This window comes from Prunus avium, chromosome 8, assembly GCF_965620075.1.
Source record: "Prunus avium chromosome 8, drPruAviu1.hap1.1, whole genome shotgun sequence".
Taxonomy (NCBI): domain Eukaryota; kingdom Viridiplantae; phylum Streptophyta; class Magnoliopsida; order Rosales; family Rosaceae; genus Prunus; species Prunus avium.
In genome coordinates, this window is record NC_142291.1 from 7,304,051 (window position 1) to 7,374,046 (window position 69,996).

The 69,996-nt window shown below is 37.0% G+C and overlaps 6 protein-coding genes, 2 long non-coding RNA genes and 1 pseudogene across 15 annotated transcripts in view; 7 read left to right on the forward strand and 2 right to left on the reverse strand.

The window, feature by feature from the left end:
- Window positions 1-1,038: 1,038 nt before the first annotated feature.
- Window positions 1,039-3,629, forward strand: LOC110774102 (uncharacterized; annotated as a pseudogene).
- An 8,574-nt stretch (window positions 3,630-12,203) lies between these two features.
- On the forward strand, window positions 12,204-16,841 carry LOC110746094 (transducin family protein / WD-40 repeat family protein). 2 transcript variants are annotated; one of them, XM_021946308.2, is made up of 12 exons: window positions 12,204-12,433; window positions 12,547-12,706; window positions 12,825-12,854; window positions 12,984-13,025; window positions 13,732-13,851; window positions 14,034-14,179; window positions 14,260-14,407; window positions 14,578-14,661; window positions 15,379-15,494; window positions 15,622-15,680; window positions 16,219-16,309; window positions 16,473-16,841. In XM_021946308.2, exons 2-12 carry the CDS (start codon window positions 12,601-12,603, stop codon window positions 16,698-16,700), a joined length of 1,170 nt encoding a protein of 389 aa, XP_021802000.2. In that variant the 5' UTR covers window positions 12,204-12,433; window positions 12,547-12,600; the 3' UTR covers window positions 16,701-16,841. The 2 variants fall into 2 exon arrangements, with proteins under 2 accessions (XP_021802000.2, XP_021801999.2); XM_021946307.2 differs by having other exon boundaries at window positions 12,205-12,433; window positions 12,582-12,706.
- A 1,306-nt stretch (window positions 16,842-18,147) lies between these two features.
- LOC148291254 (uncharacterized) lies at window positions 18,148-19,049 on the forward strand. The gene is made up of 2 exons (XR_015826166.1): window positions 18,148-18,553; window positions 18,646-19,049. It is a non-coding gene; the product is annotated as an uncharacterized LOC148291254 (long non-coding RNA).
- On the reverse strand, window positions 18,424-19,157 carry LOC110746091 (uncharacterized). Its single transcript, XR_015826167.1, has 2 exons — window positions 18,914-19,157; window positions 18,424-18,825 (listed from the first exon to the last, which is right to left on the reverse strand). It is a non-coding gene; the product is annotated as an uncharacterized LOC110746091 (long non-coding RNA).
- A 2,848-nt stretch (window positions 19,158-22,005) lies between these two features.
- LOC110746090 (Mitochondrial transcription termination factor family protein) lies at window positions 22,006-23,931 on the reverse strand. Its single transcript, XM_021946302.2, has one exon. It carries the CDS (start codon window positions 23,741-23,743, stop codon window positions 22,199-22,201), a length of 1,545 nt encoding a protein of 514 aa, XP_021801994.1. The 5' UTR covers window positions 23,744-23,931; the 3' UTR covers window positions 22,006-22,198.
- Window positions 23,932-24,083: 152 nt separating this feature from the next.
- On the forward strand, window positions 24,084-33,950 carry HIRA (histone chaperone HIRA-like protein). 2 transcript variants are annotated; one of them, XM_021946300.2, is made up of 11 exons: window positions 24,084-24,222; window positions 25,463-25,592; window positions 26,415-26,690; window positions 27,049-27,300; window positions 27,373-27,773; window positions 27,911-28,883; window positions 29,613-29,823; window positions 29,974-30,214; window positions 30,324-30,446; window positions 32,637-32,754; window positions 33,204-33,950. In XM_021946300.2, exons 2-11 carry the CDS (start codon window positions 25,485-25,487, stop codon window positions 33,594-33,596), a joined length of 3,096 nt encoding a protein of 1,031 aa, XP_021801992.1. In that variant the 5' UTR covers window positions 24,084-24,222; window positions 25,463-25,484; the 3' UTR covers window positions 33,597-33,950. The 2 variants fall into 2 exon arrangements, with proteins under 2 accessions (XP_021801992.1, XP_021801993.1); XM_021946301.2 differs by lacking the exons at window positions 24,084-24,222; window positions 25,463-25,592 and having other exon boundaries at window positions 26,549-26,690; window positions 27,046-27,300.
- An 819-nt stretch (window positions 33,951-34,769) lies between these two features.
- Window positions 34,770-42,874, forward strand: LOC110746088 (uncharacterized). 5 transcript variants are annotated; one of them, XR_015826400.1, is made up of 4 exons: window positions 34,770-36,442; window positions 37,026-37,245; window positions 37,350-37,430; window positions 39,025-42,874. XR_015826400.1 is itself a non-coding variant. In XM_021946297.2 (2 exons), the coding sequence occupies exon 1, from the start codon at window positions 35,008-35,010 to the stop codon at window positions 36,433-36,435; it is 1,428 nt and encodes a 475-aa protein (XP_021801989.2). In that variant the 5' UTR covers window positions 34,770-35,007; the 3' UTR covers window positions 36,436-36,442; window positions 37,026-38,648. The 5 variants fall into 5 exon arrangements, 3 of the variants coding, with proteins under 3 accessions (XP_021801989.2, XP_088102109.1, XP_021801991.2); XR_015826399.1 differs by having other exon boundaries at window positions 37,026-37,430; XM_021946297.2 differs by lacking the exon at window positions 39,025-42,874 and having other exon boundaries at window positions 37,026-38,648.
- A 3,047-nt stretch (window positions 42,875-45,921) lies between these two features.
- Window positions 45,922-50,042, forward strand: LOC110746092 (cyclic nucleotide-gated ion channel 1-like). Of its 2 annotated transcripts, none has more exons than XM_021946305.2 (8): window positions 45,922-46,139; window positions 46,270-46,428; window positions 46,657-47,083; window positions 47,318-47,512; window positions 48,396-48,718; window positions 48,849-48,963; window positions 49,109-49,225; window positions 49,308-50,042. In XM_021946305.2, the coding sequence occupies exons 2-8, from the start codon at window positions 46,391-46,393 to the stop codon at window positions 49,791-49,793; spliced, it is 1,701 nt and encodes a 566-aa protein (XP_021801997.2). In that variant the 5' UTR covers window positions 45,922-46,139; window positions 46,270-46,390; the 3' UTR covers window positions 49,794-50,042. The 2 variants fall into 2 exon arrangements, with proteins under 2 accessions (XP_021801997.2, XP_088101189.1); XM_088245063.1 differs by having other exon boundaries at window positions 47,450-47,512.
- A 16,665-nt stretch (window positions 50,043-66,707) lies between these two features.
- The window catches only part of LOC110746093 (cyclic nucleotide-gated ion channel 1-like), a 7,553-nt gene continuing 4,264 nt past the window's right edge, over window positions 66,708-69,996 (forward strand). The window contains exons 1-5 of the mRNA XM_088245730.1: window positions 66,708-66,742; window positions 67,222-67,609; window positions 67,691-67,882; window positions 69,086-69,402; window positions 69,713-69,827. Coding sequence (XP_088101856.1) covers window positions 66,708-66,742; window positions 67,222-67,609; window positions 67,691-67,882; window positions 69,086-69,402; window positions 69,713-69,827 — 1,047 coding nt within the window. The remainder of the gene's footprint in view (window positions 66,743-67,221; window positions 67,610-67,690; window positions 67,883-69,085; window positions 69,403-69,712; window positions 69,828-69,996) is intronic.

A 69,996-nucleotide genomic window follows, 5' to 3' on the forward strand; every position in this document is an offset into this window, starting at 1 on the left:
CCCTGCCCACTAGTGAGGGTCCCTCTTGACCTAGTGTGCTACCCAAATGCCTCCACCACAGTCTAGTATGCCACCACCCTCCGAGCCATTTAGTTTCCCCTCTCACATTAATTCCTCCTATATGGATCCCAACCTTCTCGCTTTATGAGGTTAGAACTTTTAGTAGCTGCAACAGGGACATGCATCTTTGCACGCCTCCGTTAGTTCTATTTGGACACACCTCCACGTCCCAAGTCAACTTGGAGTTACTTCAAGAGTTGGTACTGATGTTGATATTGATTAGAGAGAGGATGATGATTCTAATGATGAGGAGTAGAGTTTGAGAGTGTTGTTGTCTTTTGAATGTTTGAATGTTTTAGTTTGCGAGTTTTTGTGGTTTATGTAAACTTTGAACATTTGTAAGACTTTATTGTATTTTGCTCATTGTACTTTGTGATATTTATTTGCTTTAGTACCTTTCATTTATGTTATATCATTACGCAGTGGCGGACCTGTGCAGGCGCAAGGAGGTGCACCTGCACCTCCGGTCGCCGGAAAAAGCCATTACAACTGCTGGAGTTGCACCTCTGCTTCAGACCATGGACACGCGCAAGCTGTTCGACGAAATGCTCAAACGAACTGGCGCTGCGCAGGTGGCTGTGTGCGCTGCGCGCGCGCTCTCTTTTTTTTTAACGAAGCCTAGCCAAAACGACGTCGTTTTGGACCAGGCTTTTTAAAAGACGCAACTTTTTTTTTTTTTTTACTAACCTGGCCAAAACGACGTCGTTTTGGACCAGGGTTTTAAAAAAAAAAACAGAAAGTTAAAAACAGGGAAGTTGCTGGGCCATTTTCGTGGGCTTTTCAAATTGGTTCTATAATTCCTAAGTTAATTAGGTTTTAATTGGGCTTCTATAATTCCTATTTTAATTGGGAGTTCTCTTTATTCAATTGGGTTTTGGAAATTCCTTATTTAAATGGGATTGGGAATTCTCTTTATAAAAGACCAACTTAACATCACCCAAATTCATCAAAACCTTACTTTGTTTTAATTGTACAGTTATGGAACGGTACTTTAAGAGAAAGTGTTTAAATCCTCCTTCAAATAATCCGGGTAGTTCAAATCCTCCTTCAAATAATCCGTCTAGTTCCAACCCTCCTTCAAATATTCTGGGTAGTTCAAATCCTCCTTCAAATAATCCGTCTAGTTCCAACCCTTCTTCAAATAATCCGGCTAGTTCCAACCCTCCTTCAAATAATCCGGCTAGTTCAAATAATCCGCCTAGTTCACATCCTCCCTTGAATAATTCGGGTAGTCCAAAACGATCGGAGGTCATTGAGTTGGATGAAATATTGGTTAATCTTCCTGCAGACCCTGGACTTAGACCTCCAATGACTTATTATAATCCCAATTTTCGAGAACAAATCCGAAGAGCCTATCTACAAAGGGGTCCTTGTCGGCCTAAAAGCCAAAATGACATGCCTCAAACACTTATGGGGGAGAGTAATCGACGTTTTCTTGTCAAATGGTTTGATTCATTTGTTTGGTTGGAGTACAGTAAAGAAAAAGATGCTGCATTTTGTCTTCATTGTTATCTTTTTAAATGCGACTTTGATAAACAAGGAAAGACTGGAAGCGATGTTTTCACTGAGAAAGGGTTTAAAAATTGGAGGAAGGGACCCGAGAATTTTAGGGACCATGTGGGACAAGTTGGAAGTCTTCACAATAAAGCTACACAACATTGTACGTATTTAATGAATCAGAAGCAACACGTTGAAACCATTGTGATCAAGCAGACAGACCAAGCTCGTATTAATTATCGCATTCTATTAACCGCCGCACTTGATTGCACTAGATATTTATTGCGACAAGGTCTTCCTTTTCGTGGCCATGATGAAAGCGAAACATCTAGCAATAAGGGTAATTATGTGGAGCTTTTGCAATTTCTTGCCGATCATGATGAGAAAGTTCGTGCCGTTGTGTTTGAGAACGCTCCAAGGAATCTCAAGTATATTGCTCCTAAAATTCAAAAAGAGCTTGTCAATTCTTGTGCCGTTGAAACCATTGATGCAATTATTAGTGATATGGACGATGCATTCTTTTCTATATTGGTAGATGAATCACGTGATGTTTCAATAAGAGAGCAAATGGCGGTGGTGTTGCGTTATGTGAACAAAAGAGGGCAAGTAATTGAAAGGTTTGTGGGTGTCCAATATGTCTCTGATACGACTAGTAGCAAATTGAAAGAAGCAATTGAGCAGTTGATTTCTTCAACAAATTTGAGTATGTCCAGGCTACGAGGACAGGGGTATGATGGTGCTAGTAATATGAGAGGTGAGCTCAATGGTCTTAAAACACAGATTTTGAGAGAATATCCTCAAGCATATTATGTCCATTGTTTTGCACATCAACTTCAACTAGCTCTTGTAGCCGTGGCAAAGGGAAATGAAAACATTGCTACTTTCTTCGCAACGGCTAGTAGTGTCGTTAATATTATTGGAGCATCGTGTAAGCGTCGTGATGCACTTAGAGAGCAACAACAAAAAGATATTATGAAAGCTCTTGAAATTGATGATCTTGAAACGGGGCAAGGATTAAATCAAGAGACTACTCTCAAACGTCCTTGTGATACACGTTGGAACTCACATTATGATACTTTACTTAGTATTAATACTATGTTTCATCCCGTGGTGAAGGTGCTTGAATGGATTGTTGATGATGTCAACCAAGATAATTTAGGTGAAGCAAATAGGTTGTTAAAAGAAATACAAACTATTGACTTTGTGTTTCACCTATATTTGATGAGATTTATATTGGGAGTCACAAATGATTTGTCAAAGGCATTACAAAAGAAAGATCAAGATATTGTGAATGCGTGATGTTGGTCCAAAGATGTAAGCAAAAGCTACAATCCGTGAGGGATGATGACTTTAATGATTTGCTTGGCGAAGTATCAAGATTTTGTGGCAACAATGATATTGACGTTCCTAACATGGATGATTTATTTGTACCACAAGGGAGATCACGACGTAAAGCTCAGAAAATCACAAACCACCATTATTATCGTGTGGATCTATTTCTTACTATCATTGATAAGCAACTAGTGGAATTGAATAATCGCTTTACAGAGGTAAATACTGAATTGCTCATTTGTATGGCATGTTTGAGTCCAGCTTATAATTTTGCAGCTTTTGACAAACAAAAAATACTTCGTTTTGCTAAATTTTACCCACAAGAATTTAATGACTGAGACCTCATGAAGCTTGAAGATCAACTTGGGCTTTATATTGTTGATATGCAGAGCAGCACAGAGTTTTCATCATTGAACGGAATTACTGATCTGGCCAAAAAATTGGTGAATACAGGAAGGAGTAGAATATACAACTATGTGTATTTACTTGTTACATTGGCTTTAGTTTTACCTGTTGCAACTGCTTCGGTTGAGAGAGCTTTTTCAGCTATGAATATTGTGAAAACACCATTGCGTAACAAAATGGGGAATCAATGGTTGAGTGATAGCTTGGTTGTTTACATTGAGAAAGATGTTTTTTCTTGTATTAGTAATGAAAATATAATGCGACGTTTTCATGATATGAAATCACGTCGGCAACAATTGTAGGTTAATTGTAATGTTATATTTTTAATTAATTATGAATAACATTAGTATTGTTTAAATGATAAGGATGTTTAGTTTTTTTTTTTTTTTTTTGGAGCTCTTAGCTTTTAAAAATTGCACCTCCGTTGAAAAATTCCTGGGTCCGCCGCTGTCATTACGTGTTCCTAAGTTTTAAACATTGAGGACTAGGGGTGGCATTTTAGATTGCAAAATTGCAAAATCGCAAAAACCAACCGAGATATTACCGCATTTGAACCGAACAAGTGGAAAAACAGACCGCAATTTGCAGTTTGAGGAATGGACCCGCAATTGCAGTTGGGGTGGCGGTTTGGAAAATACCAAGTTTGCGATTACCGAAAACCGCAAATAATTTTTAATTAATAATACAAATATATTTTTATAATTAATTGATAATTAATTGATAGTCATTAAATGAATCTAACGGCTACGATCAGACCTAATATAATAAGTGTCTCTCTCTCTCTCTCTCTCTCTCTCTCTCTCTCTCTCTCTCTCTCTCTCTCTCTCTCTCTCTCTCTCTAACAGGGAACGAGTTGGTGGCTTCTCGAAGGCTTACTAAGCTTATTGGAATCGTTGCTTCGCCTCGTTCAGTCGATTCCATGCTTCTCATTGTGATAGACTGCCTCCCACCACAGTTCGTCATGCTCGTTTAGTATCGGAAGAGAAAGCCATTTCTTTGAGCGAGAAGCAAAATTTGCCTTTCACTTCCAAGAGTGGCGAAATTATGGGTGACTTCTCCAAATTGAAATAGAAGCTGGAGAAACCGGGCGCTCATGGTGCCGGGAGGAGCGTTGTACGTGGAAAGCGAAAGCATGAGAAGAGTTGTAGTGTTGAGAAGAAAAAGCAAGCTGTTAAGGAAACAAAGAAGTTCATTCCCAAGGTAGCAGCAAGTGGTCCCCCTAGTACCAAAGGGAATGCTCTCTCGGAGCCCTTACCGCATCAGCAACCTGTGACTTCTGGCGGCAGCAAGCATGTCGGCGAGGTGCCTGAAGCTTTGCCTTCTCACAGTGAGTACAAACAATTGTCGCATATCCGTAACTCATGCCCATGTTGTTTCCACCCTTTTCCTTTACTCATTTTGAATTCGTTTCCTTTTTTTTTTTTTTTTTTTACAGGTACTCCCCAGATCAAAGGCAAAGGCAAGGCAACCCCAGCGATCCCGAAGCACCGGAGCATGAGCATACTTCAAACAAGGTTTGCTGATACCCGCAGAGGCAAAGGTGAAAGCTCGGGACCCAAGGTAGTGGTGACAGTTGATGATGATGATGGAAGTGACGAAGGCGATGCCGTAGAGACCGAAACTAGCACCCACGAACGAGAGAGCGTTCGCGGTGCAGGTGGCATGGACGAGGACCTTGATGACGATCAATATTACAGCCATGATGAAGGTGCATACATGGATCCCGACACTCGTTCGGAGGGGGCAGATGATTCAGATATGCCTCTCGGATTTGCTAGCGACCATGAGCGACACGTTAATGTTGAACCGGTGTCTGATACTTTCCCTACTTGTTTTATTTGTATATATGTGTTGCATGCTGCTTATTTTAACTCACAACTCATGCTCCGCTTTTCTTCTGCAGGTTGTCCCTACCGTTGAGGACACGGCAGGCAGTTCACCAGAGGCTGTACCTAGCCTTCCTACTGCTATTACTGACACCACGTAGGTTGCTGGTGAGGTATCTATTGCTTGCTTTCCACCTTCTGTCTTTCAGTTTCGCCTTGTCTCGTGCGTTCTGTCATTTTGATTTGTTTCCCTCGCTGCGATTTTTTTCTTCTTAGATTGAGAGTGCTTCACAAGGTGTGGAGGATACACTTCCTACTCCTCCTCTTCTTGGGACATCCGATGCGGGTGCAGACACTGTTCTGCATCTTCCAACAATGCCACCCCGTAGTGAGATTATTGACGGCGGTTGTTAACTTGGTAATGCTTCTACCGAGGGTGCTCCTGTGGGGCATTTATTAGAGAAAAGCTTGTGCTGGCAGGATTGGGAAAATTCTTTCATTGCGTTCAAAGCCTTCTTCAATGATGGTGTCAAAATTCTTCGATGGTGGTGTCAAAATTCTTCGATCTATCGACAAGCTGCTTCCACTTTGTTATAGATTTGATGGCTATGCAACGTTCCAAGGTGCTTTTGTATATCCGAAAACGGTTGAAGTTTTGAGAAAATTCATGGATAGGTATGGAGGCTTCATGGAGGCTACGGGTATCAGCTCCTCTTTCTCCAGGAGTGTTGCCTTCCGAGCTCTTGGCTTGGTACTTCATGGGATGGACACCATGCAGCTTATGGATATCACAGATCACATGCTCCTTTGTTGGCGGGATGCAATCTGTGAGGCCATGACTCTGGGGTTTCATGTGGATTTTCTTCTTAACTTAGTGAGGAACCTAGCATGCGCTGTGGTTGGAGCACGGGCCATCCATAGCATGAGATCATTGACTAGCTTTGACAAGGTGAAAACTGAAGCCGACGTGCTGCACCTTAAGCAATGGGAATTGGAGGACAAGCGCCGGGAATTGCCTGCCCTTCTTTTTGCTAAAGGCGTTTCTGTCGATAATGCTAAATGCGTGGCGGAGGCAGCAGCCAGGTCATCTCTTAAGGCTTCCTCCGTTCTCTTTGGACATTATTCATAATTTCTTGGTACGTAATACTTCTGATTTTCCATTTCTTTGTCTTTCTTCTCGTCGTCATCTCGTTTCCTTTATTGTTGGGCTACCTCTTCTAGCACCATTTGGTCTTGACACATGCCCTTATTTTATTTTACAAGTTGTTTTCTTTGGCTTGGGGTCAATTGGCTTGGCGCGTAGTTTCCATCTCTCTCGAACCATAGGATGTACTAATCTTTAGCATGTGTAGCTTTATTTTTTGCTATGGCTGTATATTTTTCGGATACTCTAACGACTATGTCGTTATGCCTTTGTAATGTAATACTGAACCGCTGAAACTTGTATTAATTTTTGAATGCTTGAGGCATGTTGTAATCCGCATGTCTTATATATATATTGCTCGGTTGGCAAAATTCGTTCTTGTGAATTGCTTGAAATTTTCTGATAGGTTGGATAGCCTTAAAAACAAGGTACATGCTGCCAAAATTTTGGTAGGATCTTTAAGCAAAATCTTTGATGCATTGCTCTTCAAAATTTTTTTGCAAGACTTGTATAATATATATAAGTTATATTTTTCTTAATGGCTAAAAATCGTCACTTAAATGTCAAAAAATATATTTGTTGATACTTACGAAGCAACAAAAAAAGTACTATCTGACGGTTTTTAAATGATCCGTGATGGATTTTATGTGTTGAGAAATATTATTCCTTGACGAATAATAAGTGTCATGAATCACAATACCCTTTCCTAACACTGGTATTGCTGACACTTTCCAAATCGTCAACTAATGGCTATAGTGTTAATGGCATCGTTCTAGCATGATATGTTTGAAACCTTTTATGCACTTGCCATGTGGTGCATAATTCTCCAATTGAAGGATTCGTATGATCCAAAGGATTGTATCAAGCATGAATTAAACTTGTATAACCATATAGTGTGAGCTTTTGAGCCTTGTGCTTCAATTCATGAGTGTTATGCACATACTCTTATTTTCTTGTCATCTAAGTTGTTGTTTGATCTCATTATTCATTGATTTACTTGTGCACTTAAAAATCAATCACTCTTATGCAATTTGATTACATGATATCTAGGAAATGATATTAAGTCCCTTTTTGGATCATTTGTGCCTTTTCAAGTTAAACCTTGTACATGCTTAAACATGATTTTCCCTTGTTAACCACTTTGAGCATACATGTAAGCCTTTTCTTTCAATTTACCAATTATATTTCCTCACCTTAGCCTGAAAAACAATAATTTACATTTCTAGGGAACTCATGAGCGTTAATTTGGATGTGTTTTTCATGCTAAGTTTGGGAAGCGGTGTTACATATTGTGTAAATAAAAAAGATTTTTAAAAAAAATGAGAAAATTCATTCAATTTGTGAAAGAAAAGAGTAACGTTGTGGTTAGTTGTTGTTTCATTGAAATTTCATATTTGAGTTTTCTTTATTGGCCCTAAAAGTAAATTGGTGGTTGTTCAATTGGACAAAAGGAGTGTGAATCAATATAAATGAGGTGTAAGGCTTTATGGTCTACTTGATCATAGAAAAAAAAAAAACCTAAGCTTGATGATTCTAAGTCTTGTGATTTGTTCCTATATGCTCTTTGAGTTCCTGGGATAATTTTTTTTTTTATCAAATATAAACTTCATTAGATAAACTTCAACGGTACAGTCAAAGACATCAATAAGATATTTAAAATACCAATCCCAAGAGGACAACAAACTAACATACTAAAAGCAAAACTAAAGCGGACAAAAGTTGCACTAAAACTACTAGTCCACATCACCACAATTTGCCATAAGCCCAAACAAAGCCCACAAACTCAACATAACCAAAACCCTAAATCAACCAATGAGCCTAAACGAACCCTATCACCGCCACATAAAAAAGTGTCGTCGTGGCCACACCCACCACCGCATCCATAACATATATGGGGAAAATATGATTTCTAGTGATCTACATGCGCATAAGAGCGAACAAATAAACGAAAACAACAACTTTGCTAAATAACAATTGGGTGATTTGCAGCAACCTCCATCAAAGACGATGTAGAATCAAATTTAAAGAACATGAGTGGCATTAGGGAGCGGGTTTTGGGTGTGGGATTTGATTGAGAACATAGACTAAAAGGGGTAATGGGGAACTTCAATCTAACCATGACTTAGAAGAAACTACCATAAGGGGCTTTTTATTTAAAACGCCCCAGTGGACTTATTCACTAACCTAAAAAGAAACGACGAGAAGAGAGAAAGGGGAGGAGGGGCAATGACACTTCTTCCTCCTCCCCCCTCTATGGAATTTTCCTTTGGGACTCATTGAGGGAGAGAGCGGCTAAGGTTTGGGAGTTCCTTGGACTTTGTATTATCCATACATTTCATTTCTTACTCACCTTACACCATTGGCCCCATTACAATCTATGCTAAACACCTAAATGGATCCTAAATATCATATGGTTGAATTGTTCTTATCTTTCTATTTTTAAGTGTTTGGCATCATTCTTGAGATCATATTTATGCATGTTCTTCATTTTATTATTGCTAGTTAAGTCCTTTATGGGTTAACTCTATTCTCATGTTTATAATGGAGTGATGCATTTTAACCCTCTTTTAAGTGATTCATTCATGAGAGTACAACTTTGTGAAATTTGAAGTTGACTTTGTGTTTGGTTTGATTTTCGAAGTTGTGAGGAAACTTAGATTGGGGAATGAGTTGCAATTGGCTATCACACTACTACACCTTGAGCATGTTGTGTTTTGAGCTTTCCCGCCTTGTGAATGATGTCTAAAAATTGAATTTTTATTGTGAAAACTTTTAAGTCATGTGCATCAGTCGCCCTCTCCTCAGAAAATGTTTGGAAAGATTGTTTTAAGTTTTGTTTTGCTTGAGGACTAGCAAAAGATAAGTTTGGGAAGTTTGTTGGGTTTATTTTTGTACATGGTTTATCATGTTATTCACCCAATGTTTTGAGTTAGCTCTTCGATTAAAATATTAATAAAAAAATATTCCATAGACTTAGAAACCTAAGTAGGAGGTAGCAGACCCAATTATTGTTCCAACATGAAGAGGGCAATGTCATGGAATGATGAGGAGAATGATTAATCACAATCACAGAAAAACCGATGATGGAGTTAGCAAAAGAAAGCTGGGCAAGGCTAACCCTCCAAGAAAAAGCATCACAAGTGGAATTTGGGAAGCGAAATAGCAAAGCTGTGGACTTTGATGCATCAAGGCCCTCTCTGTCTATGGTGAAAGCAAGGATTGGAGCTTTTGGTGAAGGAAAGTTGTTCCCAAAGTTCTTACCATTCTTACAATCAGAATTATGCACCCAATTCAAAATTGAGCTCCTTAGAAGGAAACATCCATGAATAATGAACTCTAATGGGGACTTTTACTTTCATTAAGTTGGGTCCTTTGAGAATGAACATAGGAAGCTTCTTTGTTGCGACCATTTGAACAATGATAGTGCAAAAGTAACAAGATGATGATGCCTTTGGTCCAATTGGGACTCAATCTAACCTTAGCAAGATTCTGTTTCTCACCATGCCATAGGCACAACCTAGATTCCATTCCTTAATTATCCCGTCATTCATTATTGCTATTTATTGTATTTTAATTCATTTTAATGCACAAAATGTAGGTTAAGTTGATGGGGGTGGGTTCAGATTTGGGGGAGGAAGAGACAAACATAAGACATAGATGCCCAATTTTTATTTGTCAATGCCCTAAAGAGATGCCCATAATGGTTTGCTCGTTAGTGCACTCGTCAGATGCCCAATATGAGTTAGGTGGGGTTGGGATTGGAGTGGTGGTGGTGAGTGGTAGGGTTCGTCATCGGGCCAAGTCGGCCTTAAATTTTTGGGCTTATGTCGGACCTTGTCGGGCTTTTTTATTTTTGGGGCGAGCTGGGTCGGACCAAGGTTTGAAAGGGATCGGCCCGAGCCCGCCCATTGCCTTTTTTGTTTTTGCCTTACCTTATTTCCATTCCAAAAATTTAAGTAAATGTCTTGTCTTTTTACTTTAATTTATTTTTATATTACTCCATTTAGTGCCCGTTTAGTATTGCTTATTTGGGGTAATAAGTTATTTTAAAAAAAAATTGGGAAGCCCAGCCAGTTTGATAAACTATGTTGTGAGAGAAAGCTATAAGGGAATTGGAGATGCTTTCATTTTCTGATTATGTTGGAATCAGTTTCGAAGAGGTGCTAGGTTTAATGACGTTTACAAACTTCCGAAAATAACCCAATCTATTTTCACGCAATCTCTTCTCATCGTGCATCTTCTCCTTCACATCCCTTTGCTTCTTCACGCCATCTCTTTCACAAAGTTCTCCTTCTCTTGAATCTCTTCTATTCTTCCTTTTATTTTTTCTTGTTGAATCAATTGAAGCACACTCCTGAAAAGCCACAAGACTTAGGTAAGAGGCATATTATGTTTATTTCACCACAACTGAAAATGTTGCAAGTGGATCTTGAAAATTGTCAGCATTGATGTACAACAAGAAGATGGTCCTATAGCACAAGAAATGGAGGCATTGAGAAATCATATAACTTCAAGTTTAATGAGTTCATCAACTTAGAAATGTATATGATTGCTTGTTTATGACTAGTTTAATTTTTGTTATGACCATATTAGTGACAAAATATTTATTTTTAATTGAATATTGGATTTAACTTGAAACATTTGTTTAGAGCATTTGGATACAAATATATAATTTTCAACATAATACTTTATTTATTTTATAATTAAAATAATTTTTAGGGGGTGATGGAAACATATTTAATACAAATAAATAAATAAATAAATATATAAAGTGCTTTCCCTTTTATTAAACACTTGAACAGAAAAGCTATTTCAACATAATGCCCTTTCTAGCCATTATACACAGCCCATAGCACTTTCACAAAAAAATAAAAATAAATAAATTACAAAACAATTAGAAACTGATTATTGTACCAACAACCCTTTTAACAAAAAGTTTAACAAACGCCAAACTGCTTTCTCTCACAGGAAATCTACTAGCTATTATTTTCACGGCACATCAATCCCAAACTGGCCCTTACTTAAGTTTACAATGTAAATAAGGAAGTATCCCCTTTTGGATTCAATTAAAAATACCAGAAAATTAAATTCCCATCAAATCAAAATATGAAAATCCAATTTTAGTATAAGAGACAATTTATACCAATATTGATACTTCAATAAGTCAATGTATATTTTATACTAAAATATCATACAATTGTGTTTGCTTATTTAAGATGTAAGGAATATAAGCCGCCAAAAATATCATTGAAAACATTAGTATTTCAAAAGTCCATTTTTCATACTTAGTCAAATTTGAGAGAAAATAGTTTTTCAAGTAGATGTGTACTAATCTATATTATTGTGCATCAAAATTTGACTACATATCATTCTTGAAATAAGGCAATATAAAAAACAAAACAAGGCAAATGGGCAGGCCTACTCGGGCCGAGCCATGGGTGGGCCTTGTCAGGCCGAGGGCGGGCCAGAGGTTTCAAAACCTAAGTTTAAGTCCTATCCAACCCTAAAACGGGCTGGGTGAGCAGGCCTAAGCATCATGTCGGGCCAAGTTTTGACTCATCGGGTTTCGGACTACCCACTTCGGCCTATGGGGGCCGCATGCCAAATGATGACACCTAGTGACTGGTGAGTGATGGGAGTACTTTTTTAATATTTTAGTTCATATGTACAAGTTTACCCCTCAAGTTAACGGTAAAATTCCTCAAGTTAACGATAAAATTGACAAACTTTAATGATATGACCAAATAGAGAATTGTAAGAAGATTGAAATGAAAAAATTAATTGATAGAAAAAAATGATATTGGTAAGAACTCACTCTTCCCACAACCTCCCCATAAATATTATAAAAGTTATAAAAAAAAAAAACCCCCTAAAAAACGTTATAAATAAAAAACTATCAGAAAAATGTATAAATATTCTAAAAGTTAATAAATAAATAAACTAACTAACCTAAGAACTCACTCTCCACACAACCTCCCCGTCACCGCTCAACCCACACACACAACACAACACAACCTACCCAGCAACACTCGCTGCCGCCCGCTCCCACCAAAACCCCTTGACACCCACCCGCACCCAATCCCTTTCTCCTTCTCCTCCTGCTCCTGCTGCTACGTCAAAGCCCCTTGTAGAGGACAGGGAACCAAGAACAGTGCCAGGACTTTGAACGGTAAGAAGCTTACTGTTACCTGCTGGAAATTTAGAAAAAAAAAGAAGAAAGAATGATACGTATAGTTTTACTGGGTTAGATTTCTAAGATACTTCAATGGCTACTTTTCGAAGGAACTCAACCCTCATTAAACCTCTCTGTGTGTTAGAGACCACAATAGAGAGAAGATGACCAATCCAGTTCAGGATTTTCATGAAGAAGAAGAAGATGACCAGGGCGAGGTTTATCTTGATGAAGCTGACATTATTGGCGAAGTCGATGTCGATGATGAAGGTCCTTAGTCGACTCTCTCTCTCTCTCTCTCTCTCTCTCTCTCTCTCTCTCTCTCTCTATTATGCATAGAATATATGAAGGTTTTATTAATTTCTTGGTCATTTGGTGTGGACTGCAGATCTTCCTGATGCAGATGATGAAATTATTGGTATGCTACTTCACTAGAACCCATCATCTTTGAAACTTTTTTCATTATTTATGATATGGGTTTTGTTTTCCCTTCCCCTTGAATTAATTCGATTGATTGGTATGGTATTATGCTTTATGGTGGTTTCAGATGAGCCTGATGACTCCATGCACATATTCACTGGTCATACTGGTAAGTGATTCCCTTGCTTTTTTAATTTTATTTATTTATTATTTATGCATTTCACCTGTTACCCGCACATTATGTATTCTTAATCGTCAATAAGCTTTGCTACGAGTTATTCAAAATGAAAATTACATTTGGAAATTTGTTATTTCCAAAATTCAAATTGTTACTCTAAGCACTATATGCATATGGTGGCTGTACCTTATACGTTCTTTAAATAGCAATTTTACCTATGGAAAATAAACATCTCCTGTACATTTGTGCCTATTGTATTATATGTTGGCGCCATAACGCTAGATGCAAAATAGCTAGAGCATTAGAGGAAATATTCTTTGTTCTTGTATTATTACAAACTTACTATGTTAGAGGGATTTCCAGTATCTTATACTGAAGCGACTTTCCAGAATCTTAACTTTTATTTCACTCTCTAGCCCCATTGATTTGAAACTGTAGATTGGTATGTCGCTCAATGGAGTTCTTGACAGTTGCTTGCTTGTATTTAGGTTAGGAAATGAAATCTATATGACCTTTTATTGTTACTTTATCTGTCATATGCACATACACTGATTATCTTTGATTGTATTATAGAATTGGAGTGCAAAATAGCTTTGGCTTCAGGTTGATGCTTTTCTGCTGAGCTAGGCCTATGCCATGACTTGTATTACTTAAAAATTTAGGGTTTCAACTATTTTTCCTTCCCTTTCTGGAACAGGTGAGCTTTACACGGTTGTCTGCAGCCCAACAGATCCTACATTAGTTGCAACTGGGGGTGGAGATGACAGAGGGTTTCTTTGGAAAATTGGACAAGGAGATTGGGCGTTTGAGCTCCAAGGTTGGTGACGAGAGAACAGCCACATACTTTACGTACTTTGTTGTCCATAATTATTCACTTTAGTGCTTTTGTCTGAGCCCAATTTTACCTTAGATCCCTTGCTCCAAAATTACTGAACTACGGATTTATTAGATTTAATGCACACTTTTCTCCAATTTAACTTCTTGAACACTACTCTGCAGGTCATAAGGATTCTGTTTCTAGTTTAGCATTTAGTACTGATGGACAATTGCTTGCATCCGGAAGCTTGGATGGAATTATTCAAATTTGGGATATCACATCAGGAAATCTGAAATGCACCCTTGAAGGTCCTGGGGGGGGCATTGAGGTAAAACTTTTAAGCTGTATTTTTACTGCCATTCTACTGTAGTTTATCAAGGATTTAATTTGGATTATGTGACTTCTCAGTGGGTCAGGTGGCATCCTAGGGGGCATCTGGTCCTGGCTGGTACAGAGGACTCCATGGCTTGGATGTGGAATGCTGACAAAGGTTCCTATCTTAATTCGTTTTCAGGCCATGGTAGTAGCGTGAGTTGTGGTGATTTTACCCCCGATGGTAACTTTCTTCATCTCGGTGCTTCTGTCTGTCTCTCTCCCATCCTCTCTTTTTTTTGTAAACTGTTGTTATCATGCATTTCATTTATTTAAACTGATTTGAAAAGATTTTTGTTTTTTTTAATGCCACTATTGATTTAATTTTCTCATGTCTTTTGCTGGTTTCTTAAGGTAAAATAATATGCACTGGTTCTGCTGATGCAACTTTGAGAATATGGAATCCAAAAAGCGGCGAAAACATTCATGTGGTACAAGGTAACTGTTCGAATTGTCATATAAATTTCCTATGTTCATCTTCCAAGTTAGTTGAAGTTTTGGAGCAAAAAGCAATATAGAAAAGGTTGTATAACCTTAAATCCAAATCATCATATGATTTATTTCGCTGATTATTTGGGGCTAGAAGTAATGTTTACCTTTTAAAAACCATTAGGATGGTGTGAAGATGCTTGATCTCTTTGCTTACTTTACCTCTGACCAATTGATGGTGTAACATTTACCTTCATTAAGAAGCTTACGGTGCGAAAACCGTATATATGACAGCAGAGAAGAAATAGACATTAGGTTCCACAATAGTCAGACACTGAAATTTTGACGTATATACCCAATAGATCGACTGAAATTTTATTTTTGATGAGGTGTTGATACTGAAACATGGGAGGAAGGATTCCACCCCTCTGCTGAATTTGATTATCTATGATGATGATGATTTTTTTTTTCAAATTCTATGTTTTCGTCTTCTAGTTCTATCAGTTGATTATCATAATTTATTGAAAGTACGTTCTCCTATCATGGTGCTAGCACCTATTTGTACCATTTTTATCTTACTCAAAGTTGGTCTATTAACAGGAAGTGAAAGACTGAACTGTTGTCTCTGAAATCGAGCAGTTCTGTCTATTTTCAAAAGAAACTTGAAGTAGATTATGGTAATTTTTGGGTTTTTGCTTCTCAATTTTGACTCGTTTTGTCTTCTAGGTCACCCGTACCATACTGCAGGATTGACATGCTTGGCAATAAGCTCTGATTCAACTCTAGCTGTTACTGGTTGTGAAGATGGTTCTATCCATGTTGTCAACATAGTAACTGGAAAGGTATGATGTGCTTTTGTTACATTCAATACAACGGGAAGGGTATCATTGGTTAGTTGTTTAGTTCCCTGGTTGGTTTCACATCTAAAATTATCAGGCTTTTAGTATAATTTTTTTTTCCTATTAACAGGTTGTTAGTTCCCTGCCTTCACATTCAGATTCTGTCGAATGTATCGAGCTTGCACCAAGGTACATTCAAGCCTCTCTCTCTTTCTTTTGTGAACTGTTGTTATCATGCATTTCATTTATTTAAACTCAAAATCCTGTCAGGCTCCTTTGATCATGACCCATTCTAGACAACCTTTTTCATTTAAATAATTATCATTTTTTGTTTGTGAAATCAATGTGCCTAATTGTAACCAAAAAAGAACCTGATGTCTCTAATCCCTTTGACCGTGACTGTTTATCGCCACATGTGATTAATTTGAGTGATTCTTGCTATAACTGCCGGGTTTAGACATCATTTTATGCATGTTTCTTCATTAATCACTTTTTAATAGGGGATGGGATGAGATAAAATTCTGAGATGATGCAAGAATTCTGCAATTTTGGAGTGGTAAAAAGTTATTCCTTGTTGTGTGTCTCACCTTCATTGTTTTGTCTTCCTCCTAAAGAAGAAGCATGCGCAGGGAAACTCTATGTATTCTTGGTATCTTTGCAATCAATCCGGCTCTTATTTCATGTAGTATACTTCCACTATACTCATTTGTTAAATTGTGTATGGCAGCTCCCCATGGGCTGCAATAGGAGGTATGGATAACAAGCTAATCATCTGGGATTTGCAGCATTCGTTGGCCCGCTCCACTTGTGACCATGAGGTCTGTTGGAGTTTCTTCTTGTATATAATAAATCCTTGTTTTTGCAATATTTTAACTAGTTACCAGCTTGTTTGCTTCTAGCCAGTGTTAGTGTTGGCTGATCATACTTGAGGATTTTAAATCTCTGCAAGTGTCTAATGGAACAAATCTTACTTTTGTGCAGGATGGAGTGACATGCTTGACATGGCTTGGTGGATCGAGGTACCTAGCAACGGGTTGCGGGGATGGGAAGGTTCGACTGTGGGATAGTCTCTCAGGTGATTGTGTAAGAACATTCAATGGGCACAGTGAATCTATTCAGTCTCTCTCTGTTTCTGCCAACCAAGAGTTTCTTGTTTCAGTATCTACCGATGGAACTGCCCGAGTTTTTGGGATTGCAGAATATAAGTAAGCAAAGATAGCCTACTTCATATATTTGTAACAAATATGGTCTTAGAGTTATGTAGTACTTGTGTTCAAAGAATCTGAGATGAATTACAATACATAAGCTTTCCTGATAAAATTTTCAACATTACTGTTCTCTGTTCTTTAACATTTTGTTCCGTGGAAGTTCACATATTACCCCCAAATGAAATTAATTTCAAAAAAGAAAAATACCCAGCAACTCCAACCGGGCCCCTACCTCGACAACTCCACTCCCCTTGGTAGCAGGTGACCTCTCGCCTGATTGCTGGCAGTCGGTGTCTCTCGCTTGATTGCTTGGAGGTACTAGTACTTGGCGCAGGAAGAGAACATTTTCCCCACCGAAACAAGCGTCTCCTGGTTTTACATTCTAGAAATTGATACAAGGAGTTGTTTTGCATGTAACTTGGTTATGAAAAATGTTTCAGCCTGGTTAAGCTAAGCTGCCATAACCAAATTTGAATCACCACTGGTGTTTTTCACATGACCAAGAAAGTTCTTGTCGACTTTAACCTTCCACTCCAAAAAGAGTAAATATTTTATTCGAAGGCTTAAAATGTTTCTATGATGCTTAAACATAGTCATAATCGGTAATCGGTAAATGAATTACATAATCTAAGCCAGGCTTTATGGTCGAGATTGCTACTGCGATCTTTATGCTTTGCTTGCTCTTGACCAATATTGCAGAAAGGTTACTAACAAAACAAAGGTTTTTTTATTTTTTTTATTTTATGTTTATTTTTTAAATTTTGTTTTATGGCAGAACTGATTTTAAAAAGAATGCTATGCTCAGGATTTGGATTTAGGAAGATACAAGTGTGAATGATTTAATATCCATCTGTTCATTGTTATAAAGAATTGTGTTTGGAAATGTTTATGAATGATTTAATATCCATCTGTGTTGCACGAGAGAGAGAGAGAGAGAGTCAAACCTCTTAAACGAAAGATTTGCTTTCTACTTGTAAATATGTTATATATACATACATCTGTTGAATAAGGAATCTGACACGAAATTGCCAAAATGGAAGGACAAGGGGCTTGATTTGTCAACACTAATTAGAACAATAAGCTTAAATTGGAAAATGCTGTTTTTTTTTTCTTGTTTTTAGAGAGGAAAATGCTACTCTTTAGCAAGAGTTATATTGATTTTAGAGATTACATTTTTCCCAATTTCGTCATCACACTTCACATCGTCAGCAAATCAAGTCCAATTGGTCAATTCCATTAATTAATAGGCATGTAATGCGGTGAAAAAGGAGTTGAGTTATATAGTTGAGGGAGGAATTCAGAATTTCAGTTCATCAGTACTTTGAGTGCTAAATTTACAGTAAACAAAATTAATTTGTAACCATGTTATTTTGCGTATCGATATTGTATCTGTGTTGACAAAAATGAAAATGCTACCTCAATCACAATGAAAATGCTACCATGCCCACATGATCACTTGCCAGCTACGGGCTTATTTAGAATGAGTCACGCATAGGATCGATTTGAGACATTCCTTGCGAGTCAAGGCACTTAGTTGAGCAGAGGAGACTGTTTTGGCTGTAAATACACACAAACAATTAATGATGGATTCTTCTATCAACCTAATTAGTTGACCCCAATCTAAAATTGGTCTCTGCGTCTGATTTTTCTCAATCCAAACTCATTCAAAAAGCTATTTGATAAGGCCAACCCTTCACCAATAAATAAGTAGATCATGTACTCAATTATGCACAGTACCAGCACCAGCACCAGAATCTAATCTCATTTCAAGTTTCTGTAAGACCATTGTTCACAATATGAAGAAAGCCATTGCTCTCTCTTTCATGCTTGTGCTTTTCTTTGCCATCTCAGCAGGTAGACTCTCTCTCTCTCTCTCTCTCTCTCTCTCTCACTCTGTGGAAATTATATGAAAAATTATACATAAATGTGACTACTAAACGTTGCAGGTGGAGTGAGTTGTAGAGAGGTAACGTGCTATGACAAGTTTGATATGAGCATAGGACCAGTAAAATCTTGCAACCCCAACGACTGCAAGGCACTGTGTCATTCCAAATATTGGCAGCTGTACAACGCAACATGTTTCGACTGGAAGACTTGTGAATGCGCATATTCCTGTTGATAGCCTCCTGCGTCCAATAATGCAAAAGCATATATGATCAGATCATGTATAAACCTAGTCACTCCTACTAATAGTTGATGATAAAGTTGGCATGCCTCTTCACTATCCTTTGTTCTGTTTGCTTTACCCTGTTTTGATTCCACATATATCTGCAGCTCATGCCATTGATAAGTTGTTTTTGTAGAGAACACACAGCACACGCCAAATCTGATTTGCCCCATATTTCTTTAAGCACTTTTTTGCCTGCATGTTTCACAAGTAAATGGGGGGTCACAAAAATATTCACCATAAAATTTCTAAATCATAAATGTATTAGTCTCCACTCGTTGTGCTTAATTCTCCATTACCCATTAGAGCAACAGACGCATATGGCTCTCTGCAGTTGGGGCAGTTTGGGGTTGAGCATTTGCTGAAGGTAATGCTGATCACTAATCTGCACAGAAAAGATAAGCAATGACATGATGGAGTTGGTTTACTCGATTCGATTAAGCATATGATACTTGTGGCTGTTTGCCATGTTAAGCTGTGAGTATCATAGTGAGGTTACCTAAGTAGAATTTTGTATACACCTGTATACTCAATTACAAAATAATTTTTTTTTTCCTTCAAAATCAATTTAAATCATCAAGAATTTAAAAATCTGATGAAAAAAATAAAGAGTATATGTATTCAAACAAGCAGTTATAAATTCCAAAGAACTAGATACAAATACAATTCAGAAAAATGAACTTGTCAAAACAGGCCTAAAACTACAGATATTCAGATTTGTTAAAGTTACTTATATTACTAAAACCGGAAATTTGCATCATGTACAAATGACATTGAGCAGCCAGTTCGTAAACTTAACAAGTGATCTAATAAAGAGCATACAAGTGCTACATAACATGAAATGATATAAGAGAAGACGGAAGAAAATTCCTAGTTTTCACTTATGTATGAACTGAAACAAATCAGAATGAAAAGCTTAAAATCTTCAAGAAGTCGAATCAACCTGGTTAACAACACAAAAACAGGAAAATAGAGAATGTGCTATTGTTTCGCACCACCCTCAAATCCAAAAGCACATTCATCTCAGGTCAGATGAATTTCCAAATTTCTTTCTCTTTCAAAGTTCACTACATTCCTCTGTAACAGGTCAGTACTATGTTGTATAAAACAACTTCCTCAGGATGTAAGTTCTTTCATATGAGTCTGGATATGAGTGGAAATCACTTGAAAAATTACAGAGAACACATTCAGAATTTGTTGCAAATTGCAATGTATGTGATTAACTGGTTAACTCGCAAACCTAGCATGCTTGGATCAGGATACAGAGCAGAGTAGTTTCAGAATCGAAGCCACATCTCCTGGGTGTAATATGGATTTGGGGGTGCTTATATAAGGAAGGACCCATGAGAAAACACCTTACAACCATTTCAAACAAACGAAAAACAAACTGAAGAATATACTGATCCCTCTGAATGGAGCTGCCCATTATTTATTCAGACTAAAGCTTTGTGCCTCACAAACAAGAACTATATGCTAATTCCATCCTAGAAACTGGCAACAAACTGAGAGAGAAGCAAATAGAAATATATGAATTAATATTCACCATTTATTCAAGCATAAGGAATTATGAGCAACAAGCCAATTACAACAGGCAATCTTATTGCTACTGAAAAAATGAAACAATGAATGAACAAATGATGAATGAATTAAGAAATAAATGGAACTTTAAATTTTTATTTTTATTTTTATGAAGCAAAACTTTATTAAATGATAAGAATGCTGCAAAATATCATGTCAAAGCTAAAAAGTTTTGCTGTGATTTCGGCAGTGAGCAGTTTGTATCAGATCTGCGATAACTGGCATTTTTGTACAAGATCTACTTATTTCAAGTTGTAACGACTGCAGAATGAGTGATTTCTTGCAGCATTTGTGGATTTCTGTAGCAATAATAATGTGTTTCCTGGTCCTGTAGGATAGCTTCAGGCAGCGTTTTGGATCTTGTATCATTTCCAACTATTAATCTTTTCCAAAAAAAAAAAAAAAAATCCAACTATTAAATTAGTAATTCACTTGATGGAAGGAAACAACTTGTTAAGAAACCAGAAAGAGAATCTCCACAGGCCTTCATTTTGCATATGTACATTTCTTAAGGACACAGGCATTTTTGTTTTCATAACTTAGGGAAACAAGCATTGCTCAGGTAGGCAATGTTGCTAGAAGGACTGTATTGATCAAATTCTTGAGCATATCCAACCACATCTTTAGCTCTACCTAAAATTTGTTAGGCAGGGAAAGATAAATAAGTTCACATGATCTGATGATTATATGTATTTCACAACACAAGCCAAATCAAATAATCTTCAAATACCGAAAAAGGCACATCTAAAGATCAACATATACTAACTGAGAAAAAAAAAGAAGGAAACCTCCAAATTTGATTTCTGAAGACGCTTGCTTCTTATGCTGTTATCTGTAATGCCTCCATTCCTGGGATGTACACTTAGATAGCATTATCAGACAAACAGAACTCTACACTACATCACCATGCTTCTATGTAATGACAGTACATCTTTGCTGCCAGCGAACCCAGAGTAATGCATTTTCCCAAATAAATGAGAGAGGGAGAGAGTGAGAGAGAGAGAGAGAGTTTGCCAGTCTCGATTCACATTTACCTGCGCTCAAGGTCTAACATTCTATGTTGTTGAAACAGTACTTCAAGGTGCAAAAAGGATGAAAAAATAAAAATAAAATGAATATGCCAGCCATGACTAACTTAGCTTAGAAAACTTGATCCTACACTACTTGGACAAAAACTTTAGTCAATTTAGACATTCATGCAAACCTGTTGTTCACACCAGAAAAATGCAATGTAAATTAAATAACCAATGAGAATCAATCAAAATTCATCACACCCGACAGTGGCACTGTCTCAGTCAGTATGTTGGATGGCAAAAAATACTGGTTGATTTTATACATCCGAATCTGACCAATCAAATGTAAAGCTAGTCATTTCAGGTGATTGAACCAACTACTTCCACTTACTATCCCAGTTATGCTGCATAACACCATAACTATTTCTTTATGAATCTGTAACCCACTCGTATTTTTTGTTTTCTTTTTTGGACATTTCACACCAATATCATGGCAATAAAGGACTGAGAAACATTAAAATAATTTAAAACAAAAATACCAAATAAGGTGGTCAAACAGGTTTTTCTTTCATTGCATTGAGCAATCCTAAGAACTACATAAGATGCATATAAATGACCAACAAAAAGAAAATCAAGCTATGTATAACATAAAAAACATCAACATAAACAACATACACAGAAACGGATGAGCGTGAATAACATTTTAAGATAAATTTGTTTTACTGATGTCAACAAAATTCATTACAGTGAAACAGTGCGCCTATAAAGTACTTCGTCATCACTCTCATCGTCCTCATCTGACACCATTTCATTTCCAGGCAGCTCTAACTTTCCACCCATACAAAATAATGGACCTGGAGTCTCTGTTTCAATATACTCCCCTTGCAACCTCTCCTCAAACCTCTGATCACTACAGTTCAGGAACCATTTCAAAGAACACCTGATCTCCTTGCTTCGCAACCTCTGGTACCTAGGTTTTATCCTGGATTCCAAGCTGTAAGTGAAGTATTCCGGAAATTCCACAAGCTCTTTCAGTGGCCTACCCATTTCACTCTTAAAGAAGTAAAAGCTATTCTTCATGAGCTCAACACGCAATGCAATTAACTGGGGACACTTTACAATCATCTTGGCAACATCCTCGGAAGGTATTCCCCTTCCAAGAAGGAACTCAACTGGCTTCATTATCACATGTTGATGAAGGCTGACAATCTGCGGCATCTTCTCTATCACTCGTGCAAATCCTTCAGGATCAATCTTAAGCTTCAAACTAAAGAAATACTGCTGTGAGGACATTTTGGCCTTTAAAGGCAGCCCAAGAATTTGGGGGTATTGAGCAACAACCGAAGCAAGCACTTCCCTCCGGATCCCAAAACTAATCAAACAGTCCACATTTGGTTTAACAGTCTCCTCAAGATCATAACCAAGCAAATATGCCCGCTTCTCCAACATCCTAGCCAAAATCTTTTTTGGCAAGCCTAAGGAAACCAAAAAATCAACAAATGGCTTAATCACAGTCCCAACTCTCATTCCCAAAAAGTAAGGATACTGTGTGACCATCGGACCTATATCCCTAGGATTAACACCAATGCTAACAAGATATGCCACTGAAGTACTCATTGTCCCCTCAAGTTTATACCCGAGAAGCTCAGGATACTTCTGCAACACATAGCCAATATCATCCTTCTCCACATCAAGCCCGCGAAGGAACTTAACAACCGGCACAAGCTCAACAACCACACTAGCATGTAATACTTGTGGGTAATTTTTAACAAACTCACCAAGTTTCGACCTTGGAATCCCAATTTTCTCCAAGTAAGCCAACACAGGTATCATATTTTTTCTCACACTACATCCGAGCATCAAGGGGTACTCATTAATGTCATCGCTGGACAATCCTAGTTTCTGAAGGAACTCAACTCTCTCCCTCATGACGTCAACAGTAGAGGGTAGCTCTAAGTTTTCTAACTCATCAGGAACTATGCCCAAGCTCTTTAAATAATCACATATTATAACCCTTGAGACAAGCTTCTCTTTGCGGCCTTGGACCACACCCCAAGTGACAGAGGGCATCTCATACTCTGGAAACTTTGAGGACTGTGTTGAAAATGAACAATTCTGTAAAACCCTTGAAGGGTTTTGGCTATGGGGCAGTTGGGCACATGGGTTTTGGTGGGATTGGATTGATTGTGGGATTGGAGTGAGTTTCTGTGAAAGTTGTGGGTTTTTGGGAACTACTTTGGCGATTTGGGTGATGGGTTTTCTTGCTCTGAACAGTGAGCTAATCATTTCAAGGGAAGGAAGAAGAAGAACTGCTTGAAACCACGAAATAAATCAAGAAATTGTCTTTAGTTTTGCAGCTATTTTTATTCTTTGGAGTATTACAAAAGGGGCTTACTTGGTTGGTTGGTACTGCTCTCAATCTTCAACCTGATGAGGCATGGTCTCAGGCTTCAGCACGTTGAAGCTTAGAGAGCTCTGAGTATTTCGCTTCGTATATGAAGCCCTTCTCTCGTCTGGACCTATTGAAGCCGTTGGATATATCTGACGGTTGATTTGCAAAATGGTTTTCACAATACCGGTAATACCCTTGGTACTCTTTCAAACTGACATAGCCTATCCCCCGTGTTTCTCTACTGGACGGAAAGGGAAGGGCTTTCACCCCGCAAGTTAACTTCTTTCTCACTCTCACAAGCTCGCAAGCTCACAAGCTCACAAGCTCGCAAGCTTCAATCTCTCTCAACTCCGGCGTCTTCATTCACATAAAGGTAAGCAATCAGTCTCTTCAAAATCTTTTTGATTTTAGGGTTTTCAATCCTCTCAGTTTTTTTTGTTTTTGTTTTTTTTATATCGGTATGATTTCTGTTTTATTTATTTATTTACTTTTTTTGGAGTGATTGTGCAATTCTGTAAACGGAGGTTCATGGGTTTTGTAATTTGATTGATTTATGCTCAATGGTGCTCTGCATTACATTAGTTTTGAGGTCAGACTCAAAGTTCCAAGCTAGGGTTTTCAAGCGGGTTTGAATTTTCTGTTTTTGTTTTGGGTTATTGTGGATTCTGTATACAATGCTTCATGGATTTTTAATGCTAATTTTCCTATGCTCAACCTGTGATGGTGTTCTTCATTTTGTTAGTTTGGAGTTTGGATTCAACGTTCCTACATACAGATTTTTTCTCTGGATTTTGAAATCTGAGGACTTCCCTGTTATTAATTTAGCTTCTTTGAGGCTTCTTCAAGTTGTTTCAAGTTTGTTTACAATTGAGTTTGTTTTAAGTTTCTCCTGCGTCAAATGGATGCCCAGAGTTTCTTGCCCACATGCACAGGACATGGTTCAAATTAGTTTAGAATCCTATGTGTATAGGAGTGAGATCGGTATCTTGCATGTTTAATATCTTCCCCTCTAAGAAACTGCTTCCACAAACCTACTCCTATCATATATTAAATTTTGAATCCCACACAATGTGTTTTTTGTGCTCTTTTTTCTACTTGTTGTGGCAAAGCATATAAATAAGTATGTTGTTAATTGGTCTTTCTCTTTCTTTTTCTTTTTTCTACGCAATTAATTTGTAATTAACACAAATAGTTTTTATGATGCAAAAACTTCATCTTGGTTTGCAATTTTGCATAAAGAAGTTACCCCTTGATCTTATTCTCTATTGCCCCTTTGGCCCAAATCCTAGGGTTTTGCTTATTATGCTTCATTAACCTAGGTTTTTCCTGCTTCAAATCCTTGAATCTTGCATAATCTTTTGCTCAGATGTCCTTTTTTTCTTCTTTTCTGAGATACTTTATCTAGTTCTTATCTTGGTTCAAAAATCCTAAATTTGCATACACCTTTAGTAGGATTTCAAGTAAGAAAGGTTTTTTTTTTCTTTTTCCTTTCATTGACTTATTTTTTGGTTCATTAACTCAAATGTGTCTTTTGCTAATTGGGCAGTTGTGATTTTTTGTTGCTCCAAAGTATGAATTTGGAGCTTATAAGGTGGAATTGTTGTGTTAGGTAGGTTCTGCGAATAAGTAGAAGAGATGATTGCAGAGAAGCCCAGTTGGATTAGGCACGAGGGAATGCAAATTTTCTCCATTGATGTTCAGCCTGGTGGACTTAGGCTGGCCACTGGTGGGGGTGACCACAAGGTGCGACTTCTCTCCTCCTTTGTGCTCTGTTTGCTTGCTTAGGAAATGTAGGAATTCATAAAAAAAAAGAAAGATTAATTGTGTTTTTTTTCCTCCAATATATCAGGATCAGAAACCTGTACTCATGGGGGGGAACATTACAAGTTTTCCCCTTCACTATGTATTGTTTCTCATCATTATTGTTCTGTTTGGTTGGAAAAGTATTAAACAGACGGGAAAAGAAAACCCCAAAATACATTTATTTTGCTTTGTTGTTATAATCTTCAATCGTATCCTCTGCCTTGTTTGGTTGGGAAAATATTGAACAGACCGGACATTTGAGTTTTCAGAGACCCTTGAAAAGAAAACCCCAGAGTACATTTATATTGCTTAGTTTTTAGAATCTTCAATTATATCATCTGCCTTGTTGGTGGAAATTTGATGGACATAGGTTGGAATTTGTGTCTACTGTTGTGTTTGGATTGTGAGTTTACAAGGGATCTGAATTCTTATTAAAAATTGTGCAATTTAAAAGTATTAATGTTATGGAATCTACTATTTGAAATAGGGTGGAATTCAAATACGTCATTTTAAATTCACTCTCTAAATCACTCTATTTTTTCCTCACAATCTGTAACAGGAAGTAGTAAATCTCTGTTTTTTATTTTTCCTGATAGTCAAATACATACATACATATATATATCTCCATCAATTTGCATTAGACACATCTGGTCATAGTCACATTTATATTTATTTTATGGTCGCCTTTGTTGCATCACTTTGCATGGCATCATTTGTTATACTGTGGAAGTGATTGCTTCGTCCCTACTTTGCCAACTACAGGTGCGAGTATGGAACATGAAATCCCTTGGCAGGGATTTGGAAAATGAAGAATCATCCCAGAGGCTACTTGCAACTCTCCGTGATCACTTTGGCTCTGTGAACTGTGTTAGGTGGGCTAAGCATGGTAGGTATGTTGCTTCAGGATCTGATGATCAAGTGATTCTAATTCATGAGAGGAAGCCTGGTTCAGGAACCACTGAGTTTGGTAGTGGGGAGCCCCCTGATGTTGAGAATTGGAAAGTTGCAATGACTTTGAGAGGGCATACTGCAGATGTGGTAATGAAATTACTTTTACCATTTCGATAGCTGGACCACCTGCAATAAATTCCTTCTTTCTATAGTTTTTCGAATGGAGTGTGTTTTGCTTCATGACTATGATCCACCTTTTGTTTTCAAAAAGTCAAGTCATCTGGCTTTTGGGATTACTTTGACCTGCAGTAAATTTGTTTTTTGAAGTTACTGGAAGAGTCACATAATGTATGGTTTTTTTTCTTCAGCTGCCTTTACAAAGGAAAAAAATGGGCCTAATTTAGTCGTTTTTTATTTATATTCTCCTAAATAAATGCTATGGAATTGTATAGTTCCTGGTGGGTATTGTCTTACTGAGGTGCTTTTTTTTCCATGCTTAAAGTAGGTGGATCTTAATTGGTCTCCAGATGACTCGATGTTGGCCAGTGGAAGTTTAGATAACACTATACACATCTGGAATATGAGCAATGGTATTTGCACTGCTGTTCTAAGGGGTCACTCTAGCCTGGTTAAAGGAGTTACTTGGGATCCAATTGGTTCATTTATAGCAAGTCAATCAGATGATAAGACTGTAATTATTTGGCGAACAAGCGACTGGAGTCTTGCTCACAGGACAGACGGCCACTGGGCAAAATCAGTATGTCAATCGTGTAAGTTTGTCTCTATACAGGTTCCAATATCATTGTCTAACAAGTGTTTGTTGTTTCAGCTTGGATCTACCTTTTTCAGGCGGCTGGGATGGTCCCCTTGTGGCCACTTCATTACTACCACTCACGGGTTCCAGAAACCAAGGCATTCTGCACCTGTCCTAGAGAGAGGGGAATGGTCTGCCACATTTGACTTCTTAGGACATAATGCCCCCGTGATCGTAGTGAAGTTTAATCATTCAATGTTTAGGAGGAATATTTCCAATGCTCAGGAAAAAGCAGCACCTGTGGGGTGGACTAATGGGGCTTCAAAGATGGGTGGGAAAGAGAAAGAACCACAACCTTATAATGTCATTGCAATTGGGAGTCAGGATAGAACCATAACTGTCTGGACAACTGCAAGTCCCCGCCCTCTCTTTGTAGCAAAGCATTTCTTTACTCAAAGTGTTGTGGATTTATCCTGGTATGGTTGCCATTTCCAGAAAAATGATTTACCATTAGGTTGTCTGCATATTCTTTTTCATTTTGATATAGCAAATTTTTTTTTGTGTGTGTGTGTTATTCTGTTCTGTAATGTTATTTTTCTTCTTATGGAAACAGGAGCCCTGATGGTTATTCACTTTTTGCATGTTCTTTGGATGGGTCAGTGGCTACTTTCCATTTTGAGGTGAAAGAGCTTGGCAATAGGTTAACTGATGCTGAACTGGATGAATTGAAGAGAAATCGTTATGGTGATGTTAGAGGTCGGCAAGCAAATTTAGCAGAAAGCCCAGCACAGTTATTGCTTGAAGCAGCCTCTGCCAAGCAAGCCCCAAGCAAAAAAGTGGTTCTGGATCAGCAAAACCAGACAGTTGTAAAACCTTCTGTTGATGCAAGGGTTGCAACAAAAACTTCTGTTGATGGTTTAAATAAGGCTTCATTGTCTGCCAGAATTTCTAGTCCTGTGAAGCAGAGGGAATATAGACGGCCTGATGGTAGAAAGAGGATTATTCCAGAAGCTGTTGGGGTGCCTCTCCAGCAGGAAAATATATCTGTTGGGGCTCAGTCGCAGGCTCTTGACTTCCCTCCTATGCATTCTGATAAAAAAAATGATGATAATGGGTTAGCCGCTGCTGATAGTGGCATTAGAGACAGTTCTGTTAGGGGAACACTTGGTAGGAGCACTGAAATAAAGGAGGGACATGGGGTCACTGCTAGAGCTATGATTACCAAAAGCCTAGTTATTGAGAAGGTTACCGCATCCACAGGCAGGGATGAAAGCATAACTGTGGAGCAGTCAGGAAATGCCAAGGCTTCTAGTTCGCTAGGCGCTTCTTGTTCCACTCTTTCAATTAGGGTGTTCGATAAGAAAGAAGGGGAAGATACTGTACCAATTTGCTTGGAAGCTCAACCCCGAGAACAAGCTGCAAACGACATTGTTGGCATAGGAAATACATTTATCATGAAAGAAACAGAAATTACTTGCACAAGGGGGTTGCAAACTCTTTGGTCGGATAGGATATCTGGGAAAGTCACTGTTTTAGCTGGAAATGCAAACTTCTGGGCTGTTGGCTGTGAGGATGGATGCATACAGGTTAGTATATATCTCTTTCACGCATATGTACTCATTAATTTTTGTTTTTTCTTCATTTTTTCCCATGTTTAAACTGTTCATAACAGATATATTTCAAAATAAGTTAAATTCTGCATAATATTCCTTGGTGGTTGCACTTCACAACATCTTATTATACAATTGCAAACATCTAATAAATGTTTTTTCTGTGAATCACCATTGAAGTCAAAGCATTCTATTGCGTTTGCAGCATTTGATATTTAAGTGATTGTTGTAGCTGAAGAAAGATGCTAATATAGTTAATAGGTTCAGAACTTCGATTTTTTTCTCCCTTCCCTTTAAAGCCTATTCAAAATGCTTAAAACTGAAGGTTTTGCCATCATTGACTGGCTTAAGCTCTTGGTTTGATATGTGATTCGTTGTAGGGGAAGAAGAGAGTGAGTTTAAAAAATGAAGGTTAAAGAGATGCAGATACTTGATATGCTATTTTAAGCGTATTTTATTTTTCAAGGATTTATTTAATGAGAGCTTCCAAATTGGATTATATTTCCACTGCTCAAAGGACAACAATTTTTATTCTTAATTAGCATGACTCAGTTAGTCTATGCACCAACTTCACTCCCGGTGGTCAAGACAAGCATTATGACATTTATGTTCATTATAGTCATATGCAGACATGAAAATACCACTAAGCTTGCTTTAAGTGGTTGGATATATATAACCTGTCAACTTTTTGGTTCCCTTGAGTAGGTTTACACAAAATGCGGGAGACGTGCTATGCCAACTATGATGGTAGGATCTGCAGCAATATTTATAGATTGTGATGAGTGCTGGAAGTTGTTTTTGGTTACAAGAAAAGGATCCTTTTATGTGTGGGATCTATTCAAGCGGAACTGTCTTCTTCATGATTCGTTGGCATCTCTGGTTGCTTCAAACCCAAACCCATCTGCAAAAGATGCAGGTACCACATTGAACTTGTCTTTTCAACACATGGAGTGTCTTTTTCAACTGTAGTTGCTTGATAGGCATAGCCCATTCTTGTCGGCATTATGTTTAGATGTGCTTAACGTCCTGTCCACTGTGGCTGTTGGCTTTTATACATGCTTTCCAGGTGTGATCAAAGTTATATCAGCAAAGCTATCAAGATCTGGTTCTCCTCTTGTTGTTCTTGCCACTCGCCATGCCTTCCTCTTTGACATGGGCCTGATGTGCTGGCTTAGGGTTGCAGATGACTGCTTTCCTGGGTCAAATTTTTCAAGCTCCTGGCATTCGGGTTCAACTCAGAGTGGTGAGCTGGCAGCTTTGCAGGTTGATGTTCGGAAATATGTGGCCAGGAAGCCAGGTTGGAGCAGGTGTGTACTAAAATTGCGGAATTGTTCAGATAATATTAATATGTACTGACCGACGCATTGCAGTTTAGTATCTTGCTCTTGGAATTGATCCAGTTGTATTTTCTTATAGGGTGACTGATGATGGAGTGCAGACACGTGCTCATTTGGAAGCTCAGTTGGCTTCTTCACTGGCTTTAAAGTCCCCTAAAGACTATCGTCAATGCCTTCTTTCATACATACGCTTCCTTGCGAGGTATTTATTTTTGCCTCCCTTGTGCATATATTAGTAAATATACCTAGGTGTCCTTCCTTGCACTCATGCTGCTCCTCTTTTCCTCCTCTTTTTCTCTGAGTTGCTCTATTCACATACATAACACGTTGCTAGTAATGTTGTTAAACTCTTTCATTATTATAATGTTCATTGGTGGTGCTTCTCTTTGACTTCAACTAGCATGCTCTGCTTCTGCTTTTTTTTGTTGGTGGCATCGTCTTTTACCCTTTATTTGATTCATCAATATCTTCTACAGAAGAAAACATAAGGTGTGCAATTTGTTTTACAAGTTTGACACTAAGTGTGTTAGAATTGAATGCTTGTTAGACATTCTTTCATCCCCTGTCTCTCCTTCTCTTTGCCCCTCTTGTTGTTTGAAATTTCGTGCATGTTCACGCACCAATGTTGTCAGCAGTGTATAACTAAGAGATAGATGTGTTGATACAGCCTTAAATCTGAAATACCCTTCTTATTTTTGTTTACTAGAGCTTCTTTATTACTTTTTTTTTTTGTCATTTGCAGTGGATTTTGACGCCTGGGGGGTTCTAAAAGTCTATTCTTAAGATGTCATATATATATAGGGTCAGGATCAGGGACGCACATTTTTAACACAAATTTTGACACACTTTTAAGACCTTTAGATCTAACCACTTTCAACGGTGGAGATGAATGCTAGTATAACTTTTTCACTGTTACACCTTGTATCTTCCCTTTTCAGGAATGTCAATATTTAATAGCTTTTTCAGCTTCTTTTTTATCTCTCTTTCCTCCCCCCCCTTTTCTCTCCCTTTAAAACCTTTTCTTCTTTTGTGACAAAAACAAGACCCTTCTTCTTCCTTTATTGTTTCTGCGAAAATCCTTGTTGTATTCTGGAAAAACAATGAGGTAGATGGTGGTCTCACCCACCCACATATACACTTCCAATAATTTTTTTTTGCCTTATCTTTTGTGTTATGAAAGTTATCAGAAAAAGAGAAAGACATTAGAAGAATTCACAATCACAATACTATGGCCAAACTTCAGGAGAAGAAAGATTGAAAGAGGAACCACTTTCGAAGAAACGAAAAGAAATAAAATAAATACAAGACCCAACCCTGTCCTGCCTTCTCCTCATGCATCATTTGAAAAAATTGGCACAACACACCAAAGAGGATTGCCATGCCTTAGATAATCAGACTGTAGATATATCTTGCAGGAACTAAGACAAATCCAAAATATATTTGTTAATAGTCTGATGGATTACAAAGATATTAAGGAGGAAAATGAAAATTGAAAGTCTGCAGTTTTGGGTGTATGTCATCTGTGTATTACTTCATCATTTCTAGAATGGCACAAGAAAATATTTTACAGGGAAGAAATTAAGGAGAAGAAGAAGGATTTTATTATAAAATAAAATAAAAACAGAAAACACAGGAGGGAGGTGATTAATTAAATTGAAAAAGTTATCCTTATCTTTGATATAAATAAATAAATAAATTTGTAATATAAGTTTCTTTTCGACTTTAAAAAGAAAAGAAAAGAAATTAAATTGAAGAAGTTATCCTTATCTTCCAAATCCAGATTAGAAACAAGATTTTAACTTGATAAGAAAAGTCTGTAGAACTTTATGTATATTTGGGTAATAGCTAGGTCAGTAGATTGAGAAGATGCTCCCAAATGATTTCTATTTAGCTAACTTTTTCTTGCAGGTCAAAAAAGAAACGGGTATGAAAACTCATCCTTTGAAGAAAGAAATCCATGGTTGTTCACTTCACATCATACTCCAGCTCAAATGAAAATACTGACAAATGCTTTTTATAAAACTATTTCTTTTGAGAACATATTAAATTAAACAAGGTTTCTCGTTGAAATTTGTGAGGAGAGGGGCGAGAGAATGGCTTATTTCCAAGGAAAATTAATCATATAGTTGTGGGTATTGACCTTTTTTTCAAATGCAATCTTAGCCATTAAAACTGCTTTAATCTAAAGGTTGAAAATATGTGTATAAATTTGTGACTTTGTGTGTGTATATATATATATATATATAATTTGTGTGTATGTATGTATGTATGTATGTATATATGTATTTTTTTTATGATGTTTACGATCTTTAGCAATCCTAAACTTTGATGCATTTTAACTTTAGTCTCTGTAACATTATACATTATAACTTTACGTTTACACTGATTTCAGAGAAGCAGATGAGTCTCGCTTACGAGAAGTCTGTGAGAGTTTCCTTGGACCTCCAACTGGGATGGTGGAGGATACACCTTCAGATCCAAAGAACCTGGCATGGGATCCTTATGTGCTTGTAAGGCTTTGTATACAATTCTTTAGGTGTCTTTTGCTAATGGGATTTGAATCCAAAAAAATTTCAATCCATTTGCCCCCTAATTTTCTCTTTTTTCTTTTGCAATTTTCTTTTTGAGATATGACCCTAATAGATACTCCTCTTGTGTAGAGTCAGTTCAAATTTCTTTTATTTTCTTACTCATTCTGGTTGCTTGTTGAGGGTTAAGCAGTACCTGTGATAAATTTGTAAATCTACCGTAGTTTCACCTGCAATTTGGTTGATTGCAGGGTGAAGTTGCAATGGTGTATGGTACAATCTTAAGTATCAGACTTGTTGCAATATACCCCGGCACAAACTATTGTCATAATCTTTGCTACCTAATTGTTACTAATTTTTAATCTTTTTTTAGCCTTGAGAAGGTTTATATGTGTTATTTATATTTACCCCTTGTGTTTTTGCTTTTGCAGGGAATGAGGAAACATAAACTCTTACGAGAAGATATTCTTCCAGCAATGGCTTCAAATAGAAAAGTACAGCGATTGCTTAATGAATTCATGGATCTCATTTCCGAATATGAAAGCGCTGAAACAAATCTAGAGAAAAGGTCTCAAACTTCACCAATAGCATGTCCACCAGCAGCTGATCAAATGGAAGCTGCTCCATCCGGGACAAATCAAAAGGACTCTGTCCCTGCTGCAACAGATCAAAAGAAGTCTGTTCCTGCTTCAATTGATGAAAAGGACTCCTCCGAGTTAGCAGCAGATAAAGAAAATTCTGCTCAAGCGGCAGAAGATACAGTTAATTCAGATCCACAAATGATCAATCAAGTTAGTCTTGCTCCACAAGATGCAGGTTCTTGAGTTTTGCGTCTTCTCACAGTCAAAAGGAATGTAAGAAGTAGGGCACGCTAACATGTAGTTGAACAGGAGTTAGCTTGAAGATGACCGGCGTATGTATATGTTTGGAGTTTATTTACCCATGACACATGCATATCTAGATTGGAGTCCATTTTGCTGATCACCTTTCTTCTCAAGGAAACCTACCTACGAGTATATGATGCATTAAGCTTCGAATGATTGGTGAATTATGTGGTGGTTTCCTCTCGCAAGTGCAAGAAAATCTCACTTTGCATATGTAGTTGTGTGTAATTGGCTTGATGAATTTTGTTTCTTGTACATTATCCAGCATAATCTGAATCTTTATTGGATGAGAGAGCTCCTAGGTTTTGTAGTTTTAGGTGTTCCTGCTATACAATCATTTTCATTTTTATTGATAATATAAAACCAAGAGATAAAAACATACATACATCGCTAGGATTCCTTGGTTTTATATTTATTTTGAGAAGTTAATTTACCAACCTTAGAAATGTGCTGAAAAATAGTAAATATTTCATATATGTCTTTTTTTTATTCAAATATTGGATATATGTTTAGTTTAGACATATACTTTAGTTCTTAATAATTAACAACCCTGAGTAAATTATTAATAATATTCCAATGTTTAGATGAAGTTCGAATCTCCCCTCATTATTGATTTAAAAAAAAAATCATGTTATTGAAAAAAACATCACAATTTTATACTAGACTGGACGTGATTAGAATTAATTTGCTTTAGATGTTAACCTAATTATATCATTGAATAAAACCATTCCATTTAGTGACTGATCTGGTTCAGTTATTTTTTTGTGTAAAAATCGAACTAGACCGTAGTTATTTGTTTAACATGGGTAAAATATTTGGCAATAGGAAAGGAAAAAAAATTTCTTAAAATTTTGCATGATGGGTAAAATATATTTATTCATTTATATACATCTGAAAATTATTTCAATTATAGATAAGTTAAATCAAACTATCTTTTTAAATTTTGTGTGCAGTTGGTTTAAATGGGTTTAATGATATGCATTTAATTAAAACAGCTGGACATGGTTGTTTGTCTTGGTGTTTCCACGTTTATTTTACCTTTTACTTTTTTACGCGCAACAACTCAGCAACTGAGTCACCGAGTTATCACACCGACCTTTCATTTTACATTTTGAAATCCAAAATGAGGACCGTTATAGCGCCATAACAGTACATTCCCTCCTCTTTTCTTCTCTCTCTCTCTCTCTCTCTCTCTCTGTGTTTCTCTGCACAAGTAAGCCAAGCCAAAGCGAGCGAGCGATTTTCTCTACAACGATTGAGCGAGTGATTTTCTCTGTAACGATTTAGCGAGTGATTTTCTGAGTTCTTTCTCTGTAACGACTGTGTGAAATTTTGGGTTCTGAAATCAAGAATGGCGTCGTCTGCTAGAAAGCGCAGACAATTGGAGGATGGTTTTGGTTCCTTTGAGTTTCAGTTTCAGACCCAGAAGAGGGTAAGGTCTTCTAGGGTTTCTGAGACCCAACGGAATGTAGCCGTTGTGGAAAAGTCGACTGTTGGTCTTCCTATGCACAAGGGTTTGGCTTCGTCTGTTACAAAAAATGCCGACCCAGAATCAGAAGAGCTGGGTTTCGATGAAATCTGTCAGACCCAGAAGAGGAAGAGGTCTTCTAGAGTTTCTGAGACCCAACGGAATGTAGCCGTTGAGGAAAAGTCGACTGTTGGTCTTCCTCTGTGCAAGGGTTTGGCTTCGTCTGCTACAAAAAATGCCAACCCAGAAACAGAAGAGGGTTTTGATGAAATCTGTCAAACCCAGAAGAGGAAGAGGTCTTCTAGGGTTTCTGAGACCCAACGGAAGGAAAAGCCGACTGTTGGTCTTCCTCTGCTCAAAGTCAAAGGTTTGGCTTCGTCTGCTTCAAAAGAGACGTTGGATTGTTCTAAAGTCTTGGATTCTCTGATGAAACTCGGCCATGCGAGCTACTTCAACAAGCCTGTTGTTGATCCTGTGGCTGAGAATTTGCCGGGTTATTTCGAAGAAATTTGGAGGCCGATGGATTTGGGTACTGTGAAATCGAAATTGGAGAGGGGTGTCTACTCCAGCGCTGATGGCTTTGCTGCTGATGTCAGGCTTATCTTCTCAAACGCTTTCAGATATTTCTCCCTTGGGAGTAGAAATCTTGCAGCAGCCAAGCATCTTAGTGGGGTTTTTGAGACCCAATGGAAAGAAGCTGAGGAGAAAATGTCAAAGACCGCTTGTCCTCCTCCTACTCCTCCTCTGCCCAAACGGAAACCAAATGGCAAGAGCTCTTCTGCTTGTAGGGTTCTTATACAAAATCAAGGGGTTGTTAGGGTTTCTGATTCTCACTCAGTTAAGTCAACCAAAGATGATGACTTGGGCACCCTTGTTCATCATGCCATGTATCAGGCCACAGACAATTTTTCTCCATGTAAGGCTAGGCGAATTCAGTTGCTCAAGATGCGATTTTCAGGTACAATACAGAAAGCAAACAAGATACTTAAGGGTCTACCTGATTCTCCACCAAGGAGAAAATTGATGCATCGGATGGATCAAAGGGAATCGGCTCGTCGTGCCGTTTTGAACATGGAGAAGTCAGTCCAATTTGAGGACCCCTTAAAGGATCTCAAACAACTTGAGATTCTCTGTGGCTGTGGCAGTGAAAGGGTCTACCTTGGATTGCCCCTTAAGCATTTGGGTTTGTACCTCAAAGAAGATGACGAGTTACAGGGTCAGGACGAGGAGGCTTTTCTGAATGGAGATCGGGAGGAAGGCGAGATCTGCTGGCAGGAAGGCGATTGGGAGGAAGGTGAGATCCGCTCATGAAGTACAGGTTAGAGTTTACAAGGAAAATGATGCATAGGTTACAAGCCATCTTGCCTCTGTTATTTGTTGTATATGGTAGTTGAATATATACTTTAGTAATTCTGATTTTTTATTGTTGAGATGCCAGATTTGGAATATAACCCACTGCTCGACAAGATAGATGACTTAGAATCTTGTTATTAGGGAATCTCTTTAAGTTTTACTTTCTAATTTGTCATAGATGAGGTTTCCAATGTGGATATAGTTGTATCTGCCTGATGGAATCCTACACATCCAGATATCTTGGAAACATTAGCAAAGTATGAACTGTTATGATGCATATAAGATAAAATGTGTGTATTTTCCAGGATATAATTTGTTATAGATGAGGTTTCCAATGTCGATATCGTTTCTCTAAAATGTTTTACTTCTTGGAACTTTTTCCATGATACAACAGAAGATAAAGTGTGTATGTTCTGTATACTATCCATGTTCATTGGCCATATACATTATACATATCATATCATACATTGTGCATGTCAGATGAAGTGGACCACTGTGCTCTTTCTCTCTACTCTTTGTATTGTTTATTTCGTTTTTTTTTGTGCCAGTTTTTTTGTGATTGCTATTTGATGGCTGATGCAACTGAGAGCGAATGGTTTGGGGACGAGGGACAAATGTATGTAAGTTTGCAATAAAACTGAAATCAAATTACACGGAAGCTTACCAAGAACTTGGAGACAATCCCCCATCTTCGCAGGTGCATCAGCAGCAGCCTTTCTTTCCCTATGAACATAAACCATAGAGCAATTCCAAACTCCTGCTAATCAGGTTTCTGCATCTTTAAGTTTGTTTTAATTTATTAAAGGAATGAAATGATGAATTAGTTTTTCGCATTTGTACAAATAAAATAATTTCTTGTATAAGCTGTTCAGTTGCAAAGGTTGTTGCCATGGAGTGTGTGCCCCTCATCTAATCCCAGCATTGGCATTTGCTTCAGTAACCCTGATAATCAGGTACCCCATCTACGTTTCACCTCAAAATTTATGCTTTAAAGATGAATGACATTTCATGCAACAATTTACTGAGCTGCTACTGTTTAGGACATCTATGCTACCAATTTGTGTTTGTTGGTTTCATCTTGTCAGGTGTTCATGCCTTGTTTAGGAAATCTAGGTAAATAAAATTTGTGTTTGTTAATACAGACTCCTTTGTGCCTTGTAGAGTTTTCAGTTTGCTATTCCCTGCACTTATCCAAATTTCATACTAGTATGATTTTCACTGAGAACTTGGGTTGATGAAGAAGAGAGGTTATATATATATACTGTTAGAATGTGTAGTGTTAGTACAGCTGTGTTTCTCTACGAACCATAGAATAAGCTTCATCAATATCAGGGAGAGGTGATGTGGCCAGAATACGTCCACATACTTGATCAAGATTATGATCAAGTCCAGCAAGAAATGTATAGACACGTTCTTCAGAGATACGTTTCTTCAATTTTGCAAAGTCCAATGGATTCTCCAAGTCATTTGGACGACGGAAGTCAAGCTCCATAAAGGTGGAATTGAGTTCCGTGAAATAGATGGTCAATGGTCGGCCATCTTGACGCATCTGGAAGGATTTCTTCATCAACTCGTAGACTTGGGAAGCATCAGAAGCATCATGATATGTTTTCTTGACGGTATCCCAAACATCTTTAGCGGTCTCACAATGAATAAAATTCATCATGAGGGCAGGGGCCATAGAATTGATGAGCCATGACTTCACTAGTGCATTTTTGGCCATCCACTTCTCAAATTTAGGATCTGAATCCTTTGGTGCAATCCTAGTCCCAGAGATGTAACCATATTTTTCACGGGCAGCAATATGCATCTCAAGAACTTTGGACCAAAGACGGTAATTGGTGCCATTGAGCTTTACCCCAATTGAGGAAGGTGTATCTTGGTGAAAATTCATCACTGGGGCAGATGTTTCAGCACCAGGAGAATCTGAATTTTCGGTTTTTTCACCCATAATAGCAGCGGAAATTTGTGTTTATGGTAGAGAGAAATGAAAGGAAATTTCTAATGTAGAAGTTCAGTCTAGCTGCAACTACAGAGCATACTCAGAGATTTCAGTAAGAAATGATAGAGAGAACACCAAGGTTAGTATACCCTTGGTGAAAATGATAGAGATCTGTGGTAACACAGAAATAGGAAGGAATAAGAAAGTAAGAGAGCAAATTAGTATGCTCTGATACCAAGTGGAAAATAAGATGCAGAAAATTTCTGATCCTTCTTATTTATCTCTAATGGAAGGTATTTATAGCTATACAAGGGTAGAGATGCAGCTGTACTAACACTAACACAGCTGTAAAGATAGCAGCTGTACTAGCACTAACATAGCTGTACAAACAGCTATACTAACACTCACTAACACAGCTGTACAAACACAGCTGTACTAACACTACACATTCTAACATATACATATTTATTGTTGTTTATGTTAAGCGCGACAGTTCTGTTTGAGCTAGTATCATATTATATTACGTTTGAGCTAGTACAGAAGCTTGGGATTGCTCCTTATAATAGTTTTTCTTTCAATTTCTTTTGGCTTGGTGGCTGCTACAGTTTGCGGTTTGCATTGCTGTTAGAGTTGTGTTGCCTTCATCATCTCTTCAATAAGGGTTATATCATGGCTATTTCAGGTAAAATTGCTAAAGATTTTATATTACAGATAATATTTGTTTTTGTTAAATTGAAAAGGAAAATGGAGTTGGAAAATTCTATTATTGATTGTTCTAATTGGTTTTCTTGTGACCATCCATACAGTTAATGATTCGTTATCTTTTCTTTAGGCTTAGCTAGCATTGTTCTTAAGAAACTGCTAATTTCAATAACATAATGTATCACAATCATTTCTAAAAGTGCTATAAAAAGGTTTGTGCAGTGATATATTTGTAATAGCTTCTATAGTGATGTCTTGGATGCTATAATCCATTTTTGTTTTATTTTTTGTTTCAAATACTTCCTACTTGGCTTAGAGGGATCTATATATGCCGCTCAAAGACGATGAGATCTTTGAGCATGTACATGGGAGGTGATGATAAGTTACATTTCTTGGTAGCCATGGGTTGATAAATTAGTACTTTTATAATGCTGTGAAGATCATCACGTGGAGATACAAAGGAGCTATTGGCTTAGATTCACATTTTAAGATCAATAGGAATGGTTGAGAAGGTTGGTGTGCAAAGGACTCAGTTGCATTCTTTTAAATGAGGCATCTCAAAATGTTTGTGGAATCCCACAAATTGGTGCTCTCATTGAGAGCCATCTCAAGAGGATTTTCTAATTTGTTATAGATAACTTAGAATCTTGCTATCATTAGGGAATCTCTTTTAAATTTTACTTTCTAATTTGTTATAGATGAGGTTTCCAATGTGGATATAGTTGACTCTGCCTGATGCAATCCTAGACATCCAGATATCTTGGAAACATTAGCAAAGTATGTGCTTGTTCGTAAAGTTTTTTTCTCTTTGTTCCAAGTACATTGCTTTCCGAGTTTATCATTGTGCTAGTTTTTCTTTCTTCTTTCTGGTTTAATAAAGAATGATAATGATGCAAGCCAGAATATTTAGCATCGTGAGCAACAAATTATTCCTTGTAAAAGAATGTTTCTGCATCTTTATGTTGGTTTTGATTTAATAAGGATTTCTTGTCAAAGATGTTCAGTTGCAAAGGTTGTTGGCTGGTCAGTCCCCCCCCCCAATTTTTTTCCCCCTTGTACTGTCTCTTCACATCAATAATGCCATAATATGAAAGAAAACTATGGAGTGTGCCCCCTTCTTGGAAACCCTGCAGTGCCATTTGCTTCAGTGACTCTGATAATCAGGTACACCATCTTCATTTCTCCTCTATATTTATGAAATAACCCAATCAGTGTTTTCTTTGTTTTTTCTTTTGTGGCTTTTAGATTTCTCCTTTTTTGTTTCTTTTTCTGGGGTCTCATTTATGTTGCTGTCACTATAGTTATGTTTTAAAGATCAATGACATTTCATGCAACAATTTCCAAAGCTGCTACTGTTTAGGAAATCTATGCTACCAATTTGTGTTCTTTGGTTTCGTCTTATCACATGTTTGAGCCTTATATATAGATTAGAATGCCCAGCAAGCTGCATTGAATTTTTTATTTAAGTTGCCGTATCTGGTAAATAAAATTGTATACAGCTCTGGTTAGAGTTCATCTGGTATTGTAATATTTCACCTTTTCAAACATTTTCTGTCAATGTACATGAGCATAAATTTAAGTCCACTTAAATTTTCTTCTATTATCATCAATGACTGAAAATCAAATAAACAGAAACCTTAGAAGTTCCACGTTTTAAACAATTTCCAGAGCTGTTGAGGGCACTCCAAACAATAAAAATAGGAAACAAGTTTTATTTGGACATGTTAAATAGGATCCTTGGTTGTTCTCATCATTTACAAAAAAACATGTACTTTCTGATGTGCCTAAGCCTGCAGTGGGGCAGAGTTTCTAATGGGGAGCAGACGCAGTTTCTGTTACTGTTTGGTCTGTAATTATACTATCCCTGCTCTATAGTTTCTAACTGTTTGAGTTTTCCAAGTGTTATGTGTACAGTGTATCAGAGTAGAATAACTAGTAAGGTTGGCTTGGGACACCATAAATTTGACTTGTTTTACCCTTCTACTGTTTAAAAACTTGTACATTAAATAAGCTTATTTTCCAAAATGTATGGACTTTTGGGTTGTGTGTAGACTGTTCTGATTTTGGCATTGTGTTAATTGATTTTGATTCAATTACGGTCAGTATATATTCTGGGACCTTTTTCAGGTGATAGAAGCAAGTCAGGCATTTTAAGCGCTTATTTTTCTTTAGCTTTTAATAGAATTTTATTTTCTTAACTACTGCTGTCAACTCTTTGGGTTCTGATTTTCTGATTGTCATTGTAAGTCTTCTAATTGAGCATGATATTGTCTTTTTGTTTTGATTTTCTGATGGTATCATGTTCACTCTATCTTTTTTTTTGTTTTTACTATATCTTCTGTGCCTCAAACATACCTTGCTCTCTTTTCCTCGTTGTTAGGTTAGTTTGCGACCTAAGTTTGTTTTCACTAGTATTATGTATAAGATCATTTAAAAATTTGTTTAAAGACCTCTTTGGTTCCAATTCTTCATTGCTTGTTTATCTTGTTTGATGTTTGAGCCTTATTTTTGGGTACTATGATCTTTGGGCCTTATTTTCGGGTACTAAGATGTCTGAGCTTTATTTTCGGGTACTGAGATGTTTGAGATTTATATTCGGGTACTGAAAGGTTTGAACAATATATATTTTGAGATAACTTACCATCCAAATGTTTGCGTTTGCCTAAAAGATACTATTAAAGAAATCTTTGGTCCCAATTCTTCATTGCTTGTTTTATTTTGAATGATGGTGAGCTTTATTTTCAGGTGCAGAGATTTTTGAACTCCAAGGTTTTCTTTTTCTATTTTTTGTTTTTGCATGATTTCAATATTGGTCGTATTAAAATAAAAGAATTGACATATTGGCAGAATATGCGGGGATAAATGGACCTCATAAGGAAAGAAACAAAGATAAATGGACCTCATAAGGAAAGAAACAAAGATAATAGATTTACCTATTTCATTGTCTGATTGAGAATCCATTACACCTTTTAATCCTGTTTTTCTTTTTGGAATTGGTCAAAATCTGGTTGCATACGGTTGGCCAATGTCAAACCTGGTAAGTCCAAATCTAGTGCTATAATCTTGTTATGTTTCTGTTTCCTGGCGGTTCTTTAGGGAAATTTTAAGTATCTCTCATAATATGATGAAAACTATGGACTGTGTGCCCCCATCGTCTAATCCCAGTACTGTCATTTGCTTCACTAACTCTGTTTTCTTTGTTGTCTTTTGAGCCTTAGATTTCTCTCCCCCCTCCCCTCCCTTTGTTTTTTTCCTCAGGTCACATTTATGTTGTTGTCACTATGGTTATGTTTTAAAGATGAATCACATTTCATGCAACAATTTACGGAGTTGTTTCCTGTTTTAGGAAATCTATGCTACCAATTTGTGTTCGATGGTTTCATCTTGTCAGGTATTTGAGCCTTGTTTAGGAAATCTGTGGTAAATAAAATTGGTGTTTGTTAATACAGACTTTGTGCCTTGTAGAGTCTTGTCCAAATTTCATACTAGTATGATTTTCACTGAGAACTTGGGCTGATGAAGAAGACAGGTTATAATTTTTGAAGTATGCTATCTGCTTCTTATGAGATCTTTAGCTAGTGTGAGCATTATATATAAGATTAGAATACCCAGCAAGCAGCAGCTCTGGTTAGAGTTTATTTAGTATTGTATTTGTTCACCCCAAAAAGCGTGGTTTTGTATTTATTTATTATTTTTGATACAAATGATATTCTACTACTTTAATCTAAACTATATGAATGATTTTAAATATTGGAAGCCCTTTAGTAGGCTGGTATATGTTTTGTATGATATGTTTGCACAAGCGTGTTTGCCATTAGTATTGTTAAGCCCAATAGAAAGATGTAATTCAGACCAAACTGGAATACTCTTTTTCAAGCAATTGAGCTCTAAGTAGAGAACTGGCCGCGATTCATTCTTTTCTATGCCTTAAGGACTTAAATTGCATGATGTAAGAACTCAATGAACAAAATGCTGAAATTGTAAAAGGACTAAAAGAACTATTAAAGGAGATAGAAATGTGTACGAATGTGGAGTATGATTCACCGAAAGAAAACGTAGTTCTAGAGTTGTTATTTAGTTGGGTATTAATTGGGCTAAAGTATCGGCATATTATTTGGAGTTACTAATGTGATTTGAATATTAATTTGGCTTACTAATAAACTTAGATATAAATGAATATGTACGCTTAACATAATTGGTATGATTCAATTTGAATTAGTTTTTCAAAAGGCAAGAATCGAGATGTGAAGCGATCCTAAATGGTCAGGTTAGTTTTTTTAGCCTTCTCCATCAGGTATAAGGGTCTTGGTATACCCTTTATAAATATGCAGAATTTTTCCTAATTTGGATGGAACCAAACATCTTTAGGAATGCATTGTGCATTAAAAGTTTGAGCTATCAAAACGTTTAAGATACAATATATTTAGTCCTATACAATAATTTAGGTTTTAGCCACAAAAAAAACTTTCACTTTTGTAAAAAGCCAAAACTTTTCCAAAAAAAGACAAAAACCCCTCAACTTTCAAACTAAAGACATGCAAATGTAAAGAATTCCTTAGAAAATCCCAAAACAAATAAGGGCATTTTTGTCCATTTTGGCTTCTTTTAAAAATATTTCTCTCTCCTTTGGCCGATTCCAAAATGTCCCTAGTATGCAATATAGTTTAATATTAATTGTTAAAAAATACAGTTTCAATGGGTAAGCCTAGCCTACCCCATCAAACCCCTTGGGTGGGTTTGGGTGAAGGCATTGAAACCCTACTTCGGCCCAACTCCACCCTAAATAATGATTATACCAAAAATGGCTCAATGCAAGCCCAACTCAATCCCAAAATTGTAGGGTTGAGCTGGACTGGCTCGACTCATTTCTAAATCCTATGTTAAGTGGTTGAAGTAAATGAATTTCAACAATTGAAGAGATACAAAATTAAAGTATTTCAAATGTGCTTGAGCTCTAACTTGTGAAAGACTACCATGTTGTAACTTTGGAATGTCCTCAAGTAGTTTGTCACCATAGGTATACAAATTTGTCCCGGCAAATTTTTTTGAAGTTTTTGGTCCATGGGAATTTGAAATTTCGGTCAATATTCCTCCATATTCCACAAGAACTTTTTTTAATCCCCTGCACTATATGTAAATTTTGTTTACCCTTTATAGATATAAGGGTTTTGGTTTACCCTTGATAGATATGCAGAATTTTTATCAATTTGGATGCAACCAAACATATTTAGGAATACATTGGCATTGAAAAATTTGAACTATCAAAACGTTTAAGTACGACAAGCAAGTTAACTTATCAAAGCCAGCATTAATTCTTTTTCTTATTCATTCCTCTTTACACCCCTAGACTCCAAAACTACTTTGTATGCGTAATTCGTCTAACCTATACATAACTTTGGGGGACCCATGTAGTAAATGGGGGCAGCAAGTTCTGGTTTTGGTTTGGCTTTGGAGGAAGTCATGTTGGATTAAATGAGCGGTTGAAATTGAAGACATTTAGGTCTTCACTTGGGGCTGCCGACATTGGTGTAGAGGATGAGAAAAGTCTTGCATTTCACATTGAGCAGCAGTTGATTCATTTAGGGGGTGTATCCGATTCTAACTTTTAATGACTTTTTGTGAGTTACTTTTATAGAATTGACAAATTTTTAATGACTTTTTGTGAGTTACTTTTATGAGAAAAGTTTTACATACTTCTATCTACTATTTTTAATATTTATTTTATGAATAGTATTTATTTATTTTTAATATTTATCATAGAGTAGTATAACGAAAAAAGAAATTGCTTCTAATATTTATGTTTTGTATGGTGAATTAACTAGTCTGCATATGGAACAAGTAGCCAAAAAAAAAAAAAAAAAAAAAAAAACAATTGGATGCAATAGTGTAAAAGCAAAGAAATATTTTTCCATGTCTAAGAACTTTTCACTTGAGAACAATCAAGTATGGAGAAAATAAGGTTGCTGCTCTTCGATGCAACTCAAATATAGGGTGTGCCATCAATATTATGGATTAAATTAGTTTAGTTTGTAGAGCTGGGTCTTGGGGAAGAAGGGACGGATTATCAGATTGCTGGAACGAAGTTGAGATCCTCAAGACCTTCTAGGCAGGGACGAATGCAGCTAATGGGCTGTATGGGCTATAGCCCATGCCAAAAAAATTTTGATTTTTAAATGTGATGTAGTCTTAGCCCAAAAAAAAAAAAATATCTATAGCTAAATAGAAGGGATAGCCCACTTCGTACCTGCATTCACAGTAAACAGAGTCAAAACTACTTGAGTGGGACAGAAAGCATCAATTCATGAGGGTGAAAACGCAAAGAAGCCAAGACATTTCTTGGGGGTCTCATTCTAGTTCTATCAAAAGTTTGATTTATTTATTTGGTGCAACCAAGACACTTCTTGATGAAATAGGTCGTAATGGACTTACATCACAATTTCGTGGGGAAGCTGAGAGTATTTATATTGCCATGATGTCGTTTGCATTTGTTTTTTCCTTATTTTTGTTGTAAAAAACTATGGGATTGCATGTTTATTTAGTGATTTCAACTCTTTCAAGCCTAGAAGGGTGCAACTCAAATAGTTGTATTATGTATTTGCATTGCATGTTTATTCTATATTGTCTTTTTTTATTAGTTTATATCTTATGTACTATATGCATTTTGAGGGTATGGCTCAATATGTCCCCCATGATTAGGTGTATAATTTTTGTTATCAATGAAATTCACTCGTACCGTCGAGTTTGTTTATAAGGGAAATCCAGCCCAATGTATTTCGAAATCCTGGATTCGTCCATGCTTCTAGGAGTATATGGGAGATACAAGTAATTGACTTTTCCTCAAGAACTTTTCCACACGCATAATTGACTTTTCCTACTTTGATAATGATATCCAACTTTTAGTTTTCCACACACATAATAGACTCTTAACAAGCTCCTAGCTGCTGCTCATAGTTCATAGGACATCCTATTTATCATCAATAAGCTTGAGTTATGGCGGATCGGACTCAACAGCCATAAGGTTAGCTATTTTTCTCCCTTTAATTCCTGATTGAATAGTTAGTTTCTTTCTCTAACTCTCAGAACTTTTTTTCTTTTCTTTTTTAGGAAAACTTTTCTATATATAATTAAACTTTTCTATATATTCGCAGGAGTACGTACTCAATATTATTTGGAGCTAATTAACTGCGGTTTAACGAGAGCGAGCTACTTGGGTTTGTGAATAATTCATACACTTCAGAGAGGATCTTGCGTCACAAATAAGCTCGAGACATGATCAATCCGGTTGATGAAGTATCAATTGAATTGAGGTTAATTTCTTTATGTACTCTAAGACCTTTTTCTTTTTCATTTTCTTGAGAAGATTTTTCTTTTTCATTAAGTAGATGTTTTATGAAACAATAAGGTCTCGCATTTGCAGTGGCTTTAAACATGTTTTATTAGGATCACGCATGTATCGTAGTCTTGTAGATGGCTTTAATCCAATCCACCCTCCCAAAAAGAGCGTCAACAATGTTAATTTGTTGTGTCTTGTTCAGTAATCCAGATGAGGAGGGGGAATCTTCCAAGCTCAAGGAAGATGGAGGACACGGAAGAATAAGTAGTGCTGCAGCAAAGTGGGATGTCATATTTACCGTATCATCTGCATTTGCTGTGTTTGTTGATCCTTTGAGCTGCTACGTCCCCATCATCATCGACGATAGCACGTGCTACAATTGGGACCAAACCTTGGTGTGGACATTTTTGGCCTTACGATCAGCCGGCGATCTATTTTATGGAATGGACATTTTCGTTTTCATAAAGCGACCACGTCACGGCAATGTTAATGCCAAGCCATTTGGGGCCTCCTGGACAAAGCATTTTGGCGGTCCTGATTCCAAAATTTGGAAGGTGTTGAATGGCAAGAAATCACTTAGGTTCTTAGGCATTGTACCTCGCATTTGTGCTGCTCTTCCCATTCTACAGGTATATAAGATCGTACCTAAGAGAAGCTACAGCTATCTTATCTTGTAAATAATATAATTTTAATAAATAAATAAAAACAAAGCTACTCATGCTAGAGTTATGCTGTCAACAACTGGAATATTATCTTGCCTATTTCTCAACATCTATAAACATTTATCTTTATATGTTAACAATGATTTAATATTGGTTACACACAGTAATCAAATTTTAACTGTTGGCTTTAAATATGTCCAGGCAGTCATACTCATTGGATATTATACATACCTTATTAGCATTTACAATGATGTATTTTATCTAATTCTAATCCAATATACTCTACGGGCTTATAACCTCTACCGATGGCTCGTTCAACATGCTGACATACAGACCGCAGTAAACAGATTTCTTAAAGCGGCTCTGGACTTCCTTCCATTCGTCATTGCTGCTCATGTAAGTTTCAATCTTATCTTCCACATTTAAAGAAAAAAATAATCAACTTGTTCTTAATTTGCATAAGAGAAACTAGATATTGAGACCCTCTGCTGTTTGGAATTTATATAATAGAATTTCAAATTCTAATTCCATATTTCAAAATATGGAAAAAGAGGGTGTTGGTCATACTTTATTTGTTTGATAAAATAAAGGTGTGGAGGAGTTTGTGTTTTTCTAAAACTTAATATGAAGAGTGGTGGGGTGTGTGGTATTAAGTTGGATGACCTTTTCTGTCTTTCTACACAATAATAAAACTTAAGAGCTTAATGATTTAAGTATTAGGATGAACAAAGAAAAGTGTGGGGTTTAAAAAAAAAACTCTTATTTTATTTATTCGAAAGCGATGTTAATTATCTTTCCTGCGTTATTGGTAGTCAGACCTCTCATGCGATGTGGGTTAATCTCAAAGAACGATTTGCTAGTAGAACATGAAAAAGGTGCAGAATTTACATACAACATGGAATAGTCTGTAAGAAGGTTCAAGTTTTAGCGAAGATAGATGTGAAATGCTTGAAAAGAGTTCTCTTTGACATGATATTTTGGTTGTTCTTTGTTTCTGAAAACTAGAGCACCAAATGCTGTGGGTGTTGAGATAAGGAAATCCCAGAGCTTCCATTACCAAAGAGCTTCCAATGAGAAGATTATCGGATTTGGTTTAGGGTATTGATTTGGTGCAGTGTGATAGAGTGTATAAAGGTGTATCAAAGTATGTTTAGTAGTTAAATAGGTTATACTTAATTAATTTTACATTTTGATTTAATATTATGGTGTATTTAATTAATTTTAAGATTGGTTTAACGGCCCCTTGATTATTAACTATGTGCTTGTCGGTTCTTTTCAGCTATTCGGAGCCTTGTGGTACTTTTTTGCTGTGGACCGAAAACTAGTTTGTTGGGCGGAGCATGTTTGTAAATTTAATAATATTTGTAGTCGTGAAACGTATTATGAATTCTTCTATTGCAGTAGCTCCACTCCACTCCACAATATGATGTTCAATAGCTCCCTTCTACAAAAGTCATGTGCTGTACAACTTTCAGCAAATATAACAAGTTTACCTTTCGATTTTGGTATATATCTATACGCTCTCCAATCTAATATGACAAGCACAAGAGATCTTCCACTGAAGATGTTGCAATGTTTTTGGTGGGGCCTGAGGAATCTGAGGTTTGTATATTTATAAGGCTTTTTAACTTTTCATGATCTCCCACTTTGAGCTAGGTAGCAGATGAAATTTTCATTATAACTTGCGATATAAACTTATCAAATATATTGCTTTTTCATTTTCTTTTTGCAGTTCTTTTGGTTCAAACCTCCAGACGAGTTTCTTTAAGGACGAAATCATCTTTTCGATTCTGATCTCTATAAGTGGCTTGGCACTATTTTTAGTGTATCTCAATTCAAGGGTGCAGGTTGGTGGTTAAACAAAATTGATGTCCTTTTTTTGTTTGACAAAGTGATATTCTAAACTAAATTTATGTCTTTAAACTTGAAGCTCCTCCATATAAATTTCCGTATTAATTCTTGTGTATCTATAAAATTAATAATTATATACAGGGATCGAAAAAAATGTCGAATCACCTCAAATTGCGACAGAAGATTGAAATTTTATATCCAGACATGGTAGAGCAAATACGTAATAAGCACCGTCTTGGCTTGGCTTCACTAAAGAAAGTAAGTAGTTGGGTTAATTTGCTCTGATTCTTTCTATTAAATTTTGTTCAACACCAATAAATTATACGAGATTGGTTGGTAGGTGCCGTTGCTTGAAAGTAGAGATGAGAAAGTGTTAAAAGCAATCTGCAAGAATCTTAAGCCGGTGACTTATGGCGAGGATGTTTATATCATTCGAGAGGGAGAACCACTTCGAAAGATGCTTTTCATCACAAGAGGCACTGCATTGACCTACACAACTACTAAGGGTGGAACAAATGTGTGCAAGTCCCTTGAGAAAAGTGATTTCTATGGAGAAGAACTTATAAATTGGGCATTCAAATTTTGCTCATTTTCTGAGTTACCTATCTCCACTACAACTCTTATGTCCCAAACAAAAGTTGAAGCATTTTCAATTAGGGCCCACAACTTCAAGTCAATTGTCGCTCAATTTTGGTGGCATTTTCAGAGGGAGCTTCCTCGTTCTCAATTGGAGCATTTTGCAGCTTCTTCTTTACAGGCATTCTGGCGCCACCGTCGTGCACAAGCTAAGGGCCCAACTGGATGGGACAAACTTAAATTAAATTAGCCAAAACTACGACATATAAAAAAAAAAAGAAAAAAAAAAGAGTGTAATAAGCAAATGAACCAACTACTTTTTTTTTTCCTTATCTTGTGTGGGTATTTTGTTTGTGTTTGCGTTGCTTTGTTGTTTTCGATTGTTTACTATTTGTCGTCCTTGGTTCGTTCCCTTCCAATGTCAAGGTGTGGACTGCTCTGAATTTGTTTTGGACTTTGTAACACTCAATAATTTATTGTCGTTTAAGAGTTGTGCTTTGTTTTGAGTTTTTTTTTAAACTGCTTTTCTTCGGCCTTGGCCCTTTTTGTATATGACAATACTAAAGAAGTCAAATTTGCTTGCTAAAAATATTAAGTGTCTTTTGACCCCTAAGGCAATAGATGTTGTAAGAGTGTTTTCATTTGGCTAATTTACGCAAACACTGTTTTTGCATTTAATAATAGTAATAATAATGATAGAGTGCCGCTATTTTCATCTTTGTTCTATTTTCCCACCCATCTATTTCACCCAATTTTTCCCTCAGAGCCATAACTTCATTGTCTTTTTTATCAATTTTTGTATGTAACCTGTTGGACATGGTTCCCAAATTCCTAAGCTTGCTCTGATTCTCTTGCACCTGAGCTTCCAAGCTTAGAGCTTTTAAGTAAACTAGCTTAACAGTAACTAGAACACGTGCTACCCATGCATGTGATAAACTAACAACCTTTACAACTGACTTGTACGGTCATCACTATAAATACCAAAGAAAAGAGTTTAATTTGAATCCTTTATTTTGTGGTGTGTTCTTATGTTTATATATGCCAATATGGCACACATTTTTAGTGCAAAGAACAAAATCTAACTAAAAATGTCTACATGCTTTTCTCTCATACATCTTTAATCTAATTTTGCCTCCACAAAGATATATGGTCGAGTTTGATCTTAAGCACCTAACAAAAAAATGCAGAAAACTTGAGGCAGAAAATGGAGGAACAATAAAGAGACTGGCCTTTCTTGATGCTCAAGGCTCCATATTTTCTCATGATTCATGAATGACCTAAGCTCCAAATGGAGGAGCAATAAAGAGACTCGCACTTGAACACTATTAAGGCCTATTAGTCAATTATTAGCAACCCCAAAACAAAGTTTGACTTGCTTGCTATTTGTTTATATTGCTTTTTACATTTGATTTTGGTGGGTTGAGAGATGGCTTTTGTAATGGTTAGTTTAGGAGATGTGAGAACAAACTTTACTATTTCTAGTTTAACAAGAGCGACCGCGCTACCTGGGTTTGTGAATAATTCGTACACTTGACAGAGAGGATATTGCGTCACAAATAAGCTTGAGATATGATCACCCCAGTTGATCAAGTATCAATTCAATTGAGGTTAATTTCTTTATACCTTCTTCAGCTTGCTTGATTCTTTTCATCACTTATATATCTGTTAATTTGTTGTGTCTTGTTCAGTACTGAACCAGAACAGAGTATAAGTGCTACACAAAAATGACCAGAATCGAAGGAAGTTGTCGAGGCACATGGTCAAAATCACCGTTCAAAATGGGATATGACCTTTGCAGCATCATCTGCATTTTCTGTATTCATTGATCCATTGATCTGTTATGCTCCTGTACTCATCGACGATCATCGCGCGTCTGCTATTGGGACCAAACGTTGTGTTACGATCAGCCCGCAGATCTCTTTTATGCGACGGACATTTTTGTTTTCCTAAGTAGAAGTCATGCTGAGCCATTTGCGACTTCCTGGACAAGAATTATTGGCGGTCCTCATATGAAAATTTGTAAAATCTTGAATGGTCAGAAAACACTTTGGTTCTTACGCATTCCGCCTCGCATTTGTGCTGCGCTTCCCATTCTACAGGTGAGATTTTGTACCCAATTAAGACAACTAAGAAAAGAGAAGATAAGCTAGCTAACCAGCCTTTCGATTATTATATTTGAGATATTACATTCTATATTTATACTCAAACTATAAGATATCTTCCTAGTGGTTACAATGAAACGAAAAAACCCATTATATCCTAATAAAGGCTAATAACAACATAATTAGCTAAAACACTTCCTTCCCCTGTATATTCGATTATTATATTTGAGATATTACAATCTATATTTATACTCAAACTATAAGATATCTTCCTACACTACTACAAAATAGTTAAACCACGACACAAAATAGACGACAGTGCATTTTAAAACCGTCGTTATGTTTTAAAAGACGACGGTGTTTTTAAAACCGTCATAATATATCATCTTATACACTACTAGCGTTAGATTGATTTTTAAAAGATGACGCTTGTCACTAATAAGTGTCGTCTTTTAAAAATCAAGTAGCCTTTTTTTGTAAAGACGACGGTTTTTTTGAACGAACTGTCATCTATTATATGTAAAAACGACGGTTTTTTTAAAGAACTGTCGTCTATTATATGTAAAGACGACGATTTTTTTTAAAAACCATCGTTAATTGTAGGCAAAATACGACGGTTTTTATTTACAAAAAAAGGCCACTTGATTTTTAAAAGACGATGCTTGTCACTAACAAGCGTAGTCTTTTAAAACACGCTAAAAAAAGGCCGATTAAGTGAATTTGCGCTCGACAAATTTTCAAATTTTCCCTCCTTGAAACCCTCCTTAGCTTTGAAAACCTTATCTCTCCCTCCTTGAAACCCTGCTCAGCCCTCTAAAACACCCTCATGAAACTCTCTACAAAATCATCATAAAATCGACCTAAAATTCATATTTCTCCATGTCTGTGTGAAAACCTTATCTCTCCCTCCTTGAAACCTCCTAAGCTCTTCTCTCTCTCCTTCCTTGAAACCCTCATGAGATCTCTGAAACACTCCCCCTCTCACCTTTCTACTCCTCATGCGTACCTACCAGCCATCGACGCCGCGACACCATCGACCCCATCATCTTCTTCGCATCAGTCATCACCAGCCGTCATCGACGCCATCTTCATCCCAGACTTCATCGTCACTCGCAAACTGACACCGTGAGGTCTACACCACCACCAAGAAGACATACAACCTCTTCGACAGCAAAGAAATCAGAGAGACGGGCGAAGAGGTGACGGTCATCGTCACAGTCAATGATGACAATGTCCTTAAGAACAGGTCTAGAGACTTGGCGAGAGGGGGAACACCTAGAATATCAGATCTGCCATCGGACCTCAAGCGACAGATTAGAGAGACAAAGGAGAAGATGAGCTGATCAGAGAGACAAATGAGAAGATGAGCTGGTCTTTGATGTCACAAACTATACATGGGGTAAGATCCTTTTCATAGGATTTATTTTTTTTGCTGCCTTTTGTGAAGTGTATGTTGATATCTGACTTTTGTTAGGTTGGTGGTTTATAGTCTAAGCTTTTCATAAAGATTTTTTGTTAGTTATGCAATTTAGGATTGACTAGTTGTTTGCTCTTTGCATAAGCTTGCTCTTCTATCTGATAAAGCTTTATGTTTGATGTTCTTATCCTAGTTAGATTAGCTCTTTCAATTTGTAAGAGAACAAGACTATAGATGTTTTAAGTGCACTACTGTGTAGGAAGAGAAGTTAAGGAGAATGTAGTCTCCTCCTATATTGAGAGAAGGAACAAAACAGAGAGTTTTTTTCCCTTCAGCTTTCTTCTCCTTCTTTATTATGCTTTGAGTGCTTTAGTTAGATAAAAAAAACTCCAAGACTTTTGCTTTGGTTATTGTGTTTTATTTTTTCCTGAATTAATTGTTTATTGTCATGTAAATGGTGAATTGTAGGATTGGTAGAGCTGTACCATAATGGCAGCCATGGTGTGGAAATTGAAGGTCTAGCAAAAGTTCACATCGAATGGGCAACATTTATGAGCAACCACATGTCCTTCCTCTCTTTATAAGTATAGGTTAATGCTATGGATATGATATTTTGTATGGATATAGTAGATATCAAGATTAGTAAACTATGTAATTACTATTGAATATTCAAGTTTTATGAAAGAAACAATGTTTGAGTATATACATGTATGGTGTGGATAATAGCAGATTTGGACATGAATTTATTACTCAGAAAGCATTGTGGTTGTTTTCCTAGTTAAAATCGTTCTATAGAACCATTGGGAAAAAAAAAAAAAAAAAAAAAAAACTAAAATGTAAAATCACATCAGTTTTACAGATAATACACCGTCATCTTTAGAGTTAATGGACGATAGTTTTTATCACACCGTCGTCTTTAGACATAATAGACAACGGTTCTTTTCAAACAATTGTCGTCTTTACCATAAATGACGACGGTTTTAACAAAATACAGACGTTTTTACTCATAAATGAAGACGGTTTTAACAAATGACCGACGTTTTTACTCATAAATAACGACGGTTTTGACAAAATAATGTCGTTTTTACCCATAAAAGATGACGCTTTTTTGTTACAAACCGTCGTCTTTACCCATAAATAACGACGATTTTTAACAACAAACCGTCATCTTTACCCATAAATAACGTTGGTTTGTAACAAAAAAGCGTTGTCTTTACATAGAACAACGACGGTTTTACTAAAAACCGTCATCTCTACAGATAAACAACGACGGTGAAAAGCCGTCGTAGTTTGATACTCCAAAAGATGGCAGTCGATTTAACGACGGTTTTCAAAACATCACAACGACGGTGAATCCCCGTCATCTATTTCATTTTTTGTAGTAGTGCTAGTGGTTACAATGAAACGAAAAACCCATTATATCCTAATAAAGGCTAATAACAATATAACAGCTAAAACACTAATGTGTTGTCATTGAAGACCCTTAACTATGGTAACTCCCGTAACCCCCTAACACTCCCCCGCAAACTTGACGTCGGAGAGGTGACAAGTTTGGAAATAAGACTTGAAAGAAAGAGGAGGAATGGAAACAAAAGAAAATTCATCACATATGGAAAGCAAAAAGGGATGCGTGCAAAGAGAAAAGAAGGAATATTTGAAGGGAATAAAGGGGTTAAGAGAGGATGCAGCACAACAGTAGAGGATAGGAGGTGAAACCAACTTGGGACACAGAGAAAAGAAAACGAGAGCATGGGCAAGTTTGAATTTCAAAGCACCATAGAAACAATAAGGTATGGGGAAGAAAACCACGGGAGAACAAAGAAGTAATAAAGAAAAGATTATTACAAGAGGATAGAGGCCCATATAGATTAAAATAAAGAGGGATGATTGACCCCAAAAAAAAACAATAATAAGAAATAAAGGAGGAAACCAAGTGAGACAGAGAAAGGAAAAGAGAGTGTGGGCAAAACACAGAGAGAAACATCAAAAGGAGAAAGTAGTCAAGAGAGGGAGATAGAACACAAGATGTGAAGGAGCGCATGGGCTCATGAAAGGAAGGAAACTGAAGATGCCAGAGACAATCCATGACGAGGAGAGAGAAAACAAAATTGAAAAGAAGAGAAGAGAATACCCCAATAATATAAAAGAATTATAAAGAAAAGAAGACAATACCAGTAACAGAGAAGAAGAAAGGCATCGCAAAAGAGCAGCGAAGAAGATATAGACCAACAGTAAAATCAAAGAAAGAGATTGGGCTTAAGAGGGGATGAGAACACCGGTTGAGCAGAGATAGAGCGTGAGAGGCCGATAGCAACACAGGGGACAGGGCTTGAGTGGCCGATACCAAGTCGGCAACACAGGGGAAGGAACATGGGCTGTACAAAGGGAACACCGGTAGTGTAGCACGGCAGAGAAAGCTCGGCGAGCGTTGACGAGGCTCACAGAGGAAAGAGAGACGGCTCGGTGAGCGATGACAGGCAGCATCAACAAACAAGGGGAAAGTATGGAAACCACGATAGAGAAACCGTCAGAAATACATGAGGTGAGCATTGACAAGGCTCGCGGAGGGAAGAGAGACAGCTTGGCGAGAGAAATGGCGCGAGGGAGACAAAGAAGTGGACAAAGATTTCAAGAGAAAGAGAGAAACCAACAATAGAAAGGTGTGGTCTCTGAGGGAAAACAAAGATCTGGCCATCATGTCAAGAGACAGACATGGATGAGGGTGGGTCTAGGTATCTGAAGAGTGGAAGAGGCACTGAGCTATGGAGGAGAGGGAAAAAAAAACGATATTCATCTTTGAGAAGAGGAGCGGAAAAAGGACTATACACAAACAAACACCCTTACGGGTGAGGAGTGCCAACGACTCTTAATGTTGGAAATTGGAGGATCGCTAACGGCGTTAGCTATTAGCTCTGATACCATGTAGAAACTGATTTTCCCTTATATTATTCCTATGATCATTATGCAATATTTATATACAAGTATGTAGAGAATAATATGAAGTTACAACAAGCCATTATCATAAACATAAATATGGAGTTATGGCCTAATAACAATGTAACTGACAACTGACCATTTCCTATAATAAGTAGGATTAACTATTGTAACTGAAATACTATTGTAACTTCCTAATGCTCCCTCGCAAATCGAGCTCACACAGCATAGCAAGATTTGAATGAAGAAACTACATAGTAATGGAGATGGCGGCAGCAGTTGATTGTAGTATTCCAGTAAGGGGAACCAAAAAGATGAACTCCAATCTCCAGAGTTGCAACAACGACATGAGAGAAACAAAGTAAACATAACGCTCATTGAAAGGCTTGAAGTGAAGGAGCGTATGGGCTCATGGAAGGAATGAATAAAATGACGAGCTGACATACAAGTCAAATGGACCTAGGAAACAACTTTAGGTAGGAATTATCCTCTAGGTAGGATAAAGAGTATGTGGTAAGCGAGAAAAGAAGTAGCCATGTAGAAGAAAAAAAAAAGGTTGCCCAAAATAAATAAAAAAGTTACACCCATAGGAAGAGAGGAAGTGGAAAAAAAAGTTACACCCACTTCCGTCGACTTTTTGGGGTAGGTCCAAGAACAAAAGTTGCTCCACTCTATGTGCTGATAATGTAGGTATAAGTCTTGACTGGTGGTTTGGAGATTTTTCGATCGCCGGAAATTAATCCTCATGTCGTGCCACTTTTTGGCCGGTCTTAGGGTCCTAAAATAATCCTCATGTCGTGTCTAGCACGACGGTATGCTTGGATATGAATTTGGTTATCATTTGATCATCAATCGGATATCGCATATTAGGTGTTATCCGGGTTCAGTATGTTTGGACCGTTGGATCGACTCCAATTTAAAATATGTTGATTTATGCATCCCTAGGAGCGTGTAGGAATTCGCATATCGTGAATCAGAGCCTCGGATGTTCTGATTCAATAACTTAAAGTTGCGTTAAACAATAACTGTTTGATCGTGAGCAATCCAATCGTTCGATTCGGACCAAACTTGCAGGATAGGTATAGTAAACCTTGTTGAACCCGTAGGAACTCTCAGATTGGAAATGGGAGGTCGTGGGCCCCACGGGCCCAGTTGACCTAATTTAGAAAGTTTGACACTCGGTTGACCGTAAGTCTTTCGAGATAGTTTCACCTTTGAGAAGTGTTAAACGACCGTGTAAACGAGGCTTGACTGTTTGTGGACTATTTTGATTACGTTTTGATTATGAGTTTATGTTATAGTGTTTTATGATATTCTTGGGTGTCATTCGGAAATTTGAAGTTTATTTTGTTATTTATTTATTTATTATTATTATGAGTATTATTAAAGTATTTGACTGGGTGATATTGGATTATTCATATGTTATGAGTATTCGGTAATTGCTTTTACTTTCTAAGGATATTATACTACGTTTGCTTGTGTAAAATTGGGAACGACTTATCAACTGGATTTTGAAGTGAATGATAAATTAATTAAATGTCTAAATATACGCTTATATTTAATATATGTACTCAATGACTTGAAGTCGATGAATCATGAATGCTAGTACTCAATGGATTTGTGGAATAAGGGAAAGTTTATGATAAGTTTCGAAATATGATTTTCAAACCCACCACAAAAGTACCCCGGCAGTTGCCTTGAAACAGTTTGTCATTTATGATAATGCCCCACAAGTTTCGGAGAAGCCTGAACTGTGTGGTACGAGGATATGCGTTCTCAGGCTGATTACATGTACCCCGAGTTTTGCGAGGAATGCAGCTTAGGTTGACTAAGGGTCCCTTGAGTCTTGCAAGGAATGCGGCTCGAGTCGACTTTGTGTTCCCGAGGCCTACGAGGAATGCGGCTCAGGTCGACTTTGTGTTCCCGAGGCCTATGAGGAATGTGGCTCGGATTGACTTGGTGTTACCGAGGCCTGCGAGGATGTGTCACATTATGTGACACAAGGAATTGAAGGTATACTATGGGAATTCAATAGAAAATCATGGGATTGACGGAATCTTATCGGAATTGACGGAATATAAATGGGGTACACCTAGGTGGAGAATAATTGGGTTTTAAGAGTTTTAAACTAAAATTGAGGATTTTATCTTGATATTTTTGGGTAAGAGTTTTAATACATATTTTTCTGATTTTTATGGGGCAATGAATGAATCGTTTTGTTCTTCATTTGCGTACATGAGCTTTATGTGAGTTTTGAGGGAAGAATTAAAAGTACTTTATGAGTTTGTTTGTTTTTACATATGATTTATGCAAGTAAAACATAAATTGATACATGGATTTGAGGAAATTCTTTGAGTAGCCTACTTATGTGCAAATATAATAAATGAAAGAACTACGTATGACTTGATCCCTCAGTAAGGGTACGTAGACAACTTAGAGTTACTAGGTGTAGCCACAAGTTCAAGTGTTGAAAGGTTGTTCTGCTAAGCTATTTTGAAATTGTTAACGTACTCTTGATGTTCTAAAAATAGAGATCAGTTTCAGATGGCAAAATGATTTATTTGGGTTAAAGAGGCCTAAGGCCAAAATGATGTGATGTTTGGTTGCATGAATTCTATTATTGTGCATGCTGAACGTTTGGGATTATAAAAATCATGTTTATTACAGGTAAAATTTTTGGGAAACAAACGAAGTCAAATTTGAAGTTTTTTTTTGGTTTTTGGTTAGAAGGGCAATTCGGTCCAAAGTGTTCCGCACCTGCTAGGTGTCGGGTGTGGGGGTCTTTTTGTTCCAGCAGCCTAACGAATGGGCTGGGCTGTTGTAAGGAGCGAAAATGGGTGAAATTACCCCCAGTGTCTGAGTTCAAAGATCAAGCCCCGAGAATGCTTCGAAAGGACGGTGAAGCCTTAGGAAACACCCCAGTTACCTTCACCAACAAAAACAACGTCTGCTTACAGATAGATTTTTAGCTTGGCATGAGAAGCTTGTGGCATGAGAGCAAAACCATCATGAGTTTAGCATAAACAGAGAGAAGGCTGTGAATTCCTATGAGGAACAGGGGTTCTAAGGAAAGGGAAGTGATTCTAAGAAGGTTGGCTAAGGGGGGAGAGAGATGGGAAGGAACGATGGGTGGTTTAAGTAATTTCCAGCAGCTTGACGAAAAGTCTGTCAAGATCTGGAATAGCTTGCTAGAAGAGGAAATTGGAGGAGATGGAGAGGTGTGGCTCAAAATTGAAGGGTTCCAGAGGTGAGAGATGATGCTTGCTCTCTGGGTCTGGTTTGCTTGCCTTCGATTGAGTCCTTTCTAATGGGTAGGAGACACTCCCTTTTATAGCCACTAGAAGCTCTCCTTTTTCAAGAAACCCTAATGGGTTCTCCTAATTTTTGTCAAGTCTCCCCTTTCCTTTCTCTTATCTCCCTTGGACTCATCCTATTTTGGTAAAAATCTCTCTGCCCAATCGCACAAAACAGGGTTTTTGGGGGCTCTAAGGCTTTTCCCGCAGCTGCTTCAGTGGTGATTTCCTATCTTTGGTTATCACCTCTCCTTCTTTCCTCCCCTATTTCATGGCAAGGTCTGGTAAAGGAAGGAGATAGATAACTTTGGCTGGTCTGAAGGGTGTTTTGCTCAAGTATCCCTTGGTTCTTTGATGACTTGCGTTGGGTTTGTCTTTGACATGTGTTGGAGTCTGAGCGTACAAACATCTCTTGGTTTTCTATCATGGTTTCATTTCAAACCATGTGCTGTAGATTTTTTGATATTTTCTAAGCTACTTGGGCCATTTCCTAAAGTAATGGGTTAGCCAATTAAGAGAATGGGTTAGCCAATTAAGAGAATGGGCTAATCTCTTTAGGTGATGGGCTATTTTATCAAAATGATGGGCTAATTTCCCTAGAGTATTGGGCTGGTTTTTTCTAGAGTATTGGGCTTTTTCTCTCTTTTATGCTTACCCATATATTTGGGCTCAATAAATGGGCTTGAGTTTTGGGGCTCCCAAGCGACCCAAAACTTCCATTTCTCGGCTCATCCATGGGCCTCATGAAAGCTCGTTACCATCCATACCACAAGCCACTTAGCAAGCCCCGGGCATTTGCGTGGCTTGGGCACACTTAAGCTTGTAGCGTGGCTAGGTGTAACATAATGATGTTCCGCTTGGCATGGCGTGTCGATTGGCGTCCTTGAATTTTATCGCCTTTGGAAAGGGATATGATGCTTGACGGGATAATTAGCATGGGTTCATGGAGCCAGTGCATTTTATAGGCTCGTTTCAACTCTCAGCATGACGAATTACATACTTATTTGGCATGACACGTGGATCATGACTTGTGCGAGCGTGTATGACGAATTTTCACATGCCCACACCGGGTTTCTTCTTAATAAGTCTTCGTACTGGGCCGGGAATTTATTCGGGCCCAACCTTGGATTTTTTGGGCCTCAACATCGGGCACGCACAAGATTCGACACTGATTCCAAAGTTGAATTTGGGTAAGGTCCTGTCATGCCCCCCTAGGTTCTTCAAATACAGAGAACCTGCTTCAAAACGACCGGTCACCAGTAGACAGTGACCAATCGCCAGAGGAAAACGATCAATTTTCTCCGTGCTGTCAAAATCTGGAGGAGGAAATTGAACTGTTTTATGAGATTTTGCCCGCTTCAACTCCAATACCACACCAATCACCTGCTGATGAAGTCATTCAGGTAACATCTTTCCCTAAAACTGATAACACTAATGAATAATCCCGTGATGATTTGATTTCAGAAGGCACAGAGCCTACATATAAGCTTCCAGAAAGGAAAAACCGTGGCAAACCTCGAGTACAATATGAAGCAGATCTTAAAGCCAAAGGGAAATACCTCATCAATAATGATATATCTCTCAACAGATTATTAGAGTCACGCGTGCACTACGTGAAGCAGTTGGCTGACATATCTGTTCCCAATAGTGTAACTGAAGCACTAGAAAACCCAAAGTATTCAAACCATATTCATATTTTAGCATGGTATCAGAGCCAGATTCATATAGGATCAATGGCATGACTTGTGGACTATTGACTTACTTTCCTTACACACCAAGAATTCCTATTATAACTGTAATTGATTTACTTTAATTCCTGATTTCCTACTGTAAATAGAAATATGAATTTATTATTTACTTGCCCATTCAGGTTTTGTTGTATTATAAATGTGACCTCCTATAAGGAAAAGAATACACAGAAAATTCCTACAAACAAATATTCTCATTAGGTTTCATATTTTAGCATATGTGAGCATCTTAAGTTGGTGAAGTAAAGCGAGGACCACTATATTTTGTAGGCGTGGGCACGGTCCGGTTTGGACCGGTTTTGTTAAAATATAGAACCTGAACCGAAAATACAGACCGGTTCGATTTGGACCGATTTTGCTTAAAATTCATACCAAAATCCGAACCAACCCGAACCTGCCGGTTTCCGGTTCGATTTCCGGTTCTCACGGTTTGGGCTTGCTGTAAAGCCCAGTTTGGTTTTTTTGTGTATTTAAGCTTCAAGACCATCTGATTTTTAAAATTTTTGGGCCTTAAACATCACAATTGGCCCAATTCCAATATTGAAACAACTACTATTCTTTGACAAAAATAATAAAACAATCCAATATTAATTTTAAAATTACAACCAACAAGAAAATACAAATTTAATTACAACCAAAAAACAAAACAATATAAAACTTACAACCTAAAAACAAAACAATAAAACAAATTTAATTACAAACAAATTACAGAAATAGAACATATTCAATTTTCTGCAGAGTCTTCAATCTTTCTTTTTATCCATGCTACTTCAGTACCTGTTACAACAACGTTCAAAGATTTGAATGCCACTGAAGAATGAAAAAATCGAAAGTAAAAATAGAAGAGTATCAAACCTCAGTAACATCAGCCCAAAATCATAAAAAATCTCAATACCATATCAGAAGAAAAAAAAAAATGAAACCAAAAGTTAAAGAAAAGCACCAAATGGCATGTTGACAAATAAATGTTATACGCATATCTACACAATGAAGACGCTGACCGGCTTCGGACTGGCTCTTTACCCAGATCTACAAGAACTTAACTCAGATCTCCAAGAACTTCACCCAGATCTAGAAGAGCTTCATCCAGATCTACAAGATGAACAAATATATATACAAAGAAACAAAAAAAATGAAGAGAGAAATAGAAATAGAAAAACAGATTGCAAAGAAAGAGATATAGAGGGTAAGAGAGAAACATAAAATCAAGGGAAAAAAAAATCATAGTAAAAGAAAATCAAAGAAAAAGAGGAAGAAAAAAGAAAATAAAGATGAAATGAGATGAGAAATAAATAATATGAGAGAAAGAAGAAAAAAGAACCGAGAGGAAAAGAGCCATAAGAGAGAAGAAAAAAGAAGTTCAAACCGGAGAGGAAAAGAGGCGGAAGAGAGAAGAAGGAAAGAAAAAGAGAGTTGAAAAATTCTAACAGGAAAGTAGAGAGAGTGCGTGAGAGAAAGAGAGTGGAATGAAGTGAGATTTGATAGGTTTAGGATATTAAAATATGGGTTGTTGGACTTGGGCTTTTTTGTTGGTATATTGAAATAGTTGGGTTTGGGCTTAAAAAATTTGATATTTTGAATATAAATATATATATAATATAAAAATATATATAAATTAATTCTATTGGACCGGTTTTGTAGAGTGGAAAACCGGAACCGGAACCGGTCTGAACCGGTTCGGTTTGGATTTGTCTCGGTTTTTGACTTTTTTAGTCAATACGGTTTTTTTCGGTTTTTTCCGGATTGATTTGGTTCGGTTTTGCGGTTTTGCGGTTCCAATGCCCACCCCTAATATTTTGCGAGAGGGAGAACCACTTGACAAGATGCTCTTCTACATATGGTTGACCAAATTGCCGACAGTAGTTTTTTTTAAAATGGTGACAGTTGCAATTTTTTTCCTTTAAGCATTGGTGGCGGTATTGTTACTTTTTGCTACTACAAATGAAAAAGTGTTTAGCAACGGAAAAGACCGTTGCTACACGTAAATAATAAGTCTTATAGCAGCGGGTGCACATGCCACCGCTAGAAATTAACCCACTTCAGATATCTTCTTCCCTCTTTGGAAACGAACTAATTTTAGAAGTCACATTTCGGAAAATAGAACAAATTCCGCTCCTCTTTATTGCTTTGATACAATTAAAACGCCCAATCTGTCCATCACTGTGGGTGGGGAAAAAAAAAATCAGTTCAGGCTGCCCCCTATAAAGACAACTCTTTTTTCCATTGACATATGCTAGCAGCTTCTTGTGTCATCATTTCTCAATGCTTCATCGTAAATTTGAAAGTGACCCTGAGAAATTCCACAGCCATGGGCGCAAGAGCTGAAGCTGCTGGAATAAACCATGCAAGAATGGGGATGTTCATAGGGCACCTTCAGCCATTTATATCAACACGCATTGCATCCAAGGGCGGTGCTGTGCACAGGGCAGGCTGGGTGCCTGCCCAGCCCAAATTTTTTCAAAATAAAAAATACCTACATGTGTTATAAGTTCATCTCAAAATAATAATAAAAACTAAAAGCATACCCTAGACATATATTGCCCATCCAGGTGGTCCCATATATTCTCTCTCCTTCTCTTTTGGCTATTAGACTTTTTGTTTCTCTCTCTCTTTCTCTCTCTCTCTTTGCTACTCGACCGCAGCAAGTTTCTACCCCCTTAATTTTTTTTTTTGGGATCAAATTCTCCCTCTATTGGCTGTTGGCTAAATCTTCTATTATCTTGGGTGGGCAACTTGGCAACAACATCTTCTCCTCTCCTTTTGTCAACAACAAGTATTATTCTCAATCTCTCCTTTGCTATATATCTTTAATTATAAGTTTATGGCTGAACTATTCTAGGGCTTTGATTTGGGATTTTGTTAAAATTGAGTATTTTAGGGTTTAGCTATGGATGAATTATAATTTTTGGTTTGGTATTGTTAAGATGTTATTATGAGAATTTGTTTGATTTTTTGTTGGTATGTTTGATTTGTTGGTGAGTCCTTACTTAGTTAGGATTTTGGTTCCCTATTTAGTTAGAATTTTGATTACTTACCAATTATTATTTAGTCCTATTGTAATAGAGATTTATTTCCTATTGTAATTTAGATATATTTCCTATTTTATTTAGAGTTAACACATCTTTGTTATTGTATAAATACCTCTATATTGGAGAAGAATAATAATATGAGTGTATCTTAGCATAACTGAATATTTGCCCTACTTTGTTTGACATGGTATCAGAGCCTAGGTTTTCTTGTGACCTGTGTTTGCGTTCTCCTTTCAATTTAAGTGCTCTCCTCCCCCCCTTGAAGGAGTGAAAAGAATATGTTTATTGACGTATCCCCATTAGCTTGACATATTCCCATGAAGATGTTGCTTATTTCTTGACTCCGACGACCTCTTCTCTTCAGGAGGAGAGGAGGAGTGAAGAGAAGTTGTGTTTGCGTGAATTAGCTAAAGTTGATATGGAAGAACTGTTGTTGTTGCCGTTGCTGTTGCCTCTACTACTGTCGTTGATGTTACTGTTGCCGCTATTGTTGCCGTTCATGTTGCTGTTGTTATGGTCATTGTTGATGATGTGCTATGGTCATTGCTGATGATGTTACTGTGTTTTGATCTGTCTCTACCCTAACCCTAGAGACTACCTATTTCCGTTGCACTATACATCTAGCTTATAATCCTAGTATGCCGCCGCCGCCATCTATCTTGCTACCGTCATCGCTGCCTATCTTGCTATTATCACCGCTGCTCATCTATTCCGTTGCAATTTAACCACCTATCTGCAATGGCTAATTCTGCTACATCTCAGTGTTAGTCAGTGCATGTTTCTCAAGTACTATTGATCATATGGCTCCATCGACCCCTTCTCTTCAAGGGGAGAGGGGGAGTGAAGAGAAGTTGTCTCTGCTGTTGCTGGTGCCAATGCCTTGTATCGATGTTGATAATGCCTGTTATGTCTCTGCCTTGTTGCTTCTGCTTGTTATGGTGCCAGTATTGTTGCTCATGCCTTTACTGGTGTGATTGCCTTGCCTTACCCTATTTTTTAGGGTTTGGTTTCTACCTTATCTTCTGCCGTGCTCATATGGCTTCTGTGTTCTGCCTTATCTGTTGCCGTGCTCACAGGGTTTCTGTGTTCTGCTATCTGCCTTATCTTCTACCGTGCTCACAGGGCTTCTGTGTTCTGCCTTATCTATTGTCGTGCTCACAAGGCTTCTGTGTTCTGCCTTATCTGCTGCCGTGCTCACAGGGTTTCTGTGTTCTGCTATGTGCCCTATTTTTTAGGGTTTGCTCTTGTGTTTCTGCTGCAAACTTTGCTTTATGTTGTCACTTGTTTCACTCATGGTTGACGAAAAGACCTTCTCTACAATTGGTGCTTCTCAAGTATGGTGTTCTGTGACTCGCTCGTCAAGTTGGGCATGCGAAATATCTTTGCCCAACTTGAGGGGTAGTGTTGGCGAGTCCTTACTTAGTTAGGATTTTGGTTCCCTATTTAGTTAGAATTTTGATTACTTACCAATTATTATTTAGTCCTATTGTAATAGAGATTTATTTCCTATTGTAATTTAGATATATTTCCTATTTTATTTAGAGTTAACACATCTTTGTTATTGTATAAATACCTCTATATTGGAGAAGAATAATAATATGAGTGTATCTTAGCATAACTGAATATTTGCCTTATTTTGTTTGACATGATTAAAATTCTTTTTACATATTATTCATAGGCTATCTTTTATTATGTCGGATCACAATCGGAATCCCAAAAGAACAACAAATTTGAATAGTGTTGTTTTGTATTGCATTGTATTTACTTTTACTTTTAGTTTTGCTTTTGTATTTGTTGAACTTTTATTTATAGATAGAGATGCATTTGAGGGTAAGGCTCATTATGTCCCCCTGACTAGGTATATCTTTTTATGTTTATTAATGAAATTCATCGTACCGTGGAGTTTAGTATGTAAGTTTTGCCCAACCGGCTTTTGAATCCTAGAACCACCACTGATTGCACCCAACCAGCTGTTGTACCTAAATTGACAGGAATATTAGATAGAAAAAAGAAAACAAAGTAATTTGCACAACCATCCGAGGAAAAAAAGAACCAATTATTTACTCTAAAATTAAGGTTCAAATGTGTTTTTTTAAAGATAACCCAATTTAAAGTTAACCTACTTGAATACGTTAACCTAGCATATACCTTAGCCAAAAAAATCCTCGCATCATATAGGAAAATCTGCTCTGCTCGACAAAAGAAAAAAAAACAAGCAGGTTATTGAATATCTACAGCAAGAGGAAGCGCTCTTAGAGGAAGAACAAGAAGGTAAAACCCCACAAGAGACAATACTATTGCTCATATTTTCTATTGATTTTTTTTTTTAATCTAATGGAGAACAAGCATTTTATTTATATGCTCTATTGATTATTTTTCCAGTATAGACATAAAGCACTAATTGAGTATTGAATTTCAGCACTTCAACCAGGTTCTATATATATATATATATATATATATATATATTAACTAGTATATGCATATAATCATATACATACATATATGAAAATATATGAATTCATCTCTCCATATATTTGACTTATTGCAGGAGTCAATATTATTTTGTGGTAGTGGTATTTTCACAAGCCCCTTGGTGCTGCTAGTAGTTCATAGGATATCGTATCATCAATAAGCCTAAGTTATGACGGACTCCAATAATGACTCAACAGCCATAAGGTTAGCTAGTCTCTTTTTTCCCTTACTGAAAATTTTAGGGCCCCTTTGGTGTTTCCTACTTGGATTCAATTTATAAACTCAAAAACAGATTTTGAAGTCTAAAGCCACAAAAACCCGTTTGGTAGGCCCATTTTAAAAACCCAAACCCAAAAAAAACTCAAAAACACCCCCATTATTGAAAACAAAACGAGTGAAGTTTTACAGTTCTCTCTCTCTCATTCTCTATCTTCCCCAAGCCCGACCCAACAAGGACTTGCTCCCAGATCTCGTCGTCGGCACCTATCGATTTCACACCAACTGGTCTCCCCGAAACATTGTCGTCCCTGGAATAAGTTTTCAATTAATTGGAATAAGTTTTTAGATCTTAAAAATAGTTTTGACGTCCAATACCAAACAAGTTTTTAAATCTTAAAATCAGTATTTGAATATTCAAGTTTTTTTTTAAAAATCATGATTTTTGAGTTTACTTTTTTGAATAGGATACCAAACGGAGGGCACAAAGCAAGTCCAACATGGCCAACATTAGAGGAGATTCTTAGTATACATCATGATGAGCAGGAGCAGCCAGCAATATTCTTTCTAAAGTGGGATATAGTATTTGCGATATCATGTACGGTTGCTGTCTTCCTTGATCCTTTATACCGTTACATTCCTGTCGTGATTGAGGATAGGACGTGTTTCCGTGGGGAGCCCAGGATGGTGTGGACATTTTTGGGTTTACGATCAGCCGTAGATCTCTTTTATGCAATGGACATTGCCATCTTCCGGCGTGGGCGGAATTATAATAATGCCAAGGCATTTCAGGCTAGAATCCACAAGCTGCTACCCTATCTACCTCGTATTTTTGTTGCTCTTCCCCTTCCACAGGTAAGACCCTTAATTGATTTAGTACTTGTTAATCTGTAATCTTATTCAAGTGTTGGCTAAAATTACTGATAATGTGTCCAGGTAATCTTACTTACTGACAACTCTTCAAATCCTGGGGTATTTTATTTCCTGTCGACGTTGACTCCGTTACAATATGCCCTACGCATTTACCGCATCTACGTACTTCTCAAGCGGTTTCCTGGCACAAGAACTGAAATAGGAAGACAGCTTAAAGCCATGTTGGATTTTATTCCCTTCATCCTCGTTGCTCATGTAAGTTTCAATATTATCTCTTTTTCAGCTAATTTTAATTTAGTTTTAGCATCTCAGCAAAAATTTCCTGAATTGGTTTTATATTTAAAAGTTATTTTTTTTTATTTTTTTTTTTCAATTTAGGTATCTGAACTTTGAATTGTGTCCAAATTCAGTGCCTAAATTATAATTTGTCCCAATTTAAGAACTCAATTAATTTTTTGCGTCTCATACATTTGGAACAAACTTCCACTAAAATATTATTTTGTTACTTCATGAAGACCACCACACATTAAATCACCCCAAACAGTAAGGAATTATCATTCAAATGGTTAACAGTGTATACCTTGCACCTTAGGACTCAAGTCTCTCTTCTACTACTATTGCTTTTATATAAAAAAAAACAATTCAAGTACACAAAACAATTTTGCTTTCGTGAAGTGAAAAATTTGCAACTTTTTTGTTTTGTTGGAGTGAAAGAATTGCACATAAGATGTGATATTCATTCTTACAAAAGTTTGATGTACTTAGACATAAAAAATTAACTTTTTTTTGGTCAAAGTTAGGACTGGGAAGGGAAATTTTCTGACACACACGAGACACACACACTGTCAATGTACATATGTCATGGGGTTCGAACACGAGACCACTAATCTGCAAATCAAGGTCCTTTTAAACTATAGCTTAGACCCCGTTAGCAAGTTGGAATTAATTATAGTACGTAGCAGCTTCCGCTCATGATGTTCCAGTTAGAAAGGTCCTGAGAGCTGGGGGAGGGAGGTGGTCAGGTAAAAGGTGGGGGAGGGAAGTCTGGACTGAGAGAGGTATTGAGGGGAGGTCGGGGATGTGGTTGGGGCTGGATGGGTTTTGTTCTTCTTTCAAATAATTTTTTTTTTTATGTTGGTTTTAATTTATAAATTTTAAATTTTAAAAATATCGCTCATGCGTGCACCTAGACAAAAAATAAGATGAAATTCGAACAACGTAATTGTTAATTGGCTATTTATAGGGAGTTGGAATACTAAATTGATAAAATAGATGATGTGTCATGACATAAATTGCCATGTTATGTGGCACATCAGTTGCTTGCTAGCAAAAAATTAATATTTTTAATTAAAAGAAAATTATTAATATAATAGAAAGAAGAAAAAAAATTTGTCACAAACATAATAGACAAAATTTAACTTCTTTGAAAATCTGATTATTATTTACTTAGTTCTTCAGCTATACGGAGCTTTGTGGTACGAACTTTCTGTTATACGAGAGACAAGATGTTGGGTGGATGCCTGTCAAGATAAAACGGTGGGATGTGATCTTTCTGGAACAAATTATTTATTCAGCTGTGGTACCGATACTGACTACTACAATGCTCATCTCAATATCACCCATATAAAGGCATCATGCACTATAAATCCACCAGATACAATCCGCACCCCCGATTTTGGTATATATATGGAAGCTCTTCAGTTTAACATGACGAGTTCAACGGATTTATCACTAAAGATGCTTCAATGTTTTTGGTGGGGCTTACGAAATCTATGGTAAGTACAATATACATATATAACTGTATCATGTTCAAGTGGTTAAGCATTTACCCATATACCCGATCGAGATCCTAGGTTTGAATCTCCTTCCCTCGACATCTCTTTTATAAATGGTTGTAATGACATTGTAGATGTCATGGCCTCACTAGATAAGTAAACAAAATCATTTGGTTTGGTGACCTTTCTTTGTTGAAGAAGGAACTTGGTTCAAATCTCACAAGACACAAAGATTGTTGTATGCGTTGAAGTTAATTACAACTTCGATTTAGACATTGTATTTAATATATTGTCCCTTTCAATTTTGCAGCTCTTTTGGTTCAAACCTCCAGACCAGTCCTTCTGTGCAAGAAATCATGTTTACGGTTTTGGTATCTATAAGTGGCATGGGGCTGTTTTTAGTATATCTCAATACAAGGGTACAGGTTGGTCTGATCACCCTTTAATATATAAATCTTGTCTTCAAGCTTAGAGCACCAAACAATTTTTCCTTTGAGATAATATATAATAATAGGGAAATTTGAATAAATATCATCTGAACTTTTAGGCACGTGCGTGGTTACCACTTGAACTTTTAATTTTTACTATTAACCA

Bases quoted from the DNA above. Each gene is read 5' to 3' on its own strand.
- LOC110746094 (XM_021946308.2), top strand. From the start codon at position 12,601: ATGACCAATCCAGTTCAGGATTTTCATGAAGAAGAAGAAGATGACCAG. The intron at 13,026-13,731 runs GTAAGTGATTCC...TTTCTGGAACAG, and splicing joins CATATTCACTGGTCATACTG to GTGAGCTTTACACGGTTGTC. The intron at 13,852-14,033 runs GTTGGTGACGAG...ACTACTCTGCAG, and splicing joins TTGGGCGTTTGAGCTCCAAG to GTCATAAGGATTCTGTTTCT.
- LOC110746090 (XM_021946302.2), bottom strand. From the start codon at position 23,743: ATGATTAGCTCACTGTTCAGAGCAAGAAAACCCATCACCCAAATCGCC.
- HIRA (XM_021946300.2), top strand. From the start codon at position 25,485: ATGATTGCAGAGAAGCCCAGTTGGATTAGGCACGAGGGAATGCAAATT. The intron at 27,774-27,910 runs GTATGGTTGCCA...TTATGGAAACAG, and splicing joins AGTGTTGTGGATTTATCCTG to GAGCCCTGATGGTTATTCAC. The intron at 32,755-33,203 runs GTAAGGCTTTGT...TTGCTTTTGCAG, and splicing joins CATGGGATCCTTATGTGCTT to GGAATGAGGAAACATAAACT.
- LOC110746088 (XM_021946297.2), top strand. From the start codon at position 35,008: ATGGCGTCGTCTGCTAGAAAGCGCAGACAATTGGAGGATGGTTTTGGT.
- LOC110746092 (XM_021946305.2), top strand. From the start codon at position 46,391: ATGATCAATCCGGTTGATGAAGTATCAATTGAATTGAG. The intron at 46,429-46,656 runs GTTAATTTCTTT...TGTCTTGTTCAG, and splicing joins GAAGTATCAATTGAATTGAG to TAATCCAGATGAGGAGGGGG. The intron at 48,964-49,108 runs GTTGGTGGTTAA...AATTATATACAG, and splicing joins ATCTCAATTCAAGGGTGCAG to GGATCGAAAAAAATGTCGAA.